The following is a 72,089-nucleotide window of genomic DNA, read 5'->3' on the forward strand; positions in this document are numbered from 1 at the left end:
GGATGGTAATGAGGGGCTCGGATTCAAGATAGATAGAAGAAGAATTTTTTTTTTTTATAAAGAAAATGGTAGATGTGAAAGATGAAATGAAAAGAGATACCGGAAGAGTGGCTCTGATACCACTTTGATACGCCTTAAAAGGATCACTCGACCGGATTTGTGAAAAGATATGAACTCCAAGAGGAGAACTGATGGAATGAGCGGTCGCACAAAGGTTACGGAATGGCCTTTGATATTCCCGAACCAGATTGTTGCCGGATGTGACTCACCGGTCCAACAAAGAGGCAATCTTGAGCCGTTGCTTGATATGACTCACAAGACCAACGGACAAGGGCGTTTGCTTGGAGCTAACCACACCAAGAAAACTAGAAAAGTTCTAAACAAAGAACAAAGAGTAAAGACTCAAAAAGTTAAAAGAAAATGGAATGATTTTATTGATAGAAGTGTTTGCATATTTATACTACTTGAGGAATAGAAAGAGACATATGAATGTATTAAAGATAGACCTAGTAAATTGAATCTGACTAGAATTTTGAAAGACAATGTATTAAACTCTTAAATTCCAGATCAGGTCAAAGATGACTCTTCGGCTAACGTCCAGCTTCGTCTGAACCAAGTGGTTCCTTCGCGGTAAGGAGCAGGACGGGCGTGGCGCGTTCCGGACGGTCAGCCGGGTAAGGCTCATGCGCGAACTTGGTTCCAGCACGACCCAAGTCCTTGGACAGTTGTAGAATACGTGCCTTAGAGAAATTTTGATCATCAAAGTTCAAGAACTGATCATACTGGCCGGCTGATCAGTACGCTCGTCGGGACACTCGGCTCGGATCAGACGGACCAAAAGGGAAAGACTATGGTCTGTCTCGATTTCCACTCGACCCAAGTGAGTTTTGGCTCGACCATCAGTCTTGGCTTGGCGAGTTAGTCGGGAAGGACGGGCTCCGGTACGGTCGGTTTGGTCATCTGGACGTGGTTCTAGCCTTAGTTCCTTTCCGGCTGCATGCGGGTCGATCCGGTACACGGCTCGGTGTGTCTGTCTGGAACGGTCGTCTGCCTGAACCTCGGTTGGAATGATCTGATCGTCCTGAACTCCATCCTGGCCTGGTTCCATGTACTGATCCATGTACTGAGTTGCATCAACAAACCCGAAGACACGATCCCCGCGATCCCATCAATGTGGATCCTCAAAGGGAAGATTTGGGGACCCCAAGCGAAAACGGAACCTTCCAAAACTATATTAAAAAGAACGACGCCGAGCTCAAAAGAATACACGTGATCGTGCACATGGCAATGAGCTCCGCCCCGGACATCGATATGGTCATTGAAGAAACAAGAAGGACCGCGTTCACAAACAGAATCGCCTGCCTAAGACTACATCACGTGGGAAAATTAAAATTCCCCGAGTACGCCGGAAACACAGACCCAAAAGCCCATGTGCGAGCCTTCCGCCTAGCGATATCGAGAGCACACCTCACTGACGACGAGAAAGAAGCTGGATACTGCCGTTTCTTCGCCGAAAATCTCACTGGAGCCGCGCTAGAATGGTTCGCCGGACTAGAACAAAATTCTATTGACAACTTCACCCAGTTGGTGTCAACATTACTGAAACAATGCTCAGTCTTCATAGAGACCAAAGTTACCGAGGCAGACCTTTGGAATCTCAAACAAGCACCTTTCAAACCTTTAAGAGCATACATAAACAAGTTCCGAGAAATCAAAGCCAAGATTTCGCACCCAAACGAGATCGTCGCCCTAGCAGCATTGAAGAATGGAGTTTGGTTCTCATTCAAATTCAGGGAAGAACTGGCAGTTCGAACACCTGTATCACTGGACGATGCCTTACACAGAGCCTCGTACTTCGCCAACCACGAAGAGGAGGTCGCAGCATTAAAGGAACAATACAGTGCGAACAAGAACAACGCAATCAAAAAGCCGGCGACCCCCAAAGAACCAACCACCAAGGGACAATACTCCTACTCAATAAATAACTCGCCGCAGAAATCGTCGATGTACGACCTCAGCAAATACTGCACTTTCCACGACTGCAAGGGCCACTCAGCCGAAGAATGCCGAGATGCACCTAGCAATTAAAACGAAAATAAGAAAACTAACGAAGGAGTCGAAACTATCAGAGGAAGCCAAAAGAACTCTAGGACATGCTACCTCCCAAGCTTTAAGGACATCGAACAACAACCTTAATCACAACCAAAGCTAACGAACAGACGTACCTACGTACACGAACAAACGAACAACCGACCCTATCTTCAGGGAAATAATCGAACTACGTTATGACTTGATCCCTCGAAGAGGGTACGTAGGCAACTCACGACACGAATTCAGTCTCCTCCCACCAACAGAACTCAAAGTAGACACACCGCAACACCCGAGGAACAGCAGCTCGATAATACCAAAAATTGTTTTCCTTCACTAATTTGTAACGAAACAGCATCCAATATCTTAACAAATACAATCCCTGGACGTTTGAGCACAACAGATTTCTCGTACCAGGAAATCGCATAAAATTCGCAGTTGACCAAAAACCAGGACCCTGATCAAGTCCTCGGTCGCGGCCAACTCCGCCAACAAGCGTGACAAAACTAATAAACAAAATCTATTGTTACATCGAAACTGTCGATAAGAGTATTTACAAAACTCGACACATGCCTCCAAAAGGTCAGCCTCGCACGAAACATAAAGTGGCTACACACAAATCGGGACTCACGATCCTTTCTTTATTAAAATAAAAGAAATATTAATAAAGTAACAAAAGCAAGAAAAAAAACAAAAGAAAAACTTCCAAAAATCTATTCTTCGATGTCAAATTCACCGTCCTCAAACCGGTCATCCGAACACCTCGCCGCACCATCCGCTGCAGAAGGAACCTTAGCAAAGAAATCCTCGGGCAGATCTTCCGAAATCTGGGGCAGGTCGAGCTTCTCGATAGAGAAATCCGAGGTCGCCATCACATCAACTTCGGACCCGAGCTCGATCTCCTTTGCTTGAAGCCGCAACAATTCATCCGAAGCCAGGAGATTATTGTTCATAATCTCTTTCAAGAGATCTATGTTGGCCACAACTTCCCGAAGACGAGCCTCACTATAAGCCGCCGCCTTCTTTTGCTCCCATTTTTCCTTCAGAGAAACCAACACTTCCAAATAGCTGTCCGCCATAACTTTCTTGGCATCGTAGATCGCACGGCGGAGGTCATCAGCAAACTTGTTGGCAGAAGATTCAACCTTCGCCTCCAGAACGGAAATTCGCTCAAGGGCAGATCTCCTTTCGTTGCTCACAACCCGCAGACGAGCTTCGAGTGTAGAAGCCTGATTCCCCAGCTTTTCGGCGACAGCCAGTTGGGCGGCGTTGGCACGCTCCCGATCTTGAGCCATCTTAAGACCGAGCTTCAGCTCACGAACAAGCTTCTTTATTTCGTTAAGTTCGTCAGAACACGGAACATCCTGTAGGTGTTTTTCTAAAGTCGCCGCGAACTCATTGTTAGCTTCCATAGCCTGAAACACGGCGGATCAATAAAGATAAGACGAACACATCTTGATCTCGACTAAAAAGATCTTAGAGCAAGGGAGAAAGAGGGCTGAGATAGAAAACGGAGATAAGGCTGAAAGAAAGCCTCCTATGTATATATAAGCCCCACCCCCCCCCCCCCCCAACGGCCCTATCATCGCTATCGAGAAGGGCAATTATAACCTAGTCTACGCCCTAGCGGCGACTAAAGTAGCTGTTATCGATTAAAATAATAATAAAAGAAAGCACGCTGACAAACGGCTCTTTTCGAAAATGATCATTAAAACCGAACCCGAATGATTTCAACCACCTAACCACAAAGTCCAGACCGATGGACAACCGCCCTTTTTCCTTTTCGATCAAATCAAAAAAGGATGGGGGACAAATGTTGGACCCAATTTTGGTCAAGACCGAAATGGACCCCGATCAAAGACATGGGCCGAGACACGCAGAGGCCCACAACCAGAGTCGAGCTCAAAGGATAAGTCGCAGAGGCCCACAACCAGAATCGAGCTCGAAGAAGAAGTCGCAATGATCGCGCAACAAGAGGCTGAGATCGCGGAACTGACACGGAGAGCTCGAAGTCGACTCGCTATAAAGGAAGGAGAAGAAAAAAGGAAGAGGACACATTGAAAACCCTAGAGAGAGAGCCCTACATTCACATCGATCTTATTGTCTTCCCATTTTAAAATTCCTTCTTTATCGAACTCGTGTGTATCATCTTGATCTAGTTCGACTCATTGTATTCGATACCAGTTATCAATAAAGTCTATTTTCGCCTACCGGAAACTATTTAACATCGTTATGTTCTAAAGATATCGTTGCCCACATCATTTATCTTCCCTAGATCAACCCCGATCACTACCAAATACTTTGTGTAGAATTTAGGTTCTACAGCCGGGGCATGAAACGAGTCTTGACCACGGCCCCTAGATCCAAGAAAGAGGCAGAACTCTGCAGAAGAAGGAGGAACCCTCCAGCAAGGACGCTCGTCCCAAAAGCAAGTCAAACCCGGCAGATCACCTAGGAACAAGAGGTAAAACATGGCCTAACCACCAGGGTACCTCGCAAGCTGATATCTTGTACGGTCTCCGGACCATGATTTCTATTAATTATTTTATCTATTATTTAAGTATTATGTTTTCCTACTCCTATGTATGCTGAAACGTCTCCGGACAAAGATTATATAATAAAATAGTTCCGACTATAAAAGAGTAGTAGGAATGCCATAATACTTAAAGGGGCAAACGAGCTGGATCAGGTCGAAGAGACCTTCGATCCTGGCCAACCCTTAATGACAAGTGGTATGACCACGAAAAAACAAAACGGGTATGAGACATTAGGTAGGAATGGGTCTGCGCAAGCCTGAGTATGCTGTCAATACTACCTAAAACCCCTGTATAGCCTAAGGCATATCGGGGTCCCAAACAAAAACACCAAGCATGTGAAAGTACCTGTATTAAAACGCTACGTGCTAAAATAATACAGGGGACACGAGGTATAATTGCCATTGAGCAAGTGCATGTGGGAACCGAAATTCGCACTGTCGATTTCTATTTAAATAAGGAAACTAGGAAAGCCCTAATTTCCCAGAGGTCCCGGATATCTGCTAATACCACACGCCAAGCAATCAGAACACAAGAATAACAACGATAAAGTATAAGAAATCGAAAAGAGAGCAAAGTAGATTTTATTCCGAATTCGCGTTTGAGCGTTACAACAAGGTAAGAGCCTGGGCTACGAGAGCTGTCGGCGAGATTCCTAGTTCTAAAACCCTAAGACGGCAATAACCTAGTTGAGTCGCAGCTCCAATAACAAAAACAGAAATATGCCTAATTGCTCTAAGTGCTAAGTTTTCTCTGTAAAACTCCCCTCCTATGCTTCTCGCATAGGACTCCTTATATACTGGCTCCTAGGTCGGTTTGCGCTTTTCTTTTTCTGCCCTTAAGCCGTCATAGCGTAAAAATGGAGATATTCCATTTTTTCCGATCTTCGTAATTATCTTCAAAATTTCGTATTTATCTGCGGAAACTTGATATTTATCTTTCCTTGCGAACCAAGCATAAACCGTCATGCGGCTTACGGGCTGTTAGTTAAGAAATCGTAAGCTGGGCCTCGAGTCATGTCTTAGGTCCCTTTGGGCCGTCTTCTGTCTCGAAGCGTTTATTACGGCTTCTTTCGATAAAGAATGATCTTTCCGCCATTTTTACCGTAAAGTTTGATCGATGACTTAGAAAGGCGGGAAACATGAAATGGGTTCGCTACGGTCTTCGGGAGATAGCATCGAAGGGTAGACGAGAATGCATGGACTAATTGTCGTATCGATGTTTCGGAAGAGCTCGGTCGCTACGTAGCGATCGACCAGAACAGACGCTCGGTCGCTACGTAGCGACCGAGCGGAACGAACGTTTGATCGCAACGTAGCGACCGAGCTTTGGCTCGAGCTTGGTCGCTACGTAGCGACCGAGCGGAACGAACGCTCGGTCGCTATGTAGCGACCGAGCTTCGGCTCGAGCTCAGTTGCTAGGTAGCGACCGAGTGGAACGATCGATCGGAAGCGACCGAGCGGGACGAACGCTCGGCCGCTACGTAGCGACCGAGCGGAACAGACGCTCGGTCGCTACGTAGCGACCGAGAGGGACGGACACTCGGTCGCTACGTTGCAACCGGACAGCGTGCATATGCGGTAGTAGCGTAATGACCAAGCTTGGTTCGTCCGTGTTTCGATCGTCATACTCGGACCTATCCACTACTGGTCTGGGTATGTTTTCGATGGCTTACGTTTGATTTGTATTTTGCGGAGATTTGGACGTTAACTTCGTCATAACCGTTTTCGATCCCAACAGTTAGCCCCCCCAGCTCTTTAGGATCGTGGGTTTCTAGTGAGATTCCAACGTGCGGTATGGCGAGTTCGGACAAGATTGGTGTATTTGGGCGAAGTTTGTGTCCGAAAATCCGCAAGTAAATAGTAATTTCTCATGCCTATAAGAAGGGAGGTAACTTCTTCACAACCTTTACACTTATTCATTCTCATAGAGAGGTTTCTTGAAAAATTCTTTCTTCTTTTTCTTTCTCTCTATCATTTCCTTCTTAAAAAAGAAAACACGAGATGTCGAGTAAGAAGAGGAGTTCGAAGAAAGGGTCCTTGCCCGCAAACGTTTCTGAAGAGCTCTGTGTGCCAAAGATAGAATTCGTTCCTCATTCAGTAGACCCGGCCGAGAACGAGGCATGATGGGTGATGTGTTATGGTTCGATCACGCCTCCCAAAGAGAAATCGTTCCCGGTTATGAACCGTCGTCCGGTCGAGGAAGGTGCACCAAGTAGGAGTACTAGCGAATTCCTCGAGATCATGCGGTCTTTCTACCAGATTTCGGATGCGGTGGAGTTCAGGGTTCCTCATCAAGGAGAGCGCGCTAGTAGTCACCCCGAGGGTTACTTTACTTGCTACGAAGCATTCGTAGTGCGCTGTCGTTTGTGGTTCCCGATTCCCGAAATTATCGTCTGTGTGTTGGATCGTTTCGAGGTGGCGATAATCCAACTGAATCCCCTTGGCATCCAGCACCTCATTGGAGTCCTGATCCTGAGCTACGAGCATGGTCTCTCCCTTACCGCCGATCACTTCGAAGCGCTTCTTCGGTTACAGATCATCAAGGATACAGACACGTACAGGCTGGTTCCTCGGAACTTCATGTCAGTGGTTAAGGGGTTTACTTCTAACTTCAACTCGTGGAAGAAGTTTTTCTTCTTCGTTCGTGTAGACGCAGCGTCCGTTGTAAAGAGTTGTATCCCATTGTTCCGGAGGTTGCCGAACGATCGTCCCTTCATCAATCCTCTTGCTCTGTTTCCTGAGGACATTATTGTGGTGAGGAATCTGCTCAGGACGGTCCTTTTTTCTGGACTTCCTTTACGCCGAAGAGAGTTCGAAAGGCGTTGAGGTTTGTGCATCCTAGTCCTGCTTTGGGCGGGGTAACAAGGAGTGATTCCGAGCCTGATGACCAAGGTCCCGACGCTGCTCCCACGGTTGCGACGAGGCTGAATTCTTCGAAGGGGAAAGATATTGACCTCGGTGACCTGGAGTTTTCGGTGGACGATTGCATGCTTCCAGGATGGGATCTGGACCTTGCTTTCGGCGATGGAAGAAGTACGAGCGAGGTCCCTATTCCGGACTTCGATGATTTCTTCGCTGGTCTTCCCTCGGGCTTCGATGCTCCTCCGGCCACAAACGAGTCAGGGAGGCCGAAGGTCGTCGTGGAAGGATCTCGTATCATCAACGGGGTATAAGCTTTAAGAATTTTGACGATCGTTTCAAGTGTATATATATATATTTTTTTGCTTATAACGTGTCAATCGGTTTTACAGGGCTTGAACTTGCTTGGATCGGCCATTGAGGCGAGCCATAGAGAGGCCATGATCTATCGCTTTAGAGTGGAGAAGACGGAAAAGGATCTTGCTCGCATGCGAGACGAGATGTTGGCGCGAGATGATCAACTCGCTCGTGATCATGCCAGGGCTGTTCGTAGGGCGGAACGGAAGGGCAAGAGGGAGATTGTCGAGGTGATGAAGACTCGCGCCTCTCAATTCTAGATTGAGTACGGGAACCTCAAGGATACTTTCAACTTGCTGGGCGACTTCCGTGAGTGTCGCGGTTCAGTCGGGAGCATTTGGAAGACGCGGGAGGATGACTATGTTTTCGAGAGGGAGATGGAGTTAATGAAGGGCGGCATGAAGGATCATGCTCACGCTGAGATGCTCATTTCTCCGTTCGACGGGGGGATTCAGGGATTCTGGGATCCCATCTCGGTTTCTCCTGATACCGTAGAAACCACGACTGATTTTGCCGGCGACGATGAGGAAGTGAACTATCCTGTGGATGCGTTCGGAGCTTCATTGTCCGGGAATTTTAACTTTGATCTGTGAGTGTTTGACGGGAAGAAGTTTTTCCCTTATCTTGTATTTTGCAGCCAAGTGTGGCCTTTGAAATTTGTATGGGCCTGTGTTGGCCGCTTTTATTTTTATCGGGACTGGCCGTTGGTGCCTTTAAACCCCTACCGCTATTTAGTTTATATATTTTTGGGGTCAAAAACGGTTACGACGAAGTTAACATTCAAAACGTCCGAAGAAGAAAACGAAAAAACCTTCTTCGATAAATACTTTTTCGAAACAGATTCTTCCTTATGAAAAGCTTTGCGGAGGAAACACGAGACATCGGACAAGAGCTCGAAAAGGGTCGCTACGCAGCGACCGAACGCGTGTTCCGCTCGATCGCTACGTAGCGACTGAGCTCAAGCCAAAGCTCGGTCTACCCAAGCCGAATCTCGGTCGCTACGTAGCGACCGAGCGTTCGTTCTGCTCGGTCGCTACGTAGCGACCGAGCGTTCGTCCCGCTCGGTCGCTACGTAGTGACCGAGCTCTTCCGAAACATCGATATGACAATTAGTCCATGCATTCTCGTCTACCCTTCGATGCTATCTCCCGAAGACCGTAGCGAACCCGTTTCATGTTTCCCACCATTCTAAGTCATCGATCACACTTTATGGTAAAAACCGCGAAAAGTTCGTTCTTTATCGAAAGAAGCCGTAATAAACGCTTCGAGTCAGAAGACGGCCCAAAGGGACCTAAGACATGACTCGAGGCCCAAATTACGATTTCTTAACCAACAGCCGTAAGCCGCATGACGTTTTACGCTTGGATCGCAAGGAAAGATAAATGTCAAGTTTCCGCGGATAAATACGAAATTTTGAAGATAATTACCAAGATCAGAAAAAATGGAATATCTCTATTTTTATGCTATGGCAGCTTAAGGGCAGAGGAGGAAAAGCGTAGACCGACCTAGGATCCAGTATATAAGGAGTCCTAGGCGAGAGGCATGGTAGGACTTTTTTCAGAGAAAACTTAGCACTTAGAGCGATTTAGGCATATTTCCGTTTTTGTTATTCGAACTGCGACTCAACTAGGCTATTGCCGTCTTAGGGTTTAGAACTAGGAATCTCGCCGACAGCTCTCGTAGGCCAGGCCCTTACCTTGTTGTAACGCTCAAACGTGAATTCAGAATAAGATCTACTCTGCCTTCTTTTCGATTTTTTATACTTTATCGTTGTTATTATTGTGTTCTGATTGCTTGGCGTGTGGTATTAGCAGAAATCCGGGACCTCTGGGAAAGTAAGGCTTTCCTAGTTTCCTTATTTAAACGGAAATCACTGTGCGAATTTTGGCTCCCACAGTTTGGCGCTAGACGGAGGGGGACTCTACGGATCAATCTAACCCGCAAAAACCACTCAACGATCAGTAACGATATGCAAGACTCGACGTGCGCGAACGTCATCTCGTTCAAGGGGAGAGCAACGGTCGATCGAGCCAAACCTCAAAACGATCTCCTTGTTATCGAGCTGACGATCCGAGATGGCGACGTCGCTAGTGTGCTAATCGACACCGGAGGTTCGGCCGATATCATCTTCAAGGATACTCTCAAGAAAATGGGGGTCGATCAATCCGAAATCGTGAAATACCCTAGCCCACTGCTGGGACTTTCAGGAGAAATGACCAAGGCCTACGGGTCGAGGTAATATGGGGAAACCCAAGAGTATCACACATGTGTTACGCCGCAGAACAAAAATGAAAAAGACCAGACCTCGAGACCACTCCCAGAAAAGCGGAGAAAAAGATCTCCAACAAGGATTCACGAAGTCAAGATTCAGCGGAACTCTTCTGGCAGTCTCGTAACATCACGGCCCTAGAGGAAAAACGTGAACCAACTTGCGAACCTGTGGTCACAGTCTATCTCGACGAAGCATTTCCGGAACAATGCGTCGAGATCGGAGCCAATCTCCGCGAGCCTTTGAAGACAGAGCTCATAACCTTTCTAAAAAAGAACCTCCATACTTTCGCATGGGCCGCGGAAGATATGCCAGGGATCGACATTAACATAAGGTGTCATGAATTAAATATCGACCCGACCTTCAAACCCGTCAAACGAAAAAGGCGGAAGCTAGGACCCGAACGGGCTTCCGCGGTAAACGACGAGGTCAAAAAATTGGTTAAAGTCGAGTCAATAATGGAAGTGAGGTATCCAGACTGGCTCGCTAACCCTGTAGTAGTCAAAAAGAAAAACGGGAAATGGCGAGTTTGCGTGGATTTTACTGACCTAAACAAGGCCTGTCCAAAAGATAGTTTCGCTCTGCCACACATCGATCGATTAGTAGAAGCAACGGCGGGTAACGAACTTCTGTCTTTCATGGACGCCTTCTCAGGTTACAACCAAATTATGATGAACCCTGACGATCACGAGAAGACAGCGTTCATTACCGATCGCGGAACCTATTGCTACAGGGTAATGCCCTTCGGCCTCAAAAACGCTGGCGCAACTTACCAACGACTCGTGAACCGTATGTTATTTAAACAACTCGGTAAAACAATGGAGGTTTATATCGACAACATGCTCGTCAAATCCCTCCAAGCAAAGGATCACGTATCACATCTCGAGGAATGTTTCGCGCAGTTAAATTCCCATAACATGAAGCTCAACCCAACAAAATGCAGGTTTGCCATGGCATTAGGGGAATTCCTCGGCTACCTAGTCACATTCCGCGGCATCGAAGCTAATCCAAAACAGATCAACGCACTGATCGAGATGACTTCACCGAAGAATAAGCGAGAAGTCCAAAGGCTGACCGGTAGAGTCGCGGCACTTAACCGGTTTATTTCACGATCAACGGATAAGTGCCTGCCCTTCTACGATGTCTTAAGGGGAAATCAAAAATTCGAATGGTCGGAAGAATGAGAAAACGCTTTCCAACAGCTGAAGCGGTATTTAGCTTCCCCTCCAGTCCTCGTTTAAAACCCGTGGAGGGGGAACCTTTGTTCTTGTACATCGCTGTATCGGCAACAGCTGTGAGCGGCGTACTGATCAGGGAAGAACGCGGCGAACAGAAACCTATTTTCTATATAAGCAAAACCTTGCTGGATGCCGAATCTAGATACCCGCTAATGGAAAAATTAGCATGCGCGGTTGTAACATCTGCTCGAAAACTAAGACCATATTTTCAATCCCACGCGATCGTCATCCTCACGACTTTTTCCCTACGAACAATTCTGCATAGCCCGAGTCAATCGGGCCGGTTGGCCAAATGGGAGCGAGTACGATATCGAGTACCGACCGAGAACAAGCGCAAAGTCACAAGTGCTTGCAGACTTCTTGGTCGAACTACCGACAGAGACCATAACCAACGAGGAACCAAATTCCACTTGGCTCCTTCACGTCGGCGGATCCTCGTCCAAGCAGGGATCAGGCATCAGAATTCGCCTCACATCTCCGACGAGCGAGATCTTAGAGCAGTCATTCAGGCTGGAATTCCATGCCTCAAACAACGAAGCCGAATACGAAGCACTCGTCGCAAGGCTACGTTTGGCTCACGGCTTGAAGATACGAAACATCCACGCTTACTGCGACTCCCAGTTAGTGGCAAGTTAGTTCAGCAGAGAGTATGAAGCCAGGGACAAACGGATGGACGCGTACCTCAAACTGGTCCAAAAACTAGCTCAAAAGTTTGACTGTTTTGCCCTTACGCGAATTCCCCGTTCCGAAAACGTCTAGGCAGATGCTCTCGCGGCCTTAGCATCAAGTTCTGACCCAGGACTTAAAAGGGTAATTCCTGTCGAGTTCATCGAAAATCCATGCATCGGACAACCAATCATCGTCAACCTCATAGAAGGTCAATATGACGAAGAAGAAGTTACGATACGACCGCAGTCGGAGCAATCTTATTACGGCTGCGATACCCCATGGCTGCAGACAATTCGAGACTATATTATCAACGGACACCTGCCCACCGAGAAATAGGCAGCCCGCAAAGTCCGAACACAGGCCGCGCGCTACGTAACAGTGGACGGCGAAATTTACAAATGGAGATTCTCCAGACCACTCATGACGTGCCTGGAAGGGGAAAAAGCAAGAAAAGTGATGGAAGAAGTACATTCTGGGTCCTGCGCCAAACATTCCGGCGGAAGATCGCTGGCAGTGAAAATCAAAGGCCATGGATACTACTGGCCAACGATGATCGGAGATTGCGAGAAGTTCGCACGAAAATGCGAAAAATGCCAGAGGCATGCTCCAACCATCCGACAACCAGCCGATGTTCTCTCCTCCATCACATCGCCCTATCCTTTTATGCGCTGGGCCATGGACATCGTCGGTCCCCTTCATAATTCAAAGCAAAAGCGTTTCCTTTTAGTCCTCAATGATTTCTTTTCAAAATGGGTAGAGGCAGATTCGTACGCGAGTATAAAAGATGTCAAAGTCGAAAGTTTCGTATGGAGAAACATCATCTGTAGGCATGGAGTTCCTTACGAAATAGTAACCGATAACGGATCTCAGTTTATCTCCACCCAGTTCGAGGCGTTCTGCGAAAAATGGAAGATACGACTTAACAAGTCGACGCCCAGGTATCCGCAGTGTAACGGACAAGCTGAAACGATTAATAAAACCATTCTCGACGGACTGAAGAAACGCTTAGAGGCCAAAACAGGCAGGTGGGCCGACGAACTCGAGGGAGTCCTCTGGTCCCACCGTACCACCCCGAGGCGAGCAACAGGAGAAACCCCTTTCGCTCTGGTGTACGGAACGGAATGCATGATTCCCGCAGAAGTAGAGTTCCCCGGTGTTCGAATAAGACTACTTCCCAAACGAGAGGAGCTCAACAACGCAATGCTCCTCGATGATCTCGATCTCATTAACGAGCCCCGAGATCGAGCCCTCATCCGAATCCAAAATTACCAACACGCGGCCGCAAAGTACAACAATTCCAACGTACGGAATCACAGATTTAATCAGGGAGATCTGGTCCTTCGCAAAGTCTTCCAAAACACCGCTGAACGAAACGCGGGAAAACTCGGAGCAAACTGGGAAGGACCCTATAAAATCGAAAAAGTCATCCGATCGGGCTAATACGAAATAGCCAACATGCAAGGCATAAAAATTCCAAGGACCTGGAACGTGATTCATCTCAAAAAATACTATCACTAAACAAACCAACTCACAATGACCGAACTACGAGACGGCTTGATCTCCATAAGGAGTACGTAGGCAGTTTGTCGAAAGGCAAATTCAGCTGTCCCCCCTCATTAAAAAGGGGGGGAGTTGATACGTATACTCGTATACTCTCAAACTCGAAAACATCCGACCACGCCTTCGATGTTTCCGACATATCTTAACCAAGCAAATTATCTTTTATCCGCAAAACATTTTCGATATTCGAAAATAAATCATCCGTTTGGAGAAGCAACCTTTGGCATCACGAGACGTCACGAGAGATGCCTCGAGGGTTACTTCTTCCGAACAACAAAAAGGGACACTCCGTCAAAAATGACGAACATTTTAACACATATCTTGCGCAAAAACTCTAAACGACGGCATCTGCTGCCAAGTTCGGTGCTGATCACATCGAACTCTTGAACGTCCTAAACAGACATAGCCATCTCACGAAGATGACTCTCGTACATCCGACACAAGGATAATAGCGCTATAAAAGAAACCCGAAATTTTGGTCCAGCACTTCCGGTTGGCTTAAAAATTGTCTCTGGATTGATGCTCGATTCATATCTAACAAGTCATATAAGCCAAGAACCTATCGCAGACTTTAAATCGGTACAAATCAGGTTAAAATCGCGACAGTAAATCGATAGCCGGCTAGTCACCGCATAAAATCTTAAAACCGAAAGTAAACCTAGGTCTTGACCTAAACCAAGCGCACTGGTCTCTAACATCTCAAGGCATGATATCCAAAAGATACGAGGTCCCAAAACCATGCCTCTATGTTTATATCCGACATCTTCAGATATCCCGCGAAGTCGATATCTCGCGGAAAAACTCTTGAAACAGATCTCGAACGAAACATTTCACATCGAAGAAGGATATGAGACGACAACTCATCACCCTTCTTCCACGCCATACGTAAGCTTATGAAAAATGCAACTCGATCATCTTGTCATAAAAAAAGAAAGCCGCAGAGCGGCAGGGATTCAAAGCCAAAGCCATAAAAAAGATCTCCCGCTAGAGATCTAACCAAAGTCATCCTCAGAGCTCACGCTCCCTCTTCACCCGTCGCTTCGTCCAAGCCTGGAGCCGCATCACCTCTGCCTTCTCCGAGCACCGGATCTTTCCCCTCTGGGCCTTCTGAACACGTCGGAAGAAAGACGTGGATTTCAGGTCAGCTAGGATGAGATCAAAATCTCCATCCACGACTTCCAAATCTCCCTTGCAGCCGGATAGTCGGGCCTCTTCGGCCTCTATGGTCGGAGGAGTCTCACTCTGGAACGACTGAACCACAGCCATCCCGCCCTCAGTCATCGCCAAGGCTAAATCCCTATTCCGGATGCACTCGAGGGAGTCCAGAAAGGTGGAGATCTTCGCCAAGCGAGCCTGAAACTCAGAACGAAGAGCGTCCTTGGCCTCTCGAATCCTGCGGCTCGCTAACCCTACATCGCCCTTGATCTGACGCTGAAGACGACGCACCTCCGAAGATTTGGACTTCCTGGCTTTCTTCTCCTTAAGCAATGAACTCGCCGTCTTCCCGAGGTCCCTCTCGAGCTCCCCTATCGCGACCTCGAGTTTCGACACTTTCACGGAGTGAGAATCCTTGACAGCCGTCAGCATGGCCTCAGTTTCAGACCATCTACCCTGCAGCTCCTACAACTCCCCGGCGAGACGACTAGTCTCAGAACCGCACTCGCTGATCATCCCGTCGATCAACGACATGAACTGCGAAACGAGAAGAAAGTTAGGGATCCTTTGTCTTTCAGAGAAATATGTAACAATCAAGAGAGTAAGCGAGCGACAAACCTTTCCGCGAAGCCCCGACGCTATGCTTGAGTCTCCTTGCTGCGAAGATTCCCCGTCACCGCCCTTGGTAAACTTCCTCTTCCGGCCCTTAGGCTGAGCAACCGGAACAACACTAGGAGCGTGCAGCGCTAGAACGATCTCTTTCCTGGCCAGAGGAAGAGGCATAGAGTTAGCAGCCCTCTCGTGGACGATCCAGCAGGTAAAGCCAAAGCATTCGGAATGACCGAGCCTGCGTGAGTTCCCGTATCTCACGGAGTTACGACCTCGGTCCCATGACCCGGAGCAATGGCCAGTGCAGAAGAGGACGGGAACTCGGCGCCGGCTCGAACCTGTTCTTTCTCGGCTTGGCGACGAACTAGTCTCTCTCGAAAGGAGAGATGGTCGGCAACGCATGCCGGCGCTTCGACCGGGGAAGTTAGAATCAGAGCCGGAGAGGTGGCCACGCCCACCTCCACATCGGAACTTCTCTTGTTACCATGGGAAGAAGACATGCTAAAGGCAAAAGATTTGGAGCTAGAGAGGTTTTGGAGGTTTGAAGAAGGGAAGGTGTGAAGCAAATGAATGACAAGAGCTCACTACTTATAGAAGTATGGGCTCGGAATTTTATATTTTTTAATATACACTCTCTTGAGAATTCTCTTCCGCGGAGTTTGAAGTAAACTTCGTTCAATACGCCTAACTTTGCCAAAATCGTCAAACCGCGCGCTAGAGTCTCGACTCTAACGAGCTGGGGGGCTAACTGTTGGGGTCAAAAATGGTTATGACGAAGTTAACGTTCAAAACGTCCGAAGAAGAAAACGAAAAAACCTTCTTCGCCAAATACTTTTTCGAAATAGATTCTTCCTTACGAAAAGCTTTACAGAGGAAACACGAGACATCGGACAAGAGCTCGAAAAGGGTCGCTACACAGCGACCGAATGCGTGTTCCGCTCGATCTCTACGTAGCGACCGAGCTCGAGCCGTAGCGACCGAGCTCGAGCCGTAGCGACCGAGCTTGAGCCATAGCGACCGAGCTCGAGCCGTAGCGACCGAGCTCGAGCTGTAGCGACCGAGCTCGAGCCGTAGCGACCAAGCGTTCATTCCGCTCGGTGGCGAGTAGCGACCGAGCGTTTGTCTTGCTGGGTCGCTACGTAGCAACCGAGCCCAAGACGTAGCGACGGAGCGTTCGTCCCGTTCGGTCGGTACGTAGCTACCGAGCTCTTCCGAAACATCGATATGACAATTAATCCATGCATTCACGTCTACCCTTCGATGCTATCTCCCGAAGACCGTAGCGAACCCGTTTCATGTTCCCGCCATTCTAAGTCATCGATCAAACTTTACGGTAAAAACCGCGAAAAGTTCGTTTTTTGTCGAAAGAATCTGTAATAAACGCTTCGAGTCAGAAGACGGCTCAAAGGGACCTAAGACATGACTCGAGGCCCAACTTACGATTTCTTAACCAACAGCCCGTAAGCCGCATGACAGTTTACGCTTGGTTCACAAGAAAAGATAACTGTCAAGTTTCCGCGGATAAATACGAAATTTTGAAGATAGTTACGAAGATCGGAAAAAATGGAGTATCTCTATTTTTGTGCTATGGCGGCTTAAGGGCAGAGGAGGAAAAGCGTAAACCGACCTAGGAGCCAGTATATAAGGAGTCCTAGGCGAGAGGCATGAGAGGACTTTTTTCAGAGAAAACTTAGCACTTAGAGCGATTTAGGCATATTTCCGTTTTTGTTATTCGAGCTGCGACTCAACTAGGTTATTGCGGTCTTAGGGTTTAGAACTAGGAATCTCGCCGACAGCTCTCGTATCCCAGGCTCTTACCTTGTTGTAACGCTCAAACGCGAATTCAGAATAAGATCTACTCTGCTCTCTTTTCGATTTCTTATACTTTATCGTTGTTATTATTGTGTTCTGATTGTTTGGCGTGTGGTATTAGCAGAAATCCGGGACCTCTGGGAAAGTAGGGCTTTCCTAGTTTCCTTATTTAAATGGAAATCGACAGTGCGAATTTCGGTTCCCACATATATAATGGATGTTTGTTTTAGTTAATTTGTTTCGAGTGGGTTTGAAGTAAACATGAGTTGTCGTCTCATATTTAACTTCGTTGAGGCGTTCAATCTGTTGGTTTGTTCAAGACGTGAGTTTTCGTAAAAATTATTTATTCTTACGATCATTCGGAAACGTTGAGATATGAACGGAGAGACATGTTTTAGGATCTCGTATCGTTTAGATATCATGTCTTTGAGATGTCTGAGACCAATGCGATGGGTTTAGGGCAAGACCTAGGTTTACTCTCGGTTTTAAGGTTTGTGCGGTGACTTGCAGGCTATCGATTTTCCTGTTGCGATTTCTATCTGATTCGTACCGATTTAAAGTCTGCGATAGGTTCTCGGCTTATATGACTTGTATGGTACGAATCGAGCATCTTTCTAGAGACAATTTTTAAGCCAACTGGAAGTGCTAGACCAAAATTTCGGATTTTGTTTGTAGCGCGCTTTCGTCCTTGTGTTGGACGTTCGAAGATCAAAAGAGTGATCAAGTTGCGTTTGTTTAAGACGGCTGATTTGTTCGTCGGGGCCAATCGACGAACGGAGTGTAAGGTTTTTGTGGTCGCGTTCGGACAATTTGTTCGTATCGTCTCGACTTTTAACTTAGCGACATCTCGCAGTTATTTCAAAGACTATACGTATATTTTCGGTGCTGAAGCGAGGTTGTTTCGCGATTTTGGGCCGTATGAGGCTCCTGACAAGAGTCTTAACGTTTGTAGATTTTCTAAGCGTGTTTTGAGATTTTTGCTTTTAAGCGCAAGTGTCTTAAAAAGGAGCGACGCATATTGTAGTAAAATTTTTCAAAATGTCTAAAAAACTCGATTACAATAACGCATTTTTTTCCTGTGTGGGAGTATACTAGTATACGCACCCACTCCCCCCCCCCCCTTTTTAGAGAGGGGGATAGCTGAACTCGTCTTTCGACGAGCTGCCTATGTACCTCTTTCGAGGATCAAGCCATCTCGTAGTTCTATTTTACGCCGCGAGCGTTTTTACTCGGCGGTTGTTGGCGTGCTGACCGCCTTGATCATGATGACTGTGGCCGGGTCAGCGTTCTCTTCCGGATGTTCCGGTTAAGTTGTAGTGTCTGCTTCGGACTCGTGTTGAATTTTGACGCCCGAAGCGTTTGCATCAGCGGACGATGTTAAATCGTCTTTTCATAAAACATTTTTCGCCGAAGATTGACCTATCTTTGTGTGCTTGCGATTTGCCGCTGTAGAAGTCGTCATTTTCCTTAACTTGTGCTCCGCGAGGAAGCATAGTCGCGACTGTTTCTGACATCCCCAGATAGCTGCGACTCCGTTTGGGGTCGGTAATTTGGCACCCAGGTGGTACGTCGTTGGAACGTCTTGCATGGCGTTGAGCCATGGGGTTCCCATGATCACGTTGTAGATGGCAGGATGATCGACTACCGCGAATTCGACGATTTTTGTGATCTCATTGGCCATCGATACTTCGCCTGAAAAACCTGTGAGCGGTTTCGGCGTTGGAGTTACTTCTCCGAGTTCGATGCTCATCCAATTCAGAGTGTCGTGGAAGAATACATTGACCGTGCTTCCCGTGTCAATGAGCACTCTTCCGACTTCCAGATCTCGTATGACGAGATCTATGACGAGCGGATCGCAGTGAGGTTGATCGATCACGCCAGCTTCCTCCTTCGTGAAGGTGATTGAGCAATTTTGATCATCTCGGGTAGGAGACCATGTAGGCCAGTTTGCGCTCGACTCTGCCTTCCGCTGGTAAGCCTTGATGGCCGAAACCGTATCGTTTCAGAATTGCGATCCTCCAATGATCATGTTGACTCTGCGACGATTGTTATCGTTCCCCTTGTCGTCTTGCCTTCTGCCGCGTTTATCCCCAGATTGGTTTCTTTGAGGAGATCTCTCCGCGGGAGGATTTCTGTCCGGCTTCGAGGGGCGATCGGTCTCGAGGATGAGATCTTTCACGCTGGTCACTTCCGAGAGCTCTCCAGCTAGTAGCTTCGCGGCCAGCCTTGCTCCCAAGACTTTGCAGTTAGTCGTGGAGTGTCCTCGGGACTGGTGGAACTCGCAGAAGGTGTTTTCATCATATCCTTGATTGCGAGTCCATGTATTACCCGTGGTTTGGCCCTGGTCCGAGCTGATCGCGTAATTGTGCGCTCCTTGGAGATCTTCCTCCTCGTGATGGACATACTTGTCGTTACGAGGGTTTTTCTTCTTCGTTTTCGGATCTACATCTTTCGAGGATGGTCTCGCCGACTTATGTTTTTACGATAAGACTTTCATTTCTTCCTCGATCATGATGTAGTCCGTCGCCTTGTGGAGGGCATCTTGGATCGTCCGCGGTTTGTCGAGGGCTATCCATTTTCTGATTTTGACTTGTACCAGAGCGCCTTTCTGAGCGCATCAATGGCCACCTTGTCACTTATCCCACTGACCCTAGACATTACCAACTTGAATCGGCTGATGAACTCGCGGAGGGGTTCGTCTTCCCTCTGGGACAGACTCTAGAGATCGACATCGGAATTTTCTCTATCTATGAACATAGAGTATTGCTTGAGGAATTCTGATGCGAGCTGTCGGAAACTTCCGATAGAGTTTCGCTTAAGGCGTACGAACCATTCGAGGGCTGCCCCTTCCAGATTCTCGACGAACAGGCGGCAGTAGCCGGCGTCTTTTTCGCCGTCCTTCAGCCTCGCTCTTCTCATCGTGATGTGGAAAGCCTGAAGGTGCGCCCTCGGATCGGTCGTACCATCATACTTCGGTACTTTGATTTTTCCTGGATCAGATACCCTCATATCTGAGATCCGAGCCCCTTCCAGCAGCCTGTCGATCTCGGGGGCCGCGCTGGTAGCATGATGGATTTGGGATTTCACGGCTCTTACTTCTGCCGCAGTCTTGGTGATATAGTCGCAAAGATCGCGGATATCCAACGTCTCGCCAGCAGATTTCTGAGCCTGTCGGGGCTTACTGGAGTGAGCTCGGTTTGCTTTTCAGCCAGCTCTTCTCGTTCGTTCCAATAGAGGACTTCCTCCTCTTCCTTCATTGGTTTGTCGAACGGAAAGCTTTCCCGAGCAGATCGGCTTCTTGTCCTTCTTGGATGCCTGTCGACGTCCTCATCAGTATCGTTGGAGACATCGCTAGGATCCAGGTCGACGTGCTCGACTTCGTTATCCTCCGAATTTTTTGAGGGAGGTGGAGGACTTTCAGGGTTCCCCTTTTCGACGGGAGATTTTTCGCTAGGGTTTCGACCCGAAGGTTGTTTCTGCGCGGCTCCAGGCCTATCGAGTGGGGTAGCGAAGTCGAGTCTTCTTCCACAGACTTTAGTGGTTCCGCGGGGGCAGATTGCTCGACTCCTTGCCGTTAAAGTTTCAACTTGTTTGGTCAAGGTGCTCACGAGCTTATCCTGTTCATCCGACCTTTTTTCGAAGGTGGCGAACATCTTTTTAAACTCCTCGAGTGCCGCGGCGTTGGCTGGTGCATTGGCCGCGGATACGTCTGATGCGGGAGTGTTGAGATCAGTGCCACTGCTTCCGTTAAGAGGAGTCTGCACGTACTTCTTCCATCACTTTTCTTGCTTTTTCCCCTTCCAGGCACGTCATGAGTGGTCTGGAGAATCTCCATTTGTAAATTTCGCCGTCCACTGTTACGTAGTGCGCGGCCTGTGTTCGGACTTTGCGGGCTGCCTATTTCTCGGTAGGCAGGTGTCCGTTGATAATATAGTCTCGAATTGTCTGCAGCCATGGGGTATCGCAGCCGTAATAAGATTGATCTGATTGTGGTCGTATCGTAACTTCTTCTTCTACGTCATATTGACCTTCTATGAGGTTGACGACGATTGGTGGTCCGATGCTTGGATTTTCGATGAGCTCGACAGGAATTACCCTTTTAAGTCCTGGGTCAGAACTTGATGCTAAGGCCGCGAGAGCATCTGCCTAGACGTTTTAGTCTGAATAATATAATAGATAAGAAATCAATGATAAAACAAATGGAGTTCCAATCAATCTCTGAAGGAGAATTTAAATTCTCTCCAAACCTAAGAGAAAACAATAGAATAGGATAATAGAAAAAGCGTAGCCGTCAACAATGGCTTAGAAATACATAAATAGGGTTTCTGGTCGTCCATTGGTATTTTGGTAACTTGGTGTGGCTTCTGGGCTTCAAACGGTCTTGAAATATGCTTGGCCCACGTTCTGGCATCCATATCGATCGATGTCAAGAGTTCTGCATCGATCGACATACGTTCCTTTTCTCGACAGCTTCCTATCACGAGGCAGACTGACCACTCTTAAGTAAAACGGGTGTAACTTCTGCTACAGGATGTTGATTGACCTCACACCGGTGGAATTTGAAAGCTAACTCAAATTTCTATCTTGTGTCAAAGGATGGGCTCAATCTAACGGTGGAAAGGTCTTCATCCATAGCTAGACATCTGACACGTCTGTGCAGTTCTGCACTTCAAAAGGCTCCAAAATCACCATATTTCTCCAGAACGTACCTGAACCTGTAAATACTCTAAATAGACTCTATATAGTAGTAAATATATATTAAAACACTTATAAATCATGGATTAAAGTGGGTAAAATTCATGGTCTATCATCAACACGAGGCAAATTTGCATCAAGAAGATAAAAGATCATTTGTATCCTGATATCTAGATAATCTTCTTGATTCCTACAACTAGCCTACCCTCCAATCGCCAAATAGACGAAAAGCCCGGGAGATGCATAAAGGCGAACTTTTCCGTCCAGTTTCCCTCAAAGGCCGGAAGTCGTTTTCTCTCCTTCTTGAGGATTTCCCTAACTAGGGGCTCCTTGCCTCGAGGACGAAGGTGATACCTCCATTCTGTGCCACTTAAAAGAGAGACAGAGTAGGAGTACAGGACCTCAGCCACTCCAATCACAAGCCCATTGAGATCACCCAAATTCTGCAAAGCTATTAGTGTCCTCCAAGCAGGAGGGTTTAGCTGACCTGGGGAAATCCCTAGGGTTTCGGATATCTTAGCTACTAAAGAGGGAATTCGATCCCTGAAGCCAGATGTGAAATAACCCTCGTAGAAAGGAACCTCGTCCACACCAAAATCCGAAACCCTGTCTTCCGGATCAGGTACTCGAATGACAACATCATCAGGAAGCTCGTATTTCTTCCTCCAAACCGCGACTTCCTCAGCCCCTATCACCGAAGGAGGGCCAATCGGAGGATATCGGCTCCCCCGTACCGGTGAAGTTCTCCTAGCGACGATAGCTTTGGGATTTTCTAATTTGGCGGTCAGATCCAGAGAAGAATCAGAAGAATCCATAGATTCCGATGGAGCGACCCTCAATCTACTAGTTCAAACTCTACTACCTATGGAAGAAGAATCTGGAGAGAGACCCGACTCAGTCCTCATCTCAGGAGCAGAAGGAAGAAAGGATTCGAAAGTAAGCGAAAGAGAAGAAGAAGTTACCTGCAGAATGAGGACCCAAGTCGAAATATTGAGATCGCGAGAAATCTTCGAGAGGGAGAGAAAAAGAAACTAAAGGAATCAGGTGAAAGAATTGAAGGGGTAGAATCGAAAACCCTAGAAACACTTTACACGCGTCGGGGGAAGAGACCACGTGTGAACACGAATCTCGAGACAGATATCGAGGAGCTTCCCCTTTCCCGCCAAAATTCTGAACCAAAGTCTGGGGACTGCAAGAATCCCCCTTACCATTTCCCTAGCTCAAGGAACCTCAGCCTTAAGATGCCCCGGTCCTCTCCAATAGGAACACTCTCATCCGCAGAGTCGAAGCATCAGCTCCACAACACTCCCGCCTTTCTTCGAAGCAAAGGGTCCTAGCCTCAAATATCCCTGGATTCTCCCAGCAAAGAACTCTCTCCAGCCCACGCGTGGTTAAAACTTCAGAGCTCCAGCCTCATCATCTCCAAAAGATAAGAGAAACTACTACTAGACTCCGGTCAAACACGAAGGAACCGATCCTCACCTGGGTTCAGAATGAGTTCCGGCTTGAGTAGAACCCAGGATAGAAAGATCAATGGAACGGGGTCCTGCCTAAGGGGAGCCTGATGAGAATGAGCAACCCCGGTTGACTTGAGTGCACAGGTTATTCCCCGACTTCGATGACGAAATCGAGAAATAAGGGGCAAACTGTTGAAGAAAAATACTTCGGTATCATTTCCTCCAGCCTCCAGGAAGGACCCAGACCCTCGGGTCCCCGATAAGGGAACGTTCCAGGTCCCCGCTAGAAGGAACCCTGAGTTCGGTCCCTGGAACCGAGCTTCCTTCCAAGAAATGGAAAACTTCCGCCCGATAAGGAGAACCTTCCATATTTCCGAATATGGAAGAGTTTAACCTAAGGAAACCGACTCCTAAACGACTATATAAGGACTACTAAAACCCTAAAGCAAGGGATCGACTTCTCCAAGGCTTAGAGACTAAGGCTAGACGGCTAGAACTAGGGTTCTTATCGAATACTTTGTAACCTCTCATGTTCTTGTTTCATCTAGTCAATAAAACATCTCTTCAAGCCTATCTCTTCATTATTATCCTGAATCTCTACGTTCAAACTTACCCGGTTTACCAACTTGTCCAACGTTCCGTAGTACTCACAAAGAGCCTACACAAAAATCCCCTAACAGAAACGATTGAAGATATTAAGATACCGAATGAATTGTGACTAAGCGGATCGCTACAGAATAGTATCCAGCGTGAATACGAGGAATGCTCCGATGAACCCGCTCCACGCTAAAATCACTTCAAGTAATTCTCCCAGGGGCGAGAATTCGTTGTAAACGGTGTCTCACCCATGATGGAAGAGGCCAATGCTTCCCGTGAGCCACTAAAAACATGACAAAAACAGATCAGCAAGATAGACATCGAGAGCAACAAAAGAAAAAAGAAAAATAACTACCCGGTTGGGGATTCCAATTGGTCCTAAAGACCGCATAAGAATCAAATACACAAGCATGACTAATACAAACAAAGAAATATTTCTGCTGCCAACCATCGGCTTTAGACAGTTCCCGACCATCCATGAGGTGACAACGAGCTTTGCTGCTAATAGAAAAAGTCTCATCCGTAATAAAATTCATCTGGGAAATCATCTCGAAGAACTCGAAGTCGACGTCCGCCTCCGTGCCGAGAACTAAGGCGATCACCATATTACAAATGGTGGTCGGAGACATCTGAGAAATGACCACGTCACGCTTTGCGGCGTACGAGGTCAGCAGCCGAGGAAGAGGAAACCACAAATGCGATCGGAGAAAAGATAAACTGTATAAACACACCCAACCCGGAGGCGCTGACCACGGCCTCTCCTCCTCCAACGGGATCCGAGCCTCAATATCTCGAGAAAAGCCGCATTTCTTCCACATACGCCTTAAAGATTCCTTAGTAAGAAGAGAAGGCCCTACAAACCCTTGATTACCCCCGATAGGATCATCGGCGGAATCTTCCTTGTCATAATCACCCCCAGAGTCGCCACCGAGAGTAGGGGACGACGGATCACCGGCGGAACTAGCCCAGTCATTAGGTTCTACGATTGAAGGAATCGCCACCTGAGAAATAGGAGCCGTCGGAGGAGGAGCAGAAACCGATGAAGTACGTAGAAGATCCTCGACATCCGCCATTTCGGGGGTCCTAACTAGTGACTCGAGACTATCATCCATTGCAAGAAGATTCAAGAGAACGATGAAATAACTACGAAAAGAAACAAACTGGGAGAACAGAAACGCTATAAAAACGACGAGACTAAAGTTAAGAGGAGAAGAAGGTACCTTTTAAAGCGAGGAAGGCAGCAAAATCGGAGTAACGAAGCAATAAGTGGGGAACAAGAGACAATAGGGAGAGCAGGGCGGCAAAATGACAGGCTCCGACGTCTATCGATGTGGCTGAAGGGTTTCCAGAAAATGAAATTGGTGGATCATTATAGCAGACCCAACCCACGAGAAAAAGTAACCATTCCAGTCCAACATGTGTCTAAAGCGTGTACACCTACCCAACTCGCTCAAAAAAACCGTAATAAAAACGCCTGACGCAAATCAACGCGCCAGACTCGGGGGGTGCTATTGTTGGAGGATGGGCCGTCGGCCCATTCGTGAGTTGAGCAGATCAGAAGAAGCCCCGAAAAGGCCCATCACGAGAGCGGTAACTGCGATGACACGCAGGGAACATGAGCCTACGATACATAGGCTGCACCGACCGCCGATCGTAGACAAAAAGCCTACACAAGCAATATGGTGATAATGAGCGCTGCACCAACTCCCTGACATACAACAACTGCGAGACGGAAAAGGTGCATACGAACAATATATATAGAGGAGAGCATTCAATGAAGAAGGACATCGACGAATAGAGAGAAAGCAGAGCTAGAAAGACAGAGAGAAAAAGTTATAATCTAAGTTAGTCTTTACGACAACGAGTTCTTTTGTGTACTTTCCTTTTTGGCTTTTGCTAAACACTTCAATAAATGAAACCTTTGTCCCTTTCTTAATATCTCTTAAACTTTGTTTAGTCTTTTATCCTTGTTACCGGATTTAGGATTCAACAATATAGAAACCATGTTTACAATAATCATCTCATAACAATAAATTAAACCCACCAATTTCGGAAGTTACCTAACAATCTAACCTGTGGTTATGGAAAATGAAGTAACTTCGGCATATGTGACTTACTTAAAAATTCCGGACCATTAACTTTCAGCATATTCGATTAATATATATTTTAAGCATTTTGTGAATATTTCAAAAGATCTAATGGCCCAGAATTAATTGACAAATCTACAAAATTGTGTACATCCTAAACTAATTGACTTACTTTATAAATATTCATGGGCCATCGATTGATTATATTGTTAATCAACATTTGCCAAATTTTAACCAATGTTGATGGGTAGGAAAACAAAATTACTAGAGAACGTTTAACTGCCCCATTTCTAGGGGTGTCAAAATGAGTTAGCTCGCTCAACTCAGTTCAGATGATAGTGAACTCGACTCTTTCATGAGCTAGCTCAGCTCAGCTCATTTATTATATGAATTTCAATATGTAAATTCGAACTCAGATCATCGAGATCATGAGTTAAATAAAGTAATTCGTGATCTAAATAAAAATAATAATTATAAAATAAAATAAAATAGTGATAGAATAACTTCTATAATATTGTTCAAATTTAAATATTAAAAAATCCAAAATATAAATATTAAATACTAAATAAAAACCAATACATGACAAAAATTAAAAAAACAACACCTAATATAAATTAAATTAAATCAAAACCAATGATCTGAATCCCTATTATTGGTGAGAGTCTTGAGACAATTCATCTTCAATGTCTTATAGATCTAAAAATGAGATGAGCTATGCCAGATCATGAGCTATAGCTCATTTTGACACTCCTACCCATTACTAATAACATTCATATTTTATCCAAACCCAAATTATAAAACACATAATAATCAATTTAACCTCATTAAATCAAAAGTTTAATTAGTATACAATGTAGAATGATATTAGTATATATTAGTTAATTAATAATAATGTTTAAAACAAAAGTTTCTTTTATGAAAAAAAAAAGACTGATAATACGGGTGGACATCCGAGTACTCATTTGGGTTTGGTTCGGGTCTATTCGGGTTTTGGATATTCTGAGTTAAAGATATCAGCCCCATTCAGGTAATTATAAATTTTGGTTCGGATCTTTGCGGACTCGGTTTGGGTTCGGATAGCTCGTTTAAATTATTTTTTAAAAAATTAAATTCATATATACTTCAAATTTCTCAAAATCTAAAAATAAAAATAATATATTACATATAAATTAAAATAATGTATGCCAAAGTACATAAACCTAATATATAAATTGGTTTGGCTTAAATATTTGAATAGAAAATTAATATATATTTTAAGTATAATTGGTGTTTGATTATTGTTTAGCTATTTTTATAATTACTTTTGATTGTATATATTTTCAGTTATTTTAGACAACTTCAAAATATCTTATATACTAGATATTGTTATATATTAAATTTTAAGATAATTAATATATTTAAATATATAAATTTGATTCAGATATCCAAAATATTTCAGGTTGAATCGGGTTTAGTTCAGGTTCTCTAGATACCAAAGTTTTGAACATGTTCGGATATTTAACCAATTTTAGCTCTGGTTTGGTACTACTTTTTCAGATCAGATTCTATTCAATTTTTCGGATTCCGAATTTTTTCCAGCCCTGACTAATATAATTGTAATTCAGATAGTTAAAAAAAACTATAAAGCTTTAATTTATAGAACTAAAAACTATTAATAACATTTCCAAAGTAGTTTTTTTATGAGTATAAATATCCCACATTTTAGAAATACCATCTTTAAAATTCATGTCTATTTTACGAACATACAAAATTTACAAGATTAAATATATCATTATGTTATAAGTATTTTAAACACACATAATACTATACTCGATCAACTTTTATATTACTTTTGTATGAAAATATATCGAAAAAAATATTTCCGCGCTTTTAAAGCGCGGATCAAAATCTAGTCTATGATTATAACTTAAACAATCAACAAATTTTTAAATGTATATGATTATCATATATAAAACATACATAATCTTATAATTAAATTTTTTTGTAGAATTTTAAAAGAAAATTAATTCCACGCTTTTAAAGCCCGGATCAAAATCTAATTATTTACTTATATAAATGGCAGTTTATTGTTTTTTTTTTTACTTTTTCCTCTAAAAAGTAAAAACTCAATTGTATTTGATGAGAAAAAGTTAATCTACTAATTAACTAAAAGATTAGAGTTACTTGTGAGTGTATAAATATTTTACTTTTTTTTGGTTTGGTTTTCAGCCACAACTTATCTATTAAAATAGAAGTCATGACATGTTTCATGTGTGATTTTTTATTTAGATCACTCCTTAGAAAGTTGCTTAAATGTTTTTTTGTATAAATATTTGAATTATATGAATTATTCTAAAACTAACTAATCAAATAGATATTCCTTTATTTTCTCTAAATTTTCATCATAAATAAAATCTTTTCATATCTTTTTAAAAAATAAACATAAATGTATTATTTTCCTAAAACAAACCCTTTAAATTAATTTCGTATTAATTTAGTATGTATATATATATATATATATATTCATTTTTAATTAAAATAAACATTTTCAATATTTAATTTATTTCGTTTTTATTTAAAATATAAATGTATATTTCATTTTTCACTAAAATAACCTTTTAAATGTCTAATTAATTTTGTATTATGATTAAACTCATGTACAATTTTGTATTAAATTTAAGATATTAATTTTATTTAACATTTTCAATCAAATATTGTATCCTAACATATATAATTTATCAATTTAAAAATATGTACCACATGATTAAAACTATGCCATCAATATGAACAATCGGTTTAGACATGCTATTTTGAAAGTATAATCAATTTGTGTTATTAAATATAGTGATCGATTTAATTTTATATTTTAATAATAGGAGTATATGAATACTTTGTGAACGTAAATATAATCATTCCTATTTCTATATAGACCAATTTTATACATTATTCATTAATGCAATTATCTTTGTACTATTTTTATCTTTTGCAATTTTGAAAGTGCAATATATATTGTACTAATTTATGTCACTAACTTAAATGACCAATAATAATATTTCATGTAAATATGATTACTTTCAGTATGTTCATTGTCAAATGTAATGGCAAGTTCAAATGTTAATTGTATAACGTGATATATGAAAGATGAAAGATTACAAAAAGAAAAAATTAACACAAAAAAATTCATTGCAAATAATCCAAGAGTTTTGGAGTAACACAACCAAAAGATAAAAATCGAAATCACCAATAGAAAACATAATAAACTTCAATAAAACATAGATAATGTAGAAAAATACAGATTTAAACTGACAAAGACAAACATGATACACAACAATTTCCGGTTCAATAACTTCAATGAAATAAACGTTTTATAAATTAGACTTGGTATAGGTTATTGAGTCAGATATTTAAATCATTCAAATAATTTGATATAACATATATGTATGGCCAAAAACCTACAATAATGATTAACATATATGTATGACCAAAATTTAAAATGCAAGTATAGCCTCAATGAAATATCTAAGTTAGTGTTAAATTATATGTCATTTCCCACAAATATAACGAAAGACTAAAATGAAAAATATCACTGACAAGTTAAAGCAATAAATTAAATTACTGTATGTGAACTGTAAAATTATATTGTTTTAAAATGTAATGTTAAAATTATATATCAATAATCATGTAAAACAAATATTTATGGTATAAAAATTAAAATAATTACCTGCATGGTTGTACGGGTCAAGGTCTAGTACGGTTTAAAATTGATGATAACGCAGGTAAAAAAAATGTGGTTTCACAAAGTCTTCATGTGGTATTCATCCCTACTTTGGATGGTTTAGATCCAGTTTCGAACAGCTCGTGAGACAAAAACAAGTGATTTTATAAAAAGCTATTTGTGTTTGTGTATGAAGATAAACTTGATACTCGTGACTTGTGAGGCAGATATGTGATGATGCACACACTGCACAACCACAAATATAGGCGTGTCATCATGCATGACGCATTGTCTTCTGGAAAAAAGCAAAACTCACACTAAACTTCCAACCTAACTTTTGAAGACAAACTCAAAAGCAAGTCTTATAGCTCCGTTATTATTCTTTGGTTGGTGTTTGGTGCCTATTTTTTGTTTTCTGGATAGTTTGACTTAATCAAGAGAAGTTGAAATGAAAACTCGAAAACATATACTTTCTGGGTAATCAATACTTATCATTCCCAAATTATACCGTTAATGAAAATTGCAGTTTTCTCAAAAATACTTTTATTTTTACAAGGGATTAATAAAATTCATTAACCGGTGAAGATGGTGTCTACACCTACATAGTGGCCAGCGTTCACTACACATATGGAAGAATTCTTGCGATGTAAGAAATTTTTTCAAACTTTCTCTCTCCAACATATCCCAAGGGCAAAAAATACAATGGCGGATAAGCTTGCACGTGGTGCTCGGAATCTGCCTTCTGTTATGGTTTATGTTGATTCAATTCCCCTGAGGTGGCTGACGGGTTTAGAATTTGCTTAGGTTAAAAAAAATTCATTAATGACATTTAAGTTTTTTGGTTTTGGGCCTACAGATACACGTAAATGAATCTATAAATAATGGGCCTATATATATATATATATATATATATATATATTTAAAAGATACTAGATTTTGACTCGTGCTTTTAAGGACGGGATTAATATTCGGTTGAAAATTTTGTTTATGTAATAAAAATAATTTTTTCATACTTTATATATTTTTAAAAAATTTTATATAATCTACGTTAAAGTTATTTATATGATTTATTTTTAATTTTAAATTAGACCAAAATTTTGAAGATAATTTTGACCCGCACGTTTATTTATTTAACCTGTTTGTTTAACTTATTTTACCTTGATTTTATTTTTAATATCATAATTTAAAACAAACTATTATATATTTTAACCTGTTTTGTATTGATAATTTTTTTATGTTTTAAACATTTTTCCATAATTTATTTTAAATGTATTTATATTTTAATACTACTTATCAATGTTTTTTTTAGTATGTCATATTTTTCTGTAATTTATGTTTTAATACTACCTATCAATTGTTTTTAAGTATGTCATATTTTGTGTCAAATTTAAATATAGAAAATATTAATGAATAATTAAATGTCATAAAATAATATTAAAATTATTTAAGAAGGTTAGATTGTTATATAAATCATTTCGGATGGTTATAATGGTTTGGTATACAAACTTAGAATGGTATACTTTGTTGTGATAGTTTTTGTAATTGGTTACATTTAAGATGTGCATATTGTGTATGATAGATTTTCAGATAGGAAAACATATATATATTTCTCCTAAAATTAGTATTGTGTAATTTGGTTATGATGGCTAGCATCGGGTTGGTTGAAACTTAGAGTAGAGTATGTGTTAGTTTGATAATTTTGAAATGTGTGGATTAATAGATGTGTCAATGGCACAAGTAAGATTGTGTAGTATGAATTAATGAATCCATATGTAGACCCACTTATGAGTTGACGGCGATGGGGCATGTGAGATGGAGTGGAAATCATATGTAAATTATATTGCATATTGGTGATTAACTAAATAACATAGACAAAAGTTTAACCAGCGGCCTTGGACTAGTGGTACTTGAGGGGAGAACCCCCAATACGGTACCCGCAGTTCGAGTTTCGCTGGCCACCCGGACTAGAGTTAAATCCCAAGAATACGTGGAGTGCTGTGGGCCTCGCGGGAATAGTCGGTTGACCACGGTCGCCGGAAACCAGCGGTTACCTAAAAAAAAAAAAAAAAAAAGAAAACATAGACAGAAGCATAACTAATTCAACCGATTACGACACTAATCTGTTGGATACAGAAATTTTGTAGGAGTAATATTAGGAAATATCATATTTTAATAATATTGATATATTTTGACTGATTAAGGTAAATATCAAATATTAAGTTTCTATTAAATAGGTCCAACAACCTTTCATAGGTAGATTTTTTTAGAATCCTTCCTTTTTAATAGTATAGATACCAACTTTAAATTTAATAAAAGTATAAATATATTATGAACTATAACATGAAAATATTATTTTCTTAAATATACATATCAATATTCAAAATAGATCATTTGAATATTATACAGAATTTCAAAACCAAAATCCTATATCCTATATCATATATCATATACATATTTGAATATCATTTTTTCATGTATAATGTCATTTTATACATAATATTGATATGAAAAATTACGAGTGTTCAAGAATATTTTAAAAAATATCTTTAAATAAATTTTTAAATCTAAAATAAAAACACAAACTTATAATAGGTTATTAATAACGAAAATAAACTAATATTGTCATATCAATAAGTTTTTTTATATTATCATATTTTATTTGGATAACATAATTTTTAAGAGACTGTAAGAACCTATACGTGTCAACTGGATCAAGCAGAGGCTGGGTACATGCGTCGGTGACTACGGCATTGGAGTAGGAATCGACGAAGGTGGAGTTTGGGTTGGCGGCGGTGGCGGTGGCGGAAACCCTAATTCTGATCATGGTTATGTTCAGGCTTGTCCGTAACCACCATAGATCTAAACAAAGCGAATCTCAAAGGCACCATCGTCAAAGACCTCTCTTTTCTCTCGGATCTAACCATCCTCCATCTTAACAGCAACAGATTCTCCGGTTAGATCCCAGATTAACTTGTCCCTTGGCTTAGAGAAAGAAGAGAGATCAGCGCTTTCCATTTTGATGTCTCTGGAAATGGGTATATGTCTCTCTAGCTTGCTTTATCATTGATTGGTGAATATGAGAATGAGAGTGTTTTGATTTGCGGTTGTGGTGTTTTCATTGTTGCAGATGGAGGAGTTGATACAACAGGATTCACATATGGATAGATATCCAAAAATCATGAAAGGTAAATAAAAATTTGTATGGGAATAGCAAGGAATAATATTTTTTAGAACCTTACTTGAGGTTGTACCATTGGAACCATTATTTTTAGAGAGGTTTTTGATTTAAAATTTTTTAAAATTTATGACTAAAATAATTTTAAAAAGCCATCATGAATTCCTACCATTGGAGGTGGTCTAAATCTAAAAATACATCATCCTCTTTGAGAAGCTAACTTCAATTATGTACAACATTAGAGAAGTCAACACTTCAATGGATGACGGATAATTAACATTATGATTATTAATAAATTAAACATAAGTAAACGTTGCTAAAACTACCGACTTTCATTTTAATTTGGAAAAGTGTACTCTTATAAGTTATCACAATGAATTCATGATTACCTCACTTTAATGTATAACGAAAAAAAACTTAGTAGAATAGTATAATTAATGGTTTCAATCTATTGTAGACATGTGTACTAGTGTACGTTTTCCACCAAAGTTTTGGGTAGTACTATTCGTCGTATTCGAAGTTCAATTAATCTGCCAAACATACTTTGTGTACATCAATTTGATGGAATATGAATATAAGACATTCTGAAGTTAAGAGAGACAAGAAAAAAAGCAGTGATCATGCCACAACAAATTACTTTCCTTTTTTATATAACATGCATGCTAAAAAAAACACAATAACCCGGAGAATAATATCATTTGATGTGATATTATACCTTTAAGAGTATCAAAAGGGAAATCACGCACGTACCAATAAAAAGAAACTATCGGTGGAAACCCTAGGCGACTCCAATGGCGATTTCAGATCGTGATCTCCTTTGAGATTGTGATCTCCATCTAATCTCTCGCTCTTTGGCGTGAGATTATCACGAGGAAGCTAGCACGAGCGGGGCGTTCTTTGACATCACGGTTTGCGATACACACGTCGAAGGTCATCCCCCCAAACATAGATCCGTTTCATTGCTGATCTACAGCGGCCCTTCATTCAACCATCGATCGGAGCGTTCCACGATTACGGCTGTGAAACCTTGATCTCAAACCCTCGGGATATCACGGCTGCGATACCGACGTGACTCTTACGGCATCGTCTCTCTCATTTTCTAATGATGAATCGTGTCCATCATGGGACGCATTTACGTTCAGCTCATATGACTGACGTGAAGGGGAAAGGGATCTGTTATGAGAGGGATGATGAACCCATTCAACTCACAGATCAGGATGACTCGCCTACCATTCGTGACTACCGGCTTTCCCTGATCGGGAAGATTCTTAACCCTAAGAAGCAGTCGGTTGAGAAGCTGCTCCAGACAATGCCAGCGCAGTGGGAGATGCAGGATAAGATCACGGCTAACGATCTTGGAAATGGAAAGTTTCTTTTAAACTTTGCGAATGAAGGGGACCTCCTTTCCGTGCTACGTCAGGGGCCGTTTCACTATAACTTCTGCATGTTTGTGCTCGTTCGATGGGAGCCTGTGGTTCACGATGATTACCCCTGGGTAATCCCATTTTGGGTCGAGATTACTGGTATTCCGCTACATCTGTGGACAATTAAAAACCTTCGGAACATTGGGAATAGACTCGGTTATGTTGATACGCTTGAGCTTGAGGCAGGACGCATGCTTATAGATGTTGACTCTAGGAAACCCCTCACTTTCACCAGGAAGATAGCATCACCAGAAGGAGATGAAGTCTCCATTCAGATTCACTATGAGAAGCTGTTTAAATTTTGCAAGACATGTGGACTGATTACTCATGAGATGGCTTATTGTCCAACAAAAGAGTTTAACTTGAGAAGCCAGGTTGAGCGCCCTGGAGTCTTTGATAGAGTCCAACTCCCTACGGCTGATGTACCCCGACAGCCATCGCTGCGGCAACATCAACCTAACGATAGGCTAAATAGTCATGGACACGAGAGGATCAGTCGCAGGAGCAGATCGCCGACGAGGGGACAACGCTATGATGGTGGCTTTATGAGAGATGCGAGAGCTGCTCATCATCGTTATGATGAGCACAATGATAAGTTTCCGGGGAATTATGGTCGCCATGATAGGAAGATACGCTCGGCCTTCACGCGACAGCGCGTGCGTTATGCTCCATACGAGAAGAAAAAACAACATTCTTGGAGGCCCAAGGATCAGTCGGAGACACGTGAGGATGGTAATATGAAAAGCATTGCATCTTATGTTCCTTTACCAAGGACAGGGGATATTGGAGGTTCATCTACACAACAGGCTGATGGTATAATGATGCAAGACACCCAGCAGAGTAGTGGGAAAAGGATAGCAAGTTTGATCGTCACTCCATCTCGGCAAGCTCTTGATGATAATGTGACGAAACGACCTAGAGTCTCTCCTCGCTTGTTAACATTCTCTCCTACGGAGGATGTATTACCGGTTGATGCACAGGTTATTGGTGCTTTAAATGACATGGAAATTACAAGTAACAGTGCAGGAAGATTAAATGATGCAGATAAGTGTGAGGATGGGAATGCGGATGATTTGCTGGGAGAGGACCTGATGGATATGGAGGCTGACATTGTTAGGCGTACGGAGAGAGAGGAGGGCAATGATAAAGGTGTTCTTGAGAGATCAAAACCGTCATCATCATCCACGCGTGGTGGAAAGCGTCTAGCCCCTTTGGGTTTTCTAGGCAAGAAGGCTGAGTTCCTCCGTCGAGGTTCCCCAAAGCTTCGCAGATCATCATCTAGGGACACATCACATTCTCAGAGGCACCGCTCGGGTCCGGGGAATCATTCGAAAGGCAGTACACGCAGGGATAGGGGTTTGGAGGGATCCAAAAAATCCCCCCAACATCATCCATGAAGACACTCAGTTGGAACTGTCGAGGGATAGGGAACGACCTCACAGTTCGACGCCTTACGGAGATGTGTCAGAAGCATCGCCCAGGACTTGTGTTCCTTTCTGAGACAAAGAACAGAAGGCTGTTGTTGCAAAACATTCAGGCCAACTTAGGATTTGATCATTTGTTTACTGTTGAGCCACTTGGACTCAGCGGAGGTTTAGCTTTATTTTTTATGGACGAATTTCAAGTTAATGTTTTATTTTCAAATAACCGTATGATTGACATTGAGGCAGTCATTGATGGAATAAAAGTCTATATGACGTTTGTTTATGGAGACCCTGTATTAGAGAGACGAGATCAAGTTTGGGAACGTCTTACGCGTTTCTCAACAACAAGAAATGGACCTTGGTTCATGATAGGAGATTTTAATGAAATCACATGTCATAATGAGAAAGCAGGAGGAAGACAACGCCCTGATAGTTCTTTCCTCCCTTTTAAACAGATGCTTCATGATTGTGGGATGCTAGAGTTTCCTTTCACGGGGGACATGCTCTCTTGGGTAGGGAAGAGAGCAGGAGGAACAACCGTTCGATGTCGTTTAGACAGAGCGGTTGGAAATGCAGATTGGCACGAGAACTTTCCTCACTCAACTGTGAAGTATTTGAGGCTATGGGGATCAGACCATCGTCCGATTCTCGCAGACATACTCATTAAGCCGACTAGAAGATCAAAAAAATTCAAATTTGACAAAAGATGGTTAGATAATGAGGAGCTAAGGCAAGTCATTCTGGAGGGATGGAAATCTCCTGATCTTCCCGCCAATGCGAATATAATGGAACATATTTCCAGCTGCCGAAAAGCCTTGAGTGAATGGAGGAGACAACATAATATTAATTCAGCAAAGCTAGTAGAGGAGCTCAAGGAGAAAGTTGAGGGCCTATACGCAGACGATAATGCGACGACTGAGGAAATTGCCGCAGCGTTGAAAGAACTCTCTGATGCTCTTAAAGCAGAGGAAATGTTCTGGAAACAAAAGAGTAGAGTGTTTTGGCTGAGAGAGGGAGATAAAAATACTAAATTCTTCCATGCCCTAACGAAGCAAAGGAGAGCAAGGAACAAAATCACGCAGTTACTGGATGCAAATGGTAACATAGTTGAGGACGAGGAAGGCCTGGTAGCCATTGCTACTAGCTATTTTCGGCAAATCTTTGAGTCTTCTATTCCAGAAGATATTGAAGAGGCGTTATCTGAAGTTCCGACGACGGTCACGGGATCAATGAATGACAACCTTACAGCTCCTGTTACTGAATGGGAAGTCAAACTAGCTCTTTTTGCCATGCATCCAGATAAGGCACCAGGGCCAGATGGGATGACTGCACTTTTTTATCAAAAGTTTTGGGATATAGTCAAGGAGGATTTAACTCTTATGGTTAATAAATTCCTTTTTGATGGGACTGTGACTAATGGATTGAATGATACAAATATATGTCTTATCCCAAAGACACCTAAGCCAAATGATATGGCTCAATTCAGACCCATAAGCCTATGTAATGTCAGCTACAAGATCATCTCTAAAGTCTTATGCCAGAGACTAAAGAAAGTCTTGCCAGGATTGATATCAGAAACCCAGTCAGCCTTTGTTGCGGGAAGACAGATCTCAGATAATATCATGATTGCTCAAGAGATGTTTCATGCCCTGCGAACTAAACCGAGTGGACGTAATAAGAGGATGGCCATCAAGACAGACATGAGTAAAGCATATGATAGGATGGAATGGTCATTTATTGAAGCTGTGATGCGAAGGATGGGATTCTCGGAAACATGGATTACATGGATCATGAGGTGCATTACGTCGGTGAAATATAAAGTTCTTATGAATGGGCAGCCAAGAGGACATATTGTTCCAGGTAGAGGCCTGCGTCAGGGAGATCCTTTGTCTCCTTTCATTTTTATTCTGTGCACGGAAGCGCTCGTTAGCCTTCTTAATCATGCAGAGAACCAAGGGAAGATAACGGGGATGCGTGTCACACGCGCATGTCCTTCAGTATCCCACCTTCTCTTTGCTGATGATAGCCTTTTCTTCTGTAAGGCGGAGCCCCGTGAATGTGAAGAAGTAATGAAAGTAGTCAGGACATATGGTAGAGCATCTGGCCAATGTATCAATTTTGACAAATCTTCCTTACTCTTTGGTAAGAGGATTAATACAGCTACTAGGCTAGAGATCAAAGATGTACTTGGAATACATAATGATGGTGGGATGGGAAAGTACTTGGGAATCCCAGAGGATATTAGTGGCTCCAAATGTAAACTCTTTGCATTTTTAAAGGACAATCTTATGCACAGAGTTAATGGATGGACAGGTAGATGGCTCTCAAAAGGGGGGAAGGAGGTAATGATCAAATCCATCTTACTCGCTCTTCCGACATACGTTATGTCGACATTTCTGCTCCCATTGGAGATTTGTGAGAACCTTGCTAGTGCCATTGCACAATTTTGGTGGAGCTCGAATCCACCAAAGAGAGGAATACACTGGGCGAAATGGGAAAAAGTCTGTCTACCAAAAGAAGAGGGCGGGATTGGTTTCCGTTTGATCCATGAATTTAATCTAGCACTATTGGCAAAGCAACTTTGGAGATTGACTCAGTACCCTGATTCACTGGTTGCCCGAGTTTTGAGAGGCAGGTACTATAGGATGACCTCGCCATTACGAGAAGTCTCTGCAAGTAACCCATCATATGTGTGGACAAGCATTTATGCTGCAAGAAAGCTTTTGCTTCTCGGGATCAGACAGAAGATTCATTCTGGTTATGAGATCAAGGTGTGGGAGGACCAATGGATCCCAACGATACCTGCTAGACCAGCTACACCTGTAGCACCTGTAATGCATCCGAATATGAGAGTTAGTGACCTCATTAACCAAGAATTGAAGGAATGGGATGTAGGGCTACTAGAGAATTATGTCCACCCCGATGACATACCACTCATTCGTAGTATGGCTATAAGTTCTGCCCATCGCCGTGATACCTTCTGCTGGAACTACACGAAGAATGGCCAATACACTGTTAAATCTGGATACTGGGTTGCTCAAAACCTGATGAAGCCAGAAGAGGACAAGAAAATACTGGAACCAAGTATTACTAAACTCCAAGCCTTTGCTTGGACGTTGAAAGCACCAAGAAAGATGTGTCATCTTATATGGCAATTGATAACGGGTCAGGTGGCAGTGACGAGGAATCTCGCAAGGCGGAATATGAGGTGCGATAATTATTGCCCAAGGTGTGGAGAACTAGAGGAATCTGTAACACATGCAATATTTGAATGCCCTCCGGCTCTCCAAGTGTGGTCCTTATCAGCAACTCCTACGAGCACAGGTATATTCCCAGTGGCCAGCGTCTACACAAACATGGACTATCTATTCTGGAGGAAGAATGAAATCTTAGCGCCAGACCAAGACAGGGATCCTTATCCCTGGTTAATATGGTATATTTGGAAGGCTCGTAATGACAAACTTTTTAGGGGAATAGATAGAGACCCCTTGGAACTAGTTCGATATGCAGAAAGTGAATGTCAAGCCTGGTTCATTGCAAACGAGATGATATCGCCAGTAGTTCAGGCCATCAGCAATGAGGAGAACCAAGTCTTAAGCTTGGGAAATATTTGTCTACTAGATGGATCTTGGACAGCTTCGGATCGCTTTAGTGGATGTGGATGGGTCTGGATGGATAGCGGGGAGAACACACAACTTATGGGATCACGGAATTTCATTCGATGTGAATCAGCTTTGCATTCGGAGGTAGAAGCACTGCGATGGGCGATGGAGAATATGCTTCAACACTCGCCATGCCAGAGCTTTGGAACAGACTGCAAGGAGCTGATTTCAATGATAAAAGAACCCCATGAGTGGCCAAGCTTTGCGACAGAACTGGAGAAGATAGAAACGCTGCAGATTTGCTTCCCGGACTTCAAAATAACCTATGTGCCACGAGTGCGCAATCTGTTTGCTGATTTTTTGGCTAAGACAGCTAGGACCTTTCGTAGAGAGTTACTTTTCATTGGTTGTTCTATTCCGGTCTGGTTACCCAGACCACCTCAAGCTTGAGTAATAGAATGGCCGTTCGACGTCAAAAAAAAAAAAAAAAAAAGAGTATCAAAAGGGGTATAATACAAACGACACATTCCATGAACCCGTGTGTATATTCACTGACTTCGAAAGTTAGAGGAGTAATAATCAGTTTAGGAAGGCAATAAACAGGTAGGCAAGATCCGTAAGGTGCATTGTACATTAACCCGTCCTCTACTTTTGAAACTTAGAGACAACTTAACATATCTTCAAGCTGTGATTTCAATAAATTTATTTTAAAGTTATGAAGATTTTATGTGGTGATGATCTTAAAACAAAAGCACGAGTTTGAATCTCATCTTGTCGGAATCTCCAACTCTATTTCGTGCAGTCCTAATATTGTTAAATATGTTTATTTATCATCTATCCAATATACATACCTAATAAGACAATTTGCCTCCCAGCCTTTTTAAAAGACAAAAAGCTCAGATAACCTTTTAAAATTATTTAAGAGTCAACTATAATACGTACAAATTAGCTTATTCTTTTGGCATGCCCATAACAAGGTTAACTAATGTATACTATATATATCATTGATAACAAGGGATTTATATAAATATTTAATATAAATTGTTGAATTTTCGTCTTATTTTGCATCTAAAAAATGTTAAGCTCTTCTAGTGGACGGTACCTAATGTATAAATCAAATAAAAGTTACTTTCACATTTTCTTTTGTTTGGTTTTGTTTCCTAATCGTTTAATCCAGCACAAAACCGAAAACATACAAACATGAATGGTAACATGCATTTTTGCGTGTTCGGATGCAGTTTCTCCGTGTTCGGATGCAGTTTCACAAAATGTCCCACCGCCCCAACCAGGCACTTCAGTCCTTTATGGGAGTAAAGTGTGTTTGGGACTCCTTTGAGGTCAACCCAGAGTGGCATGGCTGACAAGTCTGGAGGATGCTGAGCAGATTCTGGAGACCAGACATTAACCACCAACGGAATATCAGCTATATGCCAATACTTCCTTTGAATCACCCATCCGGTACCTGGGAATGCCGTTAACAACGAAAACACTTTCCAGCCATGACTATGAACCGCTTATAGAAAAGATTCGTGGGAAGATGCTGTGTTGGTCCAACAGATTTCTGTCCTTTGCAGGAAGACTTCAACTTATCCAGTCCGTAATTACAAGCATGGTTAACTTCTGGAGCTCCGCGTTTATCCTACCGGCCGGGTGTTATGACACCATCGAAAGCATGTGCAGCGCGTTTCTCTGGTCGGGATCACCTACACAAACTCACAAGGCTAAAGTCAGCTGGGAGGATCTCTGTTTTCCTAAGGATGAGGGTGGTCTGGGTGTACGGAAGTTCAAAGACACGGCTAGAGCCTTCGCTCTTAAACTCATCTGGAGACTATTCACAAAACCGACGTCCCTATGGGTAAGTTGGGTCACACACTACTTGCTCAGGTATAATTCCTTTTGGGATGTGAGAGGAGAACAAAATGGATCTTGGATATGGAGGAAGCTCCTGAAACTTAGAGATTTGGCATATGGGTTCACTAGAGTTCATATCAAGGATGGTAGAACTACTTCCTTCTGGTTTGACAATTGGCTTGGAATTGGGAAATTGATAAATATTACAGGTACGGTGGGTACGACTTATCTGGGTATATCACGCCATGCCAAAGTTAGTGACGCTGCGAGGGGCAATACGTGGAACATTCGCGGCCGTGGAAGTCGGAGGTACGGGAACATATACGGCCAGATCTTAGCTGCGGATCCTCCCTCGTCGGGTACAGGTCGCGATAGAGTACAATGGAAGCATGGGGAGGATGATTACAGGACAACCTTTTCGGCAGCAAGGACTTGGGATCAACTACGAGAAAGGAGAAGTAACGTGGATTGGTGTAAAGTGGTATGGTTCGCACAGGGGGTGCCTAGATTCTCATTCATAACATGGCTGTCAATAAGGAACAGGTTATCAACGGGAGATCGTATGCGAACATGGGGCATTGCGCAGGTTTGCGGCTTTTGTGGAGAGAGAAATGAAACAAGAGATCACCTGTTCTTCGCCTGCCCATATTCTTACACGATTTGGGAATCTCTGGCAAGACCACTTGTCGGACGAAACATCAACCCAGATTGGGAATGGACAGTCAATCGGTTACGTACTATGGGAGGGAAAACACTGGACTCAATACTCGCAAGGATGCTATTCCAAACAACCGTGTACTACGTCTGGAAGGAAAGAAATTCAAGGCGTCACCAGCAACGAGAGATACAGGGGGATCAACTAAGAAGATTCATAGACAAGGCGGTTCGTAATCGCATTTGCTCTCTGCGATACACTCATGGCCACAAATTGGAAGGGTTACTAAGGAGATGGTTTACAGTTACTCTTTAGAATTCGATTAGTTTCAAGTTTGCACCTAAGACATTAAACTACTTTTAATCGTTTGTAAAAATTCCAATGTTTGATCAATAAATTTCAAATTTCATCAAAAAAAAACATGCATTTTTGCGTTGACAGAGGTAGATTTCTAACGCATGCGCATTCAATCATTTGATGAATCATACCCATCTATATTATTAAAAGAGAAGTACCCATTTGAAAATATTCTTACTTCATTAATTAAATTCTTTTTTTTTTCCTTGTCTTTTTCAGTCGCATTTATGAAATATCCTAAAACGAATAAAACTGTCTAATTTATTACTTGTCTTTTCAGTTACATTAATGAAATATGCTTAAATGAATTTAAACTTCCTATTTTATTGTTTGTCTTTTTCAGTTACCTTAATGAAATATCCTTAAATAAATTTGGACATAATGTCATTTAATCAACCAAAAAACTCATGAGTTATCCTTACGTGCATAATTTTAATAATGGAGATTTTTAAAAACGTGCATCATTAAAATGTTACCTAAAACATGCAGCACTAATATATAACATGCATCAATAAAACTAGAATTTGACTCACACAATTGTACAGATATTATTTTCAGTTGATTAAATTTAAAAATAATTATTTATTCAAAAAATATTTAAGAATGACTATGTTTTTAAAAATTATATGGTATTATTTGCTCATAACTCATTTGTCATTTGATAAATTGTTAGAAAGAAAATTTTAGCATAATATAACTCAGTTGTCATTTGCTAAATTTATGGTTTTTATTTATATTTTTTTATTATTTAATTATAATATTTTCATTTTATATTTGAAAGATAAATGAATTTTCTTTCAAACAATATTTTTGTAAATATATTTTTTATTTAAAATGATCAATTAAAATTGTTATTATCATTGAATATCATTATTTTTTACATAATTTGAGTTTTCAATTACATGAAAACTTATCATATTTTAGGATAATTTTAATTTAAAATGTAATTTTCATATTTTTCAAACAAATTCTAAAAATATTTTTTAAATATTTTGTTATAATTGTTAAAAAATATTAAACAAATATTACAAATACATCATTTAATAAAATAAATAATTAAAAACTGAAAATACATCAGGGTCTAGTTACAATTATACTTTGAGTTCTAGTTTTGTGCTCTGAAGTCTGAACTTACTCATAATGACACTTGCAAGAAAAGATGCAACATATATGTATATATAAAAACTATAGGACTTTTATGAGATTATGTATAGTATAATTAGGAAAGTAACTTGATGAATTTATACCAATTTGCTTTGAAATGATGTTTATCCGCATGCAGCTAATTTTTCATGTATGCAATTGATTGTATCTTAAAAAGGTAAAGTTGACTACGATGAAACATTCTTCTAAAGTTACCATTTACAATACACTATAAATTACGGAAAACACAATAAAATCATGGATTTTAAAATAAACTAGATCCTGATCCGCGCGCCAGCGCGGATTTGAATTTTCTGTTTTTGCTTATTTATTTAACTAAATAATGTAGTTGTAATATTTGATGTATTATATTCACCAAGTAAATAATTTTTTTGGCATCTTAAACCATCTATTTACGATGAATATTCGATATCATATAAAAAATTGAACAAATAGACGTAATTAGAGAATTGTAGGCGATATATAAAAACAATGGTTATTAATGTAAAATATGAAGAAATATTATATTATGACCTAGTATGGCATAAAAGATTATAAATTAGTTATAAATGTTTAAAGAAAATAAAATGATTTTTAAACTTCTATAAAAAATTTAACATATAAAAAAGGGCGATGAATTAGTCATCAAATTGTAAATAATTTCATAATTTTATTAATAATAAATTATTTATAGTCTTTGTTTTTCGTCAAGATAATTATTAAATGTCCATATCATTAATATGTTAAAAGGTCATATTATGAAAGCCCATGTTGTAACCGTTTTTTCTGGAAAGTGTAACAAAAAAAAAGTTACATTTAACTCTTCGTTTTGTTTAAGTTTGTGTCGGTAAAAGATTAAAAAAAATCTCTCTATCTTTTTCAATGTTCAATTTGAAGCTTATTATGCGGAAATCATACGCAAATATATGTAATTGGTTGGAATCTCTATATCTTTATATTTTTTAAATTTTAAATTTATTGTTTCCTCTTCTGCATGCAAATCAATTACCGAAGTAATAGATCAATTGGTTGGAATCAAATCTATTCTTATAAATGGTTACAGTTTCTATATTTAATAGGTACATTAAAGATACGACATTGAAGATATTTTGTTTTGATTAATAGAAGATATTGGATTTTGAGTTTGTATTTATTGATTTGTTTTTTTATAAAGCTTAGAAAATCAATGGGATGATTGGTTGGTTGATACATCCTATAAAGAAAACGAAAACTATAGGTGGTTTGAATATTGTACATCGATCGATGCATGATGTAAATTGACTAAACTTGAACATGATCATTTCAAACTAAAGTATAGGTGGTTTATATGCATTTGTTATATTGTAGTTAATATATTTTAAATATTACATAAATCAAGTGATTCACGTTTTCGTAAAAATAAAATTAAAGTTCATTATTAGTTGTACTCGTACGTAATAAGCTACGTTAAATTTGATGTATTTTAGGTTCATTTAATGACATTAAGTTTAAATTTGATTAAGGAAAACTCATTAATTTATCTGGAAAAGACAAACATTAAAATAGATAGGTTTATTTAATAACATTAAGTTAAATTTGATTAAAGAAAACTCATTAATTTAACTGGAAAAGACAAGCATTAAAATAGGTAGTTTAATTTAATTCTCAATAACATAGAAGTGTAAATAAATTAGAAAATTAAGGGATATTTTTTAATGTGTATTTTTCTTTTAATAATAGAGATTTCTGTCAAGGAAAAGAAAACTTACAGGTACAAGCATAGTGGTACGTACGGTATATGATCGTAAATAAATGTGGAGTTAAAATATTTCTTTATCAATACACATCATTATCCATACGAAGTTCTTCAAGAATGTAGTTTATAAATATTTCTAGGCAGAAACAGTATAAATTTGAATTATTCATACAAATAACTTTTATTCATTTATATAAAAATCTTTGACAAACAAAAAAACAGAAGAAAAAGGCTCACAGCTTCAACAAAATAAGTTATAGACGCCGGATATATCACGGTGCATTTTCTCCTGAAAAAGAAATTAGCTAAGAGAGACCTATCGGACAATTCGTAATTTAAAGTTTAATACGGCATGGATTAATAAGTTTCTTTTATTTTCTTATTCTTTGGTGTTGTTCAAGTTTTTTGACTAATGGCTTTCATATTGAAATTGCAGAAAAAATACAAAAGAGTTTCAAGCCCAAAGGCTATAGTTAAACGGCCCAAAGCCAATAGAAAACAACCCCATAAAAACAATCTAATAGTTAAAAACAAACCCAATAGTTAAAGATCAGATATAACCACACTTATGGCCCAATTGTGGATGTTGATGGTGGAAACAACTTCGATCAGTCCGTAGAGAGAGAGTCAATCAGATGGGAGCCAGATTTGCATAAGTTTCGACGCCAGAAGGGGATTGTGATCACGATGACTCAAAAACTTATCTCTAATTTGTCTGTCGAGAAGACGAAACAGAGCATCCACCGTGCGGTAAGAGTTTCGATGTAGTCTATTGTTCCTTTCACTCCAAATCCAATAAACGGTTGATTACCATCCCAACAAGGTAACCCTTCTCACATATTTGTTGCCTGATAGTGATTGTAGTTGAGTGAGGCAGTGATCCCAACGTCCGTCGGAGACAAGCCTACATCTTTGCGCCACTAATGTCCATAGACTCCACGCAAAAGGGCACAGAAAATAAAGATGGTCCCGAGACTCATCAGCCATGTTGCAGAGAAGACAGGTAGAGTCTGTTTGCAGGCCCCATCGGAGGAGGCGATCACGAGTTGGACATCGGTCAAGAGCAAAGAGCCAAGTGAGAAAACTATGTTTAGGGACACCACCTTTGATCCACACCAATTTTGTCCATGGTAATGTTTGAGTCTCCCCCTTCAGCTTAGTATAGACATCTCCAGTCACAAACTTAGTTAGAGGTTTATCTTCCAGCACCCATTCATAACGGTCTTTTCCTGCAGTTAATGTGAGTTCAGTAAGATAAACTTGGAGGTTTAGAAGTTCTTCTGAACGAGCAGGAGGGAGCAGCCAGTTTCCATCCTCATTGATCTCTGAAAGAGTAGCTGTCGCTGGAATGCCTAACCTTGACGTCGAATTTCTAAGGAGATATGTCTGTAGGGAGCCAAACGGAGACCAATTATCAGTCCAAAACCGACAATCAGTCCCATCTCCCACACGCAATTTTATCCAGGTAAACACCTCTCCTCGTAGCTTTAGGAGTTTGTTATCCAGCCATGAGTTCGTAGGGCTTATCTTTGCTGTCCAAAAGTTGTTAATACACCTGTTTAGCACCTCATTTCTGTACCATGCGACCCAAACTGAACCTGATTGGAAGAATAGTAGCCAGATGAGCTTTAAACAACATGCCTTGTTCCAAATTCCCAAATCTTTGATGCCTAATCCTCCCTCTTTCTTAGTCTTAGTAACCATCTCCCAAGATACCCTAGCGTTATGGACTCCTTCTAAGTTTCCTTGCCACAGGAAGTGACCACATATAGAGTTGATACGCCGGATGCATTCTTTAGGAAGGATGAATGTTGAGCACCAAAAGTTATTAATGCCCGCTATGACAGTCTTAATGAGTAACAGTCGTCCTGCAAAGGATAGAGTTTTTGCACTCCAAGAAGTCATCTTTCCTTTTATTTGATGCAGGAGGACCTCACAGTTAGCCAGGGAGAGTTTTTTCGAACTTAGTGGGACTCCTAAGTAACGAACCGGGAGGGATCCTTGTTGCATTCCAGTGGAGACTTTGATGGCATCTAATTCTTGTTGAGTAAGGCCCGAGGCAAAGAAGGAGGACTTCTCTATACTAACCGCCAACCCAGACCGCATCTCAAACTCCTTAAGGACCTGGAGGACATTCTGCACTGATTCTATAGAACCGTCAATGAATATAAGGAGGTCGTCAGCGAAGCAAAGGTGGGTGAGCTTGGAAGTAGCGCACTTGTGATGATACTTAATCTTTAGGTCCGCAGCGGCTTTGTTCAGCATAACGGAGAGGATGTTCATCGCTACCACAAAGAGATAAGGAGAAAGAGGATCACCCTGCCTTAAGCCCCGCTTCCCTTTAAAGTAACCTTGAACCCGACCGTTGTATCCTATCATGAAGTTAGTAGTGAACCCGACCGTTGTATCCTATCATGGTGTTGTTCAAGTTGCGATAATGATTCCATTAGTCGTGCATTGGCGTGGCTATATATTTATTATTCACCGCTTTTCTTATGTGGCCAATGTTAACTGTCACATTATTATACTAATCTCTTAACGATCTTATACATATATTTGAATAGATGGGTTATATCAAAATAATATAGTAATGTGTCGTGAAGGAACAAAGCTGGTCTCAGCTCTCATTGTCGACCCCACAAGTTGACTGATCGTGTTCTTCATCATGCATGGCTTTGTATTATTTTATTTTATTACGACTTGTTCTCTACGCAAATTATTGTAATTAGTTTAAGAATCTCTTGATTTCTCTTATCATCACGAAATCTTCCTCAAATCATCGAGTAAAATCTCCAACCTATATATAGTTGCACAAGATCAAAAACTATTATAACAACAAACTAACAAGAAGAATAAGAAGGGAGGAATACAAGTGTTGAAGGTTAGAGAGATGGATGTTTTTGTTGATGGTGAATTGGAGTCTCTCCTGGGGATGTTCAACTTTGATCAGTGTTCATCATCTAAGGAGGAGAAACCGCAAGATGAGATGCTTAGTCTCTCTAGCCTTTACAATGGCCATCTTCGTCACCATCATCAGAACAACGTTTTGTGTCTTCTGACCAACATGCTTTCTTGATTCCTGATATGTTCCCACTTGGCGTGATGCGGGAGGGAATCTTCCGACCATGCTTGATTTTTGGGATCAAAATCACTTCCAAGAAACGGCAACGCTTAAGAGGAAACAACTTCACGTAGAGAATCCACACAACCGTAACTCTAACTGTGACGTCACAAGACAAGTAAGTGCACGATCAATAATGTATATAATGCTCTTTTTATTCATGATTGCTTTGCAATAAACCAAATACAACATCATTAACGTGATATAGGAGCTTGTCAAAGCCAAGAAAAAGCAGAGGGTAAACCAGGAAAGCAATACAGTCGATGAAAGCAACACTAATTGGAGAGATGGTCAGAGCCAAAGCAACAGTTCAGACGATGAAAAGGCTTCCGTCACAAGTGCTAAAGGCAAAACAAGAGCCACGAAAGGGACAGCTACTGATCCTCAAAGCCTTTATGCTCTGGTAAGATAACTTTTGAACAATTCAAAATTTTTATTTCAAAACCAATTGAGAATAACTAAACTGTCCCATTACAAGGTTTCAAGGAACTTTTAATAAGTAGTTCAATTTACTTTTTTCAGAAACGAAGAAAGAAGATTAACGAAAGGCTCAAGACACAACAAAACCTTGTACCGAATGGGACAAAAGTCGATATAAGCACGATGCTTGAAGAAGCGGTCCATTACGTGAAGTTCTTGCAGCTTCAAATCAAGGTATGCACAATTTTTTTTTCGGTTTGTGTTTTTGTTAGAGTCTTTAACATCTATGTATATGTTGTAAGTTTGTACTAACCAAAATGCATATATGTACAAAATGTTGTTGTTGAGCTCCGATGAGCTATGGATGTACGCACCATTGGCTTACAATGGACTTGACATGGGATTTCATCACAACCTTTTGTCTCGGCTCATGTGAAGGGCTTGTAATACAAGTTATATACAATCTAATTGTAAAGAAACCGATTTAGAACATACGAATCTCTTTCATTGGGCCATATCAGAGAGAGGTCTACTTTTGGACGTACCACTTTCTCTTCTTGTTCATTCTAATAACTTTTGTTATTCTTTAAACTTATTTTTGTCTTTTTCTTCATTATGGTTCTAATAACTTGGTACTTTTTATTAATGTAATCATGTTATTAAAATATGAAGAAGTCAACTGTGACTAATAAAATAGCAGCTTTTTCTCGCACTATTTTGTAAACATATATAATTGAACTAACTGTTATATAGATATATAGTTTAATCATTCGGCCGACTTTAGTTTTTTTATGTGAAGATATATAATTGAAGTTTAGCCAAAATATTAATGGCTAATTATGCCAAACGAAAGACGCCATGCCAAAGTCTTTTAATACCAAAATCAAATTGATGAACAAAACAATTCCAATCTGTTTTAGATGTGGAGAAGAACAGTGTCTTACATCAAAAATTGAAAAAGATCTTAAACAATATGTAAGAAAGATATAGTATGATTGGTTGCAGCTGTAGATTTATATTTTTGATATAGAATTTATACGGTATGATTTTGTGATGTAGTTGTAAGATTTTAGTTAAAGATTTTTCAAAGAAAGCATGATTGGCCTTTAACATTAAAATAGTAATATTTGAAAATTAAAATAAAATTTAGAAGTTAATAATTTATTGTAGAAATTACAAATTGATTATGATGTAAATTAATATATGTAATTTTTATTTACATATGTATGTGAAATTTTTAATTTATATACACATATATATATATACATATTTTAATAATATTTGTAACATTTTTGTGGATTATATATGTAAGAAATATAGTATTATATGTATGTTAGTGAAACGTATTACTATAGAAGAAATGAAGCATATATGTTTTACAAAAAGGAGAAAAAACATTTTTCAAAGCAGTTGAAAGAATACTCTAAAAATTAGCTCTCCACAGCCACAAAAACTGTGAAATTTAAAAAATTAACCAAAGCTTGACTGCTTTTAATTTAGTGATGTGGAGAGAATTAAAGTTGTCTATAATACTAACAGCTTTCTCCAACCATCCTCATAAATTTATATATTTATTACCAATTAATTTTAAATCAGACACTCGTCTACAATCTATACAATCAAGGGTTTATTGGGTTATTTGCAAAATTGACTCAAAACATGAAGTCAGACTTAAAACTAACATATGTTTTTTGGATTTTTTTTTTGTCTTATTCACCCCATAAATTCACATTATTTACGAAAATGTCATTAGTTTTTTTTCGAAAATGACATTTTTACTCTCTCAACCTCACCATCTTCAAATATTTACAAGATTGTCATGGCCATCAATACACCAACCACCATGAACAAATAATTTGAAGCTCTTAATGCACCTCAAATCAATTTACACTTCTTCTTTCTCAATTCTTATGAACTAAAAACAACATCTCTCTTTCACTTTCTCTCCATATTCATCTCAAAAAACCCAAAACTTTGATTCTAAAATTTGTATGGGTCATAGAGCCATGGAAACTTACGATTCTTGGTGAGTCACTTTTGTTTGAGATTCTGGTTGTTTGGAGAAGACTTATATTTGTTAAACAAGTTATTTCACTAGTTGAAACTATGAAATCAATATTTTTTTCCAGATTTGTTCGTCTAGACGACTTCTATGCTCTCCTCGTGAAGGTCTGCACTGTCAGCTTGGACTTCAACACTATTACGCTCACCAGCGCCATCCTTGGTGACATCAGTGGAGAGCGTAGTTTTAGCAGCTCCAAGCATATCATCTCCAGTGTTATCATCAGCTCCCTGCCCATGAACCCTATCAATAGCTGTAGTCATAATAAGAAAAGTTTAAAACATGTTTAGCTACTTCTTAAACTTACGTTTCCAGCAAATTTTGGGAGTGGTGAACGTTGATTGCGATCAATGATCCTTGATATTGTGAAGGACTGCTGCTTTGAGGAAAAGTTGAATGGGGACAGCTTTAAATGTGAAGTTATAGTGGTGCCAACCAAATCCTTTAAGCATTGTGGGAGGGGTCTTTGGTCGGGGTTCTCCAAACCTGGATCCTGTGTAAAAATGCTGGTGAGGTATGTTGTATTGGTGTTTTTGAAAGATATAAACCATTAATTGTATATAGTTCTCGGTGGTGTTACCATTAATTGAGCAACTTCTGCTGCACGTAAGTTGTTTAGCTTAGTCATCTCTCCATCAAATGCCACAAACCCAGCGAAATTTGTCCTATCTGACCCATAGAAATGGACACAGTACCTGCAAAAGTTCAGCGTGAACAATGTACAGAAGTGGTGAGTGTATCCTCAAATTGGGACATTAGGTTTAGCTAAACTTGAGCTATGGAAGAATAACCTGAGAACTCCAACTGTGTTGTCGTTATGGCAGTATGCACATGTGAATGATGAGGATCCATGCTGAAGCTTTCAATAGCATTTTGAGCAGGAGATGTAGTAGTTTCAGTACTGACAAATTCTCCAGTGCAGAGGAACTCCACAGTCTATTGTAACAATGGATGAGATAACATTTTAGTTAAATGTATGAAATAAGTCAACATGATAAGGAAAGGTAAAGAACCTAGACAAAACTGATCACGAAAACAAAACAAAAAACATGTCCAAAAAACTTGTAACCTAGTACAGTAGAGCTGTATACAGACCACAATCTCAACCACCACCTTCACCTTATTTACCTTGTATTGTACAATTACTCAAATAAGAAATTCGAAAACATTGAGCAAAGAGTATAACAACTATAACAGTGGACATAATTCACCTCAAGGATTTGTTGTAAATGGTGGAACTGACGGCCATGGCAACATGAACATTTTCTCCAGCATTATCGTGAGGTTTGTAATTATTTGTTTTGAGTTGATCGTGAGCTCAGACAAAGGTGATTCTTACTGGTTCACAAGCTTGTAATTTGGAAGAACCAGTTGCGGCTGATAAGCTCACCGCTCGGTCACCAACAACACCACTCTCCGTTTATCTTCCACCAACTCAGAATAAGGAAGACGACACTGTAGTTAGCGCTCTCTGTGGCGTAAACTGCAGCGCATTCAAATTCACATCACTCTACTGCACTTTAGCCACATCCTTAACGTTAGCCCCAACATAAGAAGAATACAAAGAAGAAGATATGTACAAAGAAAGAGAGTATTCTCACCTCCATAATGAGTTTCACCACAACGGTCTCACAGATGGGTTTGAGGAAATCTGCAGGTGTCTTTGTGGTTCCAGAAACTCTTAACTCCACTACCACTCATCTTACTTTGTTATTCTGAGAACGATCCTTTATGTAACTGCAAACACAAACTGAGAACATAAATCAATTGATTCGTTCTGAACAAATCACAAAAAACACAAATATACACAAAAACACAATATACATAAAACCACAGAACATAAGACAAATCGCTTCTTATCCACCCAAGAATCGCAAGATCCAAACCAAGGTTTCATCGAACCTTGATCAATCTGCTCAGAAATTCAGATATGTACATGAACTAAATTACCTACCGGGACGGATGTCTTAACGGAAGAGACGATTGACCCGATGATTTTCCTTCTCCAATGTCTCCTCAGAGGCTTCATTTCGTCATGTATAGAGAGAGAGATATTGGAAGTTGAAGAGGAAGAGGATTTGTCATGTGATTTCAATAATCGTTTTCAAAGTGTAGGAATGCGTTGAGCCAAGAATATGCAATTGGCTTTTTAGAAAAACAGCAGAGGAAACAAAAGGAGAAGTTAAGTTTGTAGATTAACATATCAGTTTTGTTATCTAATGGGCTCTTGAATCAGGCCCATCAATAATGGGTCTTTTGCACTTTCAAACCAACAAAAAATGACTAATTCTGTAGGTCCCACCAAACAGAAAAGTGATAGACGTGGATACCTTTAGGAGAGAATAAAAACTCTCCTATGGCTTTTTAGAAAACAGCAAAGGGAACGAAAGGAGAAGTAACAATATTAATACTAGGTTAAGATCCGCGCCTTACGCGGAATCAACATTATATATATATATAAATTATTTTATGTATTAAATATTTTTACATATTATGAAATAATAATATATATTAAATAATTAAAGTTCAGTAACTATTAAATATATAATTAAATTGGTGCGAACATATAAATCAATTTTATTAATCCAAAAAATATTTTTTTTATATTTGATAGGATATGTAATTAAATTTAAATGATACTAACATAGATAATATATTTTAGTATATTTTTAATATTAATGTCTATTAAATGATGATTTCTACTCATATAGTTTTTTGATCATTTATATCTTTTGTAAAAAAAAATAAAATACTGATAACAAAATTTTCATTGTGGGATTAATAGTTTTAGTAATTTATATTTAAAAAAATAAGTTGTCAATGATCGTTCTAAACTTTTATCAAAAAAATTGTTCAAAGTAAAATTTTGAAACTAAAATATTGTATTTTATATGGTTTATAGTTTAATTTAAAATGATATATATATTAATCTTAATAATTAATTAAATTAGACTTTTTACTTATATAATTTTTGTAATCATTTGTATTTTGTCATAACAAATTTTTTAACCATTGATCATAAAATTTGAATGTGAGACTCTTACAGTTTTAGTAATTTATAGCCGTTTGTAAAAATTCAAAATATAACATATACATAAAAATCCAAATTTTTATTATATGGTTATTGTGGTTGTTTAATTTATTTAATAGTTTAAAATTAAACAAATATGATAGAATATACACTATTTTTTATCAAATCTTTATTATTCAAAATCATTAATTGCCTTATATACTTTAGCCACATTAGACAATTTCGTAAATTTTATTTAAGAAAATATTAAAGTACATTAATGATGAATTTATTGTTAGTTTAATAAAAAACTTATTATATAATTAGATGGACCAACATATTTCTCTAATAATTCTAACAATCATCGTAATGATGACATATGGCTACAAAAAAAAGTTGTAATGATTCTCAAATAATATATAGGGATGGATAAGTTTGTAGATTAACATATCAGTTTTGTTATCTAATGGGCTCTTGAATCAATTAAGATTGGCCCATCGATAATGACACAAATTCTTGTCTTTGCGCTTTCGAGCCAGCAAAAAATGACTAATTCTGTAGGTCCCACCAAACAGAGAAGTGATGACGTGGATACCTTTAGGACAAATTCTTGTCTTTGCGCTTTCGAGCCAGCAAAAAATGACTAATTCTGTAGGTCCCACCAAACAGAGAAGTGATGACGTGGATACCTTTAGGAGAGAGTAAAAACTCTCCTATTATAATATAGATTATACTTTTTTGTTTGAACGGCTGTTAATTTAATTATACCTAAGAGCAAACTCAGAGTTTTTAACCTGGGTTTCTGAACAAAAAAGCTAAAAAAAATAAATCAAAAAGAAATTAAATTTTAAAACCGGTTCTGTAAAGAGAGTTTAAGAGATTGTAAGAACCTATACGTGTCAACTGGATCAAGCAGAGGCTGGGTACATTCGTCGGTGACTACGGCATTGGTGTAGGAATGGACGAAGGTGGAGTTTGGGTTGGCGGTGGCGGAAACCCTAATTCTGATCCTGGTTCTGTTCAGGCTCGTCCGTAACCACCATAGATCTAAACAAAGCGAATCTCAAAGGCACCATCGTCAAAGACCTCTCTTTTCTCTTGGATCTAGCCATCCTCCATCTCAACAGCAACAGATTCTCCGGTCAGATCCCATATTAACTTGTCCCTTGACTTAGAGAAAGAAGAGAGATCAGCGCTTTCCATTTTGATTTCTCTGGAAATGGGTATATGTCTCTCTAGCTTGCTTTATCATTGATTGGTGAATATGAGAATGAGAGTGTTTTGATTTGCGGTTGTGGTGTTTTCATTGTTGCAGATGGAAGAGTTGATACAACAGGATTCACATATGGATAGATATCCAAAAACCATAAAGGGTAAACAAAAGTTTGTATGGGAATGGCAAGGAATAATATTTTTTAGAACCTTACTTGAGGTTATACCATTGGAACCATTATTTTTAGAGAGGTTTTTTATTTAAAAATTTTCAAAATTTATGACTAAAATAATCTTAAAAAGCCATCCTGAATTCCTACCATTGGAGGTGGTCTAAATCTAAAAATACACCATCTTCTTTGAGAAGCTAACTTCAATTATGTACATCATTAGAGAAGTCAACACTTCAATGGATGACGGATAATTAACATTATGATTATTAATAAATTAAAGATAAGTAAACGTTGCTAAAACTACCGACTTTCTTTTTAATTTGGAAAAGTGTACTCTTATAAGTTATCACAATGAATTCATGATTACCTCACTTTAATGTATAACGAAAAAAATTTAGTAGAATAGTATAATTAATGGTTTCAATCTATTGTAGACATGTGTACTAGTGTACGTTTTCCACCAAAGTTTTGGGTAGTACTATTCGTCGTATTCGAAGTTCAACTAATCTGCCAAACATACTTTGTGTACATCAATTTGATGGAATATGAATATAAGACATTCTGAAGTTAAGAGAGACAAGAAAAAAAGCAGTGATCATGCCACAACAAATTACTTTCCTTTTTTATATAACATGCATGTTAAAAAAAACACAATAAGCCGGAGAATAATATCATTTGATGTGATATTATACCTTTAAGAGTATCAAAAGGGGTATAATACAAACGACACATTCCATGAACCCGTGTGTATATTCACTGACTTCGAAAGTTAGAGGAGTAATAATCAGTTTAGGAAGGCAATAAACAAATAGGCAAGATCCGTAAGGTGCATTGTACATTAACCCGTCCTCTACTTTTGAAACTTAGAGACAACTTAACATATCTTCAAGCTGTGATTTCAATAAATTTATTTTAAAGTTATGAAGATTTTATGTGGTGATGATCTTAAAACAAAAAAAACGAGTTTGAATCTCATCTTGTCGGAATCTCCAACTCTATTTCGTGCCGTCCTAATATTGTTAAATATGTTTATTTATCATCTATCCTATGTACATACACTACAAGAAAACATCGGTATTCTGACGGACATTCCGACGGAAAATGAAATCCTCAGAATTTTCCGAGGAATTTCCGAGAAAATTCCGAGGAAGCCCAAATTTTGGGTTTCCTCGGAATTTCCTCGGAATATACCGACGGAATTCCGAGGAAACATTAATCCGTCGGTATATTCCGAGGAAATTCCGAGGAGAAATGTGTTCCTCACAAAATTCCGAGGAAATTCCGTCGAACAAGTGATCGATCGATGCGTTTTTGGACATATACCCATCGATCGATCACATTGTTACGCTTTGGTCCATCTTAGTGATCGATCGATGCGTTTTTGGACATAAATCCATCGATCGATGCGTTTATAAAAAAACATTCGAGATTTTGAAACCCAAAACAGTAGTTCCTCGGAATTTCCTCGGAATATTCCGAGGAAATTCCGAGGAACACTTGATATCCTAGATCGATCGATGGGATAATCTCATCGATCGATCACATTGTTACGCTTTGGTCCATCTTAGTGATCGATCGATGCGTTTTTGGACATATATCCATAGATCGATCCGTTTTAAAAAAAAATTGACGTTTTGAAACCCCAAACACTAGTTCCTCGGAATTTCCTCGGAATATTCCGACGGAATTCCGAGGAAGAAAAGGGTTTCCTCGGAATTTCCTCGGAATATTCCGAGGAAATTCCGAGGAAATAGGGTTTTTAAACCGAAAACAACGTTTTGCGGTTTGAATAACACCTATATAACCCTTATTAAGTGTCTTACGTTCATTATGAAGTCAAAAATTTGTTCCTTACCCTATAATAAATATTTTTCCGATTGTATGAACGAAATCCCCACAACATAAGAGAAACACTTATACACTTTAATGAACGGTAAATGGAATACTTACAATTCGTTTTGAAATTTGTTATTTCATGGTTTATGCTCATCTATACAAAGAATCCTCAATGGTATGCATTACAATTGTATAAGAAATGAAATACGGCAAAAAAATTGATGTTTTGAAACCCCAAACACTAGTTCCTCGGTATTTCCTCGGAATATTCCGAGGAAATTCCGAGGAACAATATAAATTAATAGAAATATATGCACAGGATATTCTTTTTCCTCGAATTAATGAAAATATTCTGAGGAAATTCCGACGGATATTTAAGTGGCCGTCGGAATTTCCTCGGAATATTTTCATTTAACCGGGCAAACAAGCCGCCAAATATTTCGCGAAAATTGAAATTGAAAATACTGAGGGAATTCCGACGGAAAATATCCGTCAGACCGAAGGTTTTATAAACTCGAACCGCATCTTCTTCCCCATTTCTCTCTTCTTCCTCTCCGGCGATCTCTCTCTCCTTCCGGCGTTCTCCACCTTCTCTCGCGACGATCTCTCCGGCGAATCCTTTCCATTCCCTTACAAATCATGTAAGGACCCTATCTCACTCTCTTAGGTCCTATTTGTTAGGTTTTTAAGTAGATTTGATGATTTTAGAAGTTTTTTGATAGATTTTTGTTAGGGTGATTGGGTAGGATTGTGATTTGTTGTGTAATAGGTTTAGAATTGTGATTTGGTTGTGTTGAATTGATTTAGAACTTGTTTTACAAATTGTTTATTATTTTTGTATTTACAAAAAGTTTTTTCTATATAAATTCGATTTTACAAAACGTTTTTGTATATAAATTCGATTTTTGGATTTATAAAAGATGATTTCATATTTATAAAAATATTTATATTTATTAAAACTAATTTTGTATTTATAAAACATTTTTTTTATTTATAAACACTATTTTTTTATTTTTGTATTTATAAAAACTATTTTTAAATATACAAAACATTCTTTGTATATAAATTCGATTTTTGGATTTATAAAAGATGATTTCATATTTTAAAATTAATTTTGTATTTATAAAACATTTTTTGATTTATAAACACTATTTTATTATTTTTTGTATTTATAAAAACTATTTTGTATTTATAAAAAGATGATTTCATATCTATAAAAATATTTATATTTATTAAAACTAATTTTGTATTTATAAAGCATTTTTTTGATTTATAAACACTATTTTATTATTTTTTGTATTTATAAAAAGATGATTTCATATTTATAAAAATATTTATATTTATTAAAACTAATTTTGTATTTATAAAACATTTTTTTGATTTATAAACACTATTTTATTATTTTTTGTATTTATAAAAAGATGATTTCATATTTATAAAAATATTTATATTTATTAAAACTAATTTTGTATTTATAAAACATTTTTTTGATTTATAAACACTATTTTATTATTTTTGTATTTATAAAAACTATTTTGTATTTATAAAAAGATGATTTCATATTTATAAAAATATTTATATTTATTAAAACTAATTTTGTATTTATAAAACATTTTTTTGATTTATAAACACTATTTTATTATTTTTTGTATTTATAAAAACTATTTTGTATTTATAAAAAGATGATTTCATATTTATAAAAATATTTATATTTATTAAAACTAATTTTGTATTTATAAAACATTTTTTTTATTTATAAAAACTATTTTATTATTTTTTGTATTTTAAATATGTTTTCTATTTCAATTTTAATTTTATATTTTCGAATTTCAATTTAAAAAAATAAATTTATAATTTTTTTTTTAATTTTGGAAATATTCCGAGGAAGTGTATCCCTCGGAATATTCCGACGACATCTTCCTCGGAATATTCCGAGGAATTTCCGACGAAAAAATTTCTCGGAAAATTCCGAGGAAATTCATTTCCTCGGAATTCCGTCGGAAATTTCCGAGGGATTTCCGAGGAAAGATGAATTTCCGAGGAGTTTTTTCCGAGGACTTTTTTCGTCGGTATGTCGTCGGAATAGCGTTATTCCGACGACATACCGACGATTTTTTCCCTCAGTATGCCGCTGTTTTATTGTAGTGATACCTAACTTGACATTTTATAACTCTAAGACAATTTGCCTCCCAGCCTTTTTAAAAGACAAAAAGCTCAGATAACATTTTAAAATCATTTAAGAGTCAACTATAATACGTACAAATTAGCTTATTCTTTTGGCATGCCCATAACAAGGTTAACTAATGTATACTATATATATCATTGATAACAAGGGATTTATATAAATACTTAATATAAATTGTTGAATTTTCGTCTTATTTTGCATCTAAAAATGTTAAGCTCTTCGAGTGGACGGTACCTAATGTATAAATCAAATAAAAGTTATTTTCACATTTTCTTTTGTTTGGTTTTGTTTCCTAATCGTTTAATCCAGCACAAAACCGAAAACATACAGGCATGAATGGTAACATGCATTTTTGCGTTGACAGAGGTAGATTTCTAACGCATGCGCATTCAATCATTTGATGAATCATACCCATTACAATTATACTTTGAGTTCTAGTTTTGTACTCTGAAGTCTGAACTTACTCATAATGACACTTGCAAGAAAAGATGCAACATATATGTATATATAAAAACTATAGGACTTTTAAGAGATTATGTCTAGTATAATTAGGAAAGTAACTTGATGAATTTATACCAATTTGCTTTGAAATGATGTTTATCAGCATGCAGCTAATTTTTCATGTATGCAATTGATTGTATCTTAAAAAGGTAAAGTTGACTACGATGAAACATTCTTCTAAAGTTACCATTTACAATACACTATAAATTACGGAAAAACACAATAAAATCATGGAATTTAAAATAAATTCAGTTAAGGAAAAGAAAACTTACAGGTACAAGCTGTTGACACGAAGCAGAAGTAAGCTGTCAGACCTGAGAAGTAAGCTGTCAGACTTGAGAATTAAGCCGGAGACTTATAAGGTTTTATAAGGTTTTATAAGGTTTTATAAAGATTTCTATACTGGAGTATTTTATTGAAGAGAAGAAAAAGAGAGAAGAAGACCGTTGAAGATATTTTAAAACAATGAATATTTTATTGTATTGTGTACTGAGCCAACTTGCCTTTAAATACTTGTATTCAGATCTACAATTAAATTAAGGAAACTATTCTCTCATTCTCTCTCTTATATTTTGAAATCTACATCTCTCATACTTTCTCTTTCTCTCGTGTTCTACATGTTCTTCATTCCCGAGAAATAAACTCTCAATAATTCTTTCATTCTAACATGGTATCAGAGCATTAAGCTCCTGAACCTCACAAAAGCTTCCGCAAATTTCTTTCTTTCTCAGATTATCTTCAAAATCTGTTGGATACATCATTTTATCCACTGGTCCAAAAGTCTTTCAAAAGAGAAGAACCTCACCAGAACTCAAGATAGAGGAGTACCCTATTCTCTGGAACTCAAGAAAGCTTCAGCCATATCAGGAAAAGCTTCATCAAAGTCCAGTTTATCTTAAAATCAGTAGGAACAATCTATTGTCCACTGGTTCATATCTCTCCATGAGGGAGAACTCCAACATGGTGTTGTTTCCAGAGTACAAGAAGGCTAAGGAACAACATAAGAAGCGCAATATGCCAAGAAGAAGTGACTTGAATCAAGCCAGGAATGTAATCAAGGAGTTTACGCATCCATCGATACTAGGTCGAACCATGTATTCATCTGTCATTGGTGGTTCAAATGAAGAAGGAACATGGAGAAGTACTGATAGTGCAGCCAACACATATGGTCCAGCAACCATGAGTGACCTACATTCCCTTATCCAAGCTTTTATCTCATCCAAGAAGGCTGGTACACACTCTCTTGACCCTAAACCTATCATTATAGATTCAGGAGCAAGCCATCACTTGATTAGTGATGTCCAGCCTGTCTCAGTGAATGTTCAAATAGAAAATGGTGATAAGATTAAGATAGAAGGGATAGGGAACCTTAGGTTGTTTGATAGGGAATCTACTGCCTTGTATATGCCTCAATTTACATCAAACTTGCTATCCGTGAGAAAGGCTACTGTTGATCTGAGTTGTCAGGTTGTCTTTAGACCAGATGAGGTTGAATTTCAGGACTTAAAAAGACAGGCCAAATGATTGGAAAGGGGCACGTTCACAATGAACTCTATCATCTTCAGAAGATAGAGATGTCTAGACCACCTACTTCTCAGTGTTTGGCTAGTACATACAGCGCGGTTGATAGCACACTATGGCATGCTAGGTTGTGACATCCTCATACAAGAGCCCTAAACTTGATGCTTCCAGGTGTGGTCTTCAAGAATGATGATTATGAAGTTTGCATATTGGGGAAGCATTGTAGAACAGTCTTCCCACAGTCTAGCACCATCTATGAGTCTTCCCACAGTCTAGCACCCTCTATGAAAGATGTTTTGACCTAGTTCACTCTGATGTATAGACTGCTTCATGTGTGTCCAGAGAGAACCACAAATACTTTGTCACTTTCATGAATGAGAAATCCAAATACACTTGGGTGACACTAATTCCGTCTAAGGACAGGGTGTTGGATGCTTTCAAGAATTTCCAGACCCATATTTGCAACCATTTCTATGCCAAGCTGAAAATCCTAAGATCAGATAATGGTGGAGAGTATACAAGTCATGCATTCAAGCAATATCTTGCTCAACATGGGATTACTCACCAGACAAGTTGTCCTTACACTCCTCAACAAAATGGAGTTGCTGAGAGGAAGAACAGACATTTGATGGAGGTAGCAAGATCAATGATGTTCCACACCAATGTTCCAAAAAGATTCTGGAGTGATGTTGTGATGTCTGCTACTTATCTGATCAATAGAACTCCAACTAAAGTCCTCAACGACATGTCTCCTTTTGAGGTCCTAAACAAGACCAAACCATCTTTGGACCACTTGCGTGTGTTTGGATGCCTCTGTTTTGTGATGATACCTGGGGAGCTGAGGAACAAGCTTGATGCTAAAAGCTCAAAAGCTATGTTCATTGGTTACTCTCCAACTCAGAAGGGGTATAAGTGCTATGATCCAGAGTCAAGAAAGGTTCTTGTCTCAAGGGATGTGAAGTTTGTAGAATCTAGAGGCTATTATGATGGAAAGAGTTGGGATGAGCTCAAAGATCTTTCTCAATCAGCCTCAGATAGAGCAAACAACCTTAGGAGAGTAATGGAGAGCCTGAGAATCAGTATGCCTTCTTTACCAAGGGTGGAACTTATCCCTGAAAATGTACCATCTACTGCATCTGATAGTGTTGAGAGCACTCATCCTGATCATGAGGGGGGGCAGTAGAAATGTTGAGCAGTCTACACAAGCTCAACCTGAAGAGAACTCAGTAGCTCATGATCAAGATAAGATGCCATCAGAATCAGATGTTGAGACTCAGGTAGAATCAGATGTTGAGACTCAAGTAGAGGCGCCAAGTGAAGGAAATGAAGCAGAACCTGAGCAGATACAACCTTTGAGAAGGAGTACAGAGATCAGGAAACCCTCACAGTGGATTAACACAAAAGTTTACTTCAATGCTGAAGCTGTAGCTCACCCAATAAGTGCAGTATTCTCCCTTGCTCAATATCCAGAAGATCATCAAGTCTTCATCAGTGAATTGGATCAGGAATACATTCCCAGAACATATGAAGAAGCTATGCAACACAAGGAGTGGAGAGAATCTGTTGGAGATGAGATGGGAGCCATGATCAAGAATGATACATGGTTTGAGACTGAACTTCCAAAAGGAAAGAAGGCAGTGACAAGCCGACTTCTCTACACTATCAAGTATGGAGCCAATGGAAAACCAGAAAGAAAGAAAACAAGACTGGTTGCAAGGGATATACTCAAGTATATGGTGAAGATTATCTAGACACTTTTGCACCAGTGGCCAAGCTTCACACTATAAGGATTCTCTTATCTCTTGCTGTCAACCTTGAGTGGAATTTATGGCAGATGGATGTGAAGAATGCCTTTCTTCAAGGAGAATTGGAGGATGAAGTCTACATGAGACTACCTTCTGGTCTTGAGAACATGGTGAAGCCAAGAAATGTTCTCAGATTAAAGAAGGCAATTTATGGCTTGAAGCAATCTCCAAGGGCTTGGTACCATAAGTTGAACACCACCCTCAATGGAAGAGGCTTTGTAAAGTCAAAAGCTGACCACACCCTCTTCACATTAACTAGTAAGTAATGTATTGTGGTCATCTTAGTCTATGTGGATGTTATTATCATCACTGGTAACAACAAGGAATGTATTCTCTCAACTAAAACATTTCTTAAAAATGCCTTTGATATCAAAGATTTGGGAGAGTTGAAGTATTTTCTTGGGATTGAGATCTGCCGCTCTAAAGAGGGGTTATTCTTATCTCAAATGAAGTACACACTTGATATTTTAAATGAGGCAGGAAAACTTGGGAGTAAAAAAGCCAAGACTTCATTAGAAGAAGGATACAAGGTGCTGAGAGGGGGGGAGTATGAGTCTACACCATTTGGAGATATCAAGAAGTATAGAAGAATGGTGGGCAAGCTCATCTATCTAACCATCACCAGACCAGATGTGTGCTTTGTTATGAATCAAGTGAGTCAACACATGGGAGCTCCTAAGGTGCATCATTGGAATATGGTGGAGAGGATCTTAAGGTACCTAAGAGAAGCTGGCCAAGGAGTACGGATGGCATGTAACAAGAGTACTGAAGTTGTTGGGTATTGTGATGCTGATTAGGCTGGAGACAGAGTTGATAGGAGATCAACTACAGGCTATTGCACCTTCATTGGAGGAAACCTGGTCAAATGGAAGAGCACGAAGCAGAAGGTGGTGTCTTGTTCAAGTGCTGAATCAGAGTATAGAGCAATGAGGAAGCTTACTAGTGAGCTCATTTGGATCAGAAACTTACTAAAGGATTTGAGCATAAAGACAACAACACCAGTCACAATGCACTGTGACAATCAAGCGGCCATACATATAGCATCAAACTCAGTGTTTAATGAGAGGACAAAGCACATTGAAGTTAACTGTCACAAGGTGAGACAAGCTGTGGAACAGAAGATCATTTTACCCTGCTATACTAGAAGTGAAGATCAGTTAGCTGATATCTTCACCAAGGCAGCAAGCACTAAAGTCTGTGAGTTCATTCATCCAAAATTGGGACTCATAGACCTCTCATGTCAATGATATCTCCTTCATGAAGTGTTCTACTCTTTTTCCTTGACTTGGGTTTTCACCCAAAGGGTTTTACCTAGTTGAGGTTTTAATGAGAGAATACTTCATGGCTTTCAAGCTTGACTTGTTCCATATGGTCAAGCTTGAGGGGGAGTGTTGTCATGAAGCAGAAGTAAGCTGCCAGACTTGAGAAGAAAGCTGCCAGACTTGAGAAGTAAGTTGCCAGACTTGAGAATTAAGCTAGAGACTTATAAAGTTTTATAAGGCTTTATAAGGATTACTGTACTGGAGTATTTTATTGAAGAGAATAAGAAGAGATAAGAAGACCGTTGAAGATATTTTAAAACAATGAATATTTTATTGTATTGTGTATTGAGGCAACTTGTGTTTAAATAGTTGTATACAGATCTACAATTAAATTAAGGAAACTATTATCTCCTTCTCTCTCTTATATTTTGAAATCTACATCTCTCTCATACTTTCTCTTTCTCTCATGTTCTTCATGTTCTTCATTCCCGAGAAATAAACTCTCAATAATTGTCTCATTCTAACACAGACATAGTGGCACGTACGGTATATGATCATAAATAAATGTGGAGTGAAAACATTTCTTTATCAATACACATCATTATCCATACCAAGTTCTTCAAAAATGTAGTTTACAAATATTTCTAGGCAGAAAGAGTATAAATTTGAATTATTCATACAAATAACTTTTATTCATTTATATAAAATCTTTGACAAACAAAAAAACAGAAGAAAAAGGCTCACAGCTTCAACAAAATAATTTATAGACGCCGGATATATCACGCTGCATTTTTTCCTGAAAAAGAAATTAGTTAAGAGAGACCTATCGGAAAATTCGTAAATTAAAGTTTAATACGGCATGGATTAATAAGTTTCTTTTATTTTCTTCTTCTTCGGTGTTGTTCAAGTTGCGATAATGATTCCATTAGTCGGGCTTTGGCGTGGCTATATATTTACTAGGAGTATAGCCCCCGCGCAAGCGCGGAACCGAATAAGTTATTGATCATTGTGTAGTTTTGTGTACGAGATTTTGTAGTCTATTTTTTCCACTTTTGTTTTTCCGTGTTGTATATAATGGTGATGAACATAACATTTGAAAATCACACAGTTTGATTAAGTTGATATAAGAATGACCGGCGAATTCATATGCATTATTTTCGTAATGATTTGATCGACCATTAGCTTATTAACGCTTTCATGTTCAAAAGATAAAGTTTATGAAGTTGTTTAGTATTTACTTAGGTAGTTGTTAGTATATAAAACAAATAGTGTAAGGAACAAAATATAAAATTTGAATTCAAAAAATTAAACAATTTATCGAACAATAAATTAAATTATTTTCTTATTTTACCTAAATTAATTTCAAAATATAGAATTGTAACTAACTATTTTTTACAAAAAATTAATAACTCTAGAAAATATTATAAATTATACGGTTGCAAAATTATTTATTTTAGAGTTTTACTCGACTTTGTTAAAAATAGTTTATGGTGGACAAAAAAAATGTCAAAAATAGGTAAAACAAAAAAATACACCACTGACAAATCTTGTATGAGTTAGAACCCGTCGACGTTTCATTAATAATCCAAAATAGAAATAAAATCTCCGAACAGAGAAAACATGCAAGGGAAAAAATATCCAAAGTTTATGATGGAAAACAAAGATAATAGCAGTTTAAAAATGCATAGAAAAGACGTTGACGGGCTGATAGGAATATAATAGATATTTCCAATCACTCACGGCAGCGCTTGCGGTTGTTCTGAGCGTCTGAAATCTCTGGAGGATCTGCTGCATCACATTCCTCATCGACCTTGTCTCCCAAAACAGACGGGCCCGATGATGCTGCCAATCCTACGTCACCTTCATTGCTTGGAAGAATGTTTCTCACTGTGCTCCTGAAATACATGAACGTGATGGCAAGTAAAATTAGACAACCTTGCCATGGTTCTCTATGATGGTATCTTCAGTGATGGTGGAGATAGTGAAGGTGCGGTGATTGCTATTAATGGCTTCCATCAATTTGAGAGCTCTCCATGTTTTGGGCTGGATCTTGGCAAGTAGCTATGAATACATCAAACACTATGTTGCTGGCATGAGATTTGAATCGACCTAGAGAGCCTGCAACAACATAGACGGTGAGGTTCTTGAGTATATTGAGCTCCACCAAGCCAGACACACAGACACACTCATTTTCAACACCTTGTTCTCTATCTCTCTTTTAATTACTGCCAGGTCCCTCGATGCAGTTCATTGCAGCAGGTTTGTTAATGTCGGAGAAGAAGTTATCTGACCAATAAATTTCAAGTTTTTAAGTCTCAAGATGACACTAAGCTAAAATGCATTGTTTTAAAATCAGACCAATAACATACAAAAGGAACTCACCAGAGATTCCGATCACATCCATGTCAGGGGAATCATCGCTGAGGAACTCAATAACATTATGCACACCTTTGATTACCATGTTCATCCCCATTGCACCACACCGGTGTTACAACTGAACCATACATAGCCATTTTTTTCCTGCCAATGTACAGTGACCAGTTTGTAGCCTCGCAAATCTAATTGACATGCATCCACAAAATCATTATTTCATCAGCAAAAGTTTCAATCTTGAGTCGAACCACACCACAAACATAAAAAAATTTACATCTCGGTGGTACCTGTTGAAAATGACAGCCGACGTTTCGAAGTGATCTGGATTCTCCTAGGAAGGCTTAAGTTCCATAGCACGTTGGCACGACAAAAACCGGACAATAGGCGCTCTAGTTGTACCGTCCTTCAGCTCCGCCTAAGACGTACCCAGCCTTGCAGCCTCTATTAGTCCTAGCAACCAAATAACTTTCCGTTATAGCCCATCAGAACAAAGTTTACATCATATTAGTTAATCGGACAACTTCAGAGCGATCAATAAACTTTCACGATCGACCCCCTATCGTAGCGATGGATGGTAGTGATTCACACGAACTGGGATAGAACCGTGGATCTCAGAATTCTGCCCAGAGAAACATACGCTTAAAGTATTAAAACTGATAGCTTGAATATTGATTAAACAAATATGGTATATAGTATTCCATAGAAACTCAAATTTTTAATACCTTTTCCTGGGTACTATGTTCTAGGCGGATAAAGGTGGCGGGGGCAACTACGGATTAAGCAACAACAACAGGCTTACATCTTCGAAGGTTGGCTAAAAGCTGCGACAGTTCAATTTAGGAGTAATTTAATAAGAGATATGGGTCTCAAGGTTTGTTTGAGGAATTATATATACTGAGACGGGTCGTTTCAGAGGTGAAACGGTACCATAACTGGTCGTTGGAGATTTAGAGAGGTGAAGATGAAAAGTTTCAGAATTTTTTTTGATAAGCTAAAAAGGTAACACTTCGGTTTATCGGTGGAGACAAAGTACTATAAAAATCCTAGATACATACAAAAGAGATTTAGCCCAATTATAAGTTTTATTGGGCCAGAATGCGGATTTTACTAAATAGGTTTCGATGATCAAAGTTACACGTGAGTATTGAAACATTACAGTTATGTGTGGGGTCCACTATAAGAAATCCAATGTACAAAGTATCCTTTACTTTAGTGGTATAAATGTTGGTGTTTATATCACAGTAATCCGGGTTCGAGCAACATATTTAACATTTTTTCACACTTTTTAAAAGTGGGGTTCACTTACCTGCTGACGTATCGCATCAGGAGTGCTGAAACTGGCTCTTTATAATGTAGATTATTCACTGCTTCTCTTATGTGGCCAATGTTAACTGTCTCTCATTATTATACTAATCTCTTAACGATCTTATACGTATATTTGAATAGATGGGTTATATCAAAAAAATATAGTAATGTGTCGTGAAGGAACAAAGCTGGTCTCAGCTCTCATTGTCGACCCCACAAGTTGACTGATCGTGTTCTTCATCATGCATGCCTTTGTATTATTTATTTAATTACGGCCTGTTCTCGACGCAAATGATTGTAATTAGTTTAAGAATCTCTTGATTTCTCTTATCATCACGAAATCTTCCTCAAATCATCGAGTAAAATCTCCAACCTATATATAGTTGCTCAAGATCAAAAACTATTATAACAACAAACTAACAAGAAGAATAAGAAGGGAGGAATACAAGTGTTGAAGGTTAGAGAGATGGATGTTTTTGTTGATGGTGAATTGGAGTCTCTCCTGGGGATGTTCAACTTTGATCAGTGTTCATCATCTAAGGAGGAGAAACCGCAAGATGAGATGCTTAGTCTCTCTAGCCTTTACAATGGCCATCTTCGTCACCATCATCAGAACAACGTTTTGTGTCTTCTGACCAACATGCTTTCTTGATTCCTGATATGTTCCCACTTGGCGTGATGCGGGAGGGAATCTTCCGACCATGCTTGATTTTTGGGATCAAAATCACTTCCAAGAAACGGCAACGCTTAAGAGGAAACAACTTCACGTAGAGAATCCACACAACAGTAACTCTAACTGTGACGTCACAAGACAAGTAAGCAGGGGCGGACCCACTTGCGAAGGTGTGGGGTCACTTGACGAAAGGCTCAAGACACTACAAAACCTTGTACCGAATGGGACAAAAGTCGATATAAGCACGATGCTTGAAGAAGCGGTCCATTACGTGAAGTTCTTGCAGCTTCAAATCAAGGTATGCACAATTTTTTTTCGGTTTGTGTTTTCGTTAGAGTCTTTAACATCTATGTATATGTTGTAAGTTTGTACTAACCAAAATGCATATATGTACAAAATGTTGTTGTTGAGCACCGATGAGCTATGGATGTACTCACCATTGGCTTACAGTGGACTTGACATGGGATTCATCACAACCTTTTGTCTCGGCTCATGTGAAGGGCTTGTAATACAAATTATATACAATCTAATTGTAAAGAAACCGATTTAGAACATATGAATCTCTTTCATTGGGCCTTATCAGAGAGAGGTCTACTTTTGTACGCACCATTTTCTCTTCTTGTTCATTCTAATAACTTTTGTTATTCTTTAAACTTATTTTTGTCTTTTTCTTCATTATGGTTCTAATAACTTGTACTTTTTATTAATGTAATCATGTTATTAAAATACAAAAAAGTCATATGGGACTAATAAAATAGTAGCCTTTTCTCGCACAATTTTGTAAACAAAATATATAATTGAACTAACTGTTATATAGATATATGGTTGAATCATTCGGCCGACTTTAGTTTTTTTATGTGAAGATATATAATTGAAGTTTAGCCAAAAAAATTAATGGCTAAGTATGCCAAACGAAAGACGCCATGCCAAAGTCTTTTAATACCAAAATCAAATTGATGAACAAAACAATTCCAATTTGTTTTAGATGTGGAGAAGAACAGTGTCTTACATCAAAAATTGAAAAAGATCTTAAACAATATGTAAGAGAGATATAGTATGATTAGTTACAGCCGTAGATTTATATTTTTGATATAGAATTTATATAGTATGACTTTGTGCTGTAGTTGTAAGATTTTAGTTATGGATTTTTCAAAGAAAGCATGATTGGCCTTTAACATTAAAATAGTAATATTTGAAAATTAGAATAAAATTTAGAAGTTAATAATTTATTGTAGAAATTACAAATTGATTATGATGTAAATTAATATATGTAGTTTTTATTTACACATGTGTGTGAACTTTTTAATTTATATACATATATATATGTAATACATATTTTAATAGTATTTGTAACATTTTTGTGGATTATATATGTAAGAAATATATTATTATATTTATGTTAGTGAAACGTATTACTATAGAAGAAATGAAGCATACATGTTTTACAAAAAGGAGAAAAAAACATTTTTCAAAGCAGTTGAAAAAATGCTCTAAAAAATTAGCTCTCCACAGCAACAAAATAAATAAAAAGGTAGATATGGGTGTAAAATTTAAAAAATTAACCAAAGCTTGATTGCTTTTAATTTAGTGATGTGGAGAGAATTAAAGTTGTCTATAGTACTAACAGCTTTCTCCAATCATCCTCATAAATTAATATATTTATTACCAATTAATTTTAAATTAAACACTCGTCTACAATCTATACAATCAAGTTTTTATTGGGTTATTTGCAAAATTGACTCAAAACATGAAGTCAACCTTAAAATTAGCATATGTTTTTTTAGATTTTTCTTTTGCCTTATTCACCCCACAAGCATATAACTTTAGCACCAATAAACTGAGATAATATAAAAAAAATTTCAAATGATTACATATGGATCCCATACGTGCTCTGCATGTCGGATGTCCAGAGAGTGAGGTCGTCACGGAGTAGCTGCATGATCAAGGTGCTGTCTTTGTATGACTCTTCACCTAGAGTGTCCAACTCCGCTATGGCATCATCAAAATCCTCGATGAGACAACAATACAACAACCAGAGGCGATGTGTTTAGGTGAAGAAAACAATACAATACAGCAGAGGCATGTTCAGATTTTCTGATGATATAACGAGCTAGTTACTATCTGAGGGGTTTCACAGAGACTATGTCCATCCAGAATCCTACTCTCGTTAGAAACCATTCATTTATTTAGTTAAAAATTGCAATTTCTTCACACTTAGAGAGAGAGAAAGTGGAATCATGAGAATTTAGGAAGCTGCAATGAATGTACGCAAAGATAAATTTGAATTTATACCATAGGGAGTAAAATCTCAAAAAAGATTAATCGTTCCAAAAATAGTGATGGTGTAGTGTGAGAAATAAAATATTTTTTTTTTTTTGAATTCAAGAATTTATGGGCCTAAACCCATAATCTCTTTGGGCCAAGGACAAGAGCCGGTTGTTTAATCCCTTCCCTGCAGTTGTTGAGACTCGAATATGGCACGTCTACCCTTTCGAAAGAAGACTTTACTAGTTAAGCTAGGAACTCCGGGTATAAAATGAATTTTATTTGATGTAGATTTTTATTTATATTAAAAACAAATAGAAACAGTTTAAGAAACAAAACAGTTTTATTTTCCATTTTTTTTGCATTTAATATTTTTTAAACGAAATTGTTTTTATTTTCTTTAGAATCTTTTCTATGTAGAAATTATTTTTTTTTTGTTTTTTATAAATTTTCTACATAGCAATTTTGATTTGTTGTGGGAACCGAAATTCACACCGTCGAGTTTTGTTAATCGAAGGAAAGCCAAATTAACCTAGCCTTCTCTGATGGTCCCAGTTATCTGCTGGGCCACGCACAACACAATCAATATGAAAGATTCGAAAGTAATAAATCGTAAAAGAGCGAAAAGAGAACAAAGAGGTCTTATTTTCGAATTCGCGTTTGAGCGTGAACAACAGGTAAGATCCTAGGCCACGAGAGCTGTCGGTATGTTTGCTAGTCTAGCCACCTAAGTTCTAACCTAGTCGAGTCGCAGCTCGGTAGTAAAAAACGGAAAAATTCCTAAATTGCTCTAAGTATTAACTTTTCTCTTAGAATGCCCTCCTCTTCGTCCTATGTCCTCCTTATATACTCCTCCTTACGTCGGTTTACCTCTTCTCGGGCCGGATTTGTCGTGAAACGGGCTTTTCCATATTTCCTTCTTCTTTGTGATTATCTTCGGAAATTTGACATTTATCTCTTCCCGCGGAAGAGATAAACCGTCATACCAGTCATTGGGTTCAAGTCTTTTGGGACCATAGATGGGCCTTTGTCCGCAATTCGGATCCTCTTTGGGCCATATCGAGACTTAAGCGTTTTTATGATTTTACTCGCGAAGTAGCCGTTGGTATAGGCATGGTTCTTCTAACGGAACCCTGTTTCTTCGCATAGCCGAGGCAGTTGGTGTTAAGTTAACCATAACCTGCTCTACTACGAAGAATAGGAAACCATTCAAAAAACATAATCTTCCCAACTTCCCGAATACTTTCGATGATGTTTTTTAGACGGAACATTGGTGTCGTATCCACGGACCCGAAGACTGAGTTACGGAAACTTTGG

At 39.1% G+C, this 72,089-nt stretch overlaps 4 protein-coding genes and 1 pseudogene across 13 annotated transcripts; 4 read left to right on the forward strand and 1 right to left on the reverse strand.

Moving 5' to 3' along the window:
• Nucleotides 1–1,281: 1,281 nt before the first annotated feature.
• Nucleotides 1,282–2,088, forward strand: LOC125595421. Its single transcript, XM_048771212.1, has one exon. The coding sequence runs from the start codon at nucleotides 1,282–1,284 to the stop codon at nucleotides 2,086–2,088; it is 807 nt and encodes a 268-aa protein (XP_048627169.1).
• A 34,072-nt stretch (nucleotides 2,089–36,160) lies between these two features.
• On the forward strand, nucleotides 36,161–39,558 carry LOC125595422. The gene is made up of 4 exons (XM_048771213.1): nucleotides 36,161–37,500; nucleotides 37,544–37,565; nucleotides 37,853–39,129; nucleotides 39,438–39,558. Exons 1-4 carry the CDS (start codon nucleotides 36,161–36,163, stop codon nucleotides 39,556–39,558), a joined length of 2,760 nt encoding a protein of 919 aa, XP_048627170.1.
• A 5,549-nt stretch (nucleotides 39,559–45,107) lies between these two features.
• LOC111204741 (putative ribonuclease H protein At1g65750) lies at nucleotides 45,108–53,096 on the reverse strand. 10 transcript variants are annotated; one of them, XM_048771202.1, is made up of 8 exons: nucleotides 52,606–53,090; nucleotides 52,253–52,388; nucleotides 51,863–52,164; nucleotides 51,721–51,779; nucleotides 51,443–51,587; nucleotides 51,232–51,346; nucleotides 50,959–51,144; nucleotides 45,108–50,881 (listed from the first exon to the last, which is right to left on the reverse strand). In XM_048771202.1, exon 8 carries the CDS (start codon nucleotides 47,425–47,427, stop codon nucleotides 45,856–45,858), a length of 1,572 nt encoding a protein of 523 aa, XP_048627159.1. In that variant the 5' UTR covers nucleotides 47,428–50,881; nucleotides 50,959–51,144; nucleotides 51,232–51,346; nucleotides 51,443–51,587; nucleotides 51,721–51,779; nucleotides 51,863–52,164; nucleotides 52,253–52,388; nucleotides 52,606–53,090; the 3' UTR covers nucleotides 45,108–45,855. The 10 variants fall into 10 exon arrangements, with proteins under 10 accessions (XP_048627159.1, XP_048627167.1, XP_048627166.1 ...); XM_048771210.1 differs by lacking the exon at nucleotides 51,721–51,779 and having other exon boundaries at nucleotides 50,959–51,137; nucleotides 51,863–52,169; nucleotides 52,606–53,096; XM_048771209.1 differs by lacking the exon at nucleotides 51,721–51,779 and having other exon boundaries at nucleotides 51,863–52,134; nucleotides 52,253–52,401; nucleotides 52,606–53,093.
• On the forward strand, nucleotides 47,939–49,654 carry LOC111203850 (transcription factor RSL3). The gene is made up of 4 exons (XM_022697946.1): nucleotides 47,939–48,091; nucleotides 48,378–48,572; nucleotides 48,692–48,823; nucleotides 49,649–49,654. The coding sequence occupies exons 1-4, from the start codon at nucleotides 47,939–47,941 to the stop codon at nucleotides 49,652–49,654; spliced, it is 486 nt and encodes a 161-aa protein (XP_022553667.1).
• A 12,410-nt stretch (nucleotides 53,097–65,506) lies between the features above and the next one.
• LOC125595426 lies at nucleotides 65,507–71,950 on the forward strand (annotated as a pseudogene).
• Nucleotides 71,951–72,089: the final 139 nt, after the last annotated feature.

The sequence above is a fragment of the Brassica napus genome, unplaced genomic scaffold (assembly GCF_020379485.1).
Source record: "Brassica napus cultivar Da-Ae unplaced genomic scaffold, Da-Ae ScsIHWf_1060;HRSCAF=1499, whole genome shotgun sequence".
NCBI lineage: Eukaryota > Viridiplantae > Streptophyta > Magnoliopsida > Brassicales > Brassicaceae > Brassica > Brassica napus.

Excerpts from the sequence above, each read along its gene's own strand:
- LOC125595421 (XM_048771212.1), top strand. The coding sequence starts at position 1,282 with ATGGCAATGAGCTCCGCCCCGGACATCGATATGGTCATTGAAGAAACA.
- LOC125595422 (XM_048771213.1), top strand. The coding sequence starts at position 36,161 with ATGCTTCATGATTGTGGGATGCTAGAGTTTCCTTTCACGGGGGACATG. Across the intron at positions 37,501-37,543 it reads TGGATTACATGGATCATGAG|CCAAGAGGACATATTGTTCC; the intron begins GTGCATTACGTC and ends ATGAATGGGCAG. Across the intron at positions 39,130-39,437 it reads GACAGGGATCCTTATCCCTG|CTTTGCATTCGGAGGTAGAA; the intron begins GTTAATATGGTA and ends GATGTGAATCAG.
- LOC111204741 (XM_048771210.1), bottom strand. The coding sequence starts at position 47,427 with ATGATAGGATACAACGGTCGGGTTCAAGGTTACTTTAAAGGGAAGCGG.
- LOC111203850 (XM_022697946.1), top strand. The coding sequence starts at position 47,939 with ATGGATGTTTTTGTTGATGGTGAATTGGAGTCTCTCCTGGGGATGTTC. Across the intron at positions 48,092-48,377 it reads GTCACCATCATCAGAACAAC|GAGCTTGTCAAAGCCAAGAA; the intron begins GTTTTGTGTCTT and ends AACGTGATATAG. Across the intron at positions 48,573-48,691 it reads CTCAAAGCCTTTATGCTCTG|AAACGAAGAAAGAAGATTAA; the intron begins GTAAGATAACTT and ends TACTTTTTTCAG.